The sequence below is a fragment of the Staurois parvus genome, unplaced genomic scaffold (assembly GCF_062004578.1).
Source record: "Staurois parvus isolate SC_StPar_1 unplaced genomic scaffold, SC_StPar_1.0 ptg000686l, whole genome shotgun sequence".
Taxonomy (NCBI): domain Eukaryota; kingdom Metazoa; phylum Chordata; class Amphibia; order Anura; family Ranidae; genus Staurois; species Staurois parvus.
Genome location: NW_028318482.1, coordinates 2,415,307 through 2,485,427, shown reverse-complemented (window position 1 = coordinate 2,485,427; position 70,121 = coordinate 2,415,307). Strand labels below are relative to the sequence as shown.

At 43.1% G+C, this 70,121-nt stretch overlaps 2 protein-coding genes across 2 annotated transcripts; one reads left to right on the top strand and one right to left on the bottom strand.

The window, feature by feature from the left end:
- Nucleotides 1-25,466: 25,466 nt before the first annotated feature.
- On the top strand, nucleotides 25,467-51,532 carry LOC149447449 (L-amino-acid oxidase-like). The gene is made up of 7 exons (XM_089652592.1): nucleotides 25,467-25,632; nucleotides 34,460-34,683; nucleotides 41,930-42,039; nucleotides 42,283-42,484; nucleotides 43,914-43,982; nucleotides 44,390-44,523; nucleotides 50,669-51,532. The coding sequence occupies exons 1-7, from the start codon at nucleotides 25,467-25,469 to the stop codon at nucleotides 51,450-51,452; spliced, it is 1,689 nt and encodes a 562-aa protein (XP_089508718.1). The 3' UTR covers nucleotides 51,453-51,532.
- Nucleotides 51,533-61,093: 9,561 nt separating this feature from the next.
- On the bottom strand, nucleotides 61,094-62,020 carry LOC149447448 (olfactory receptor 4Q3-like). The gene has a single exon (XM_089652536.1). It carries the CDS (start codon nucleotides 62,018-62,020, stop codon nucleotides 61,094-61,096), a length of 927 nt encoding a protein of 308 aa, XP_089508662.1.
- Nucleotides 62,021-70,121: the final 8,101 nt, after the last annotated feature.

The window sequence follows — 70,121 nt, the reverse complement described above, 5'->3', positions numbered from 1 at the left end:
CCTATTGAGCTTGAAGGGGGTACACCAGAGAGTTGGAGAGCTCTTTAAAAGAGAGACTTTTTGTCCATGGACTTTTACATAGTTGCTAAGGAGTTTGTCCTCACAGTTCACAGTTTCCTTGAGCATCGCATACACCCCTCGATCCCATCCAAGTTCAAAACCCCTTAATAAAATCACAAACCCAAGCTCGAGGACTGTTTACTGTCCAGTGTGCAATAGGGGGAGAAAATGCGTGTTGCCTGGCTATGCAGAGCTGTAGGGGGACCCAAAACACTACGAAGGCTTTGCCCTGGGACTAATTAAATGAGTAGAGGGGTTGTTTTTGATATGCCTTGAATGCAGGAGGCTGACCTCCTTGATCAGTGCCTGGATCAAGTGTGGCCATTGTGGAGATCTGCTAAACAAGCTGATGCCCAGCAATCTGACTCATCGCACATACACCCCGGACCTGTACTCAGGGCTATGCGCAAAGAAGCTGGAGAGATCGAGTCACAGAGCTGGAAAGTTGTTGGAGATCGGAGTACAGCGCGGGGTTGAGTCCCGGGGCCACAACCTCCCTGTACCGACAGCAGATCCTTGCAGTGGAGGATGGCTGTGTGCTGTCACTTATCACCTGTCTGTAGATGCTGTTAGATTGCCGGCACCCACAAGAGTTGCCCAGACGAAAACAGTAGATGTCCCAGAACAACCAGCCTTACCCACCAGCCCTGACCGTTCCACCTGGAAGGAGCCAGTCTGTGAGGATGACCAGTCCTCAGGTGAGCCAGCAGAGAGTGTCAGTGGTGATGGGGGGAGGGGAAGTTGGGAATCACCCAGGCTACAGGCTAAGTTTGAGTTTCTGGAAATTGAGCAGTAAGGCTGGTCCCCAGATGACAACGAGGAAGAATGGGGTTGGGGGGACACTTCAAAGTACCTAGACTCACTGACAAGCCCATCAGAAAGATCCCACACAGACTCAGCTGGACTTTCTCTCAGGACAGAGACTGTCCAGGTGCCACCTCAGGCCCAACCTAGATTTTCTGCACTTTTGCCTAGGACCAGGGCCAACAATTCAGCCTTAAAGAAAGTCCTGTGTGCTCCCTGGGCTGGGAGACAAGCATTGGCTTCCCTGGTTCTCCTGTTTCCAGAGGGAGGTACAAAAGGGTGGCCCTAGAGTGAGGAGTGGACTATCCCTATGTCCCCAGGTCATTATGGACATCATAGAAGACTCCAGACAGCAATGGGAACATGATTTAGTCTACATCTCCCCAAGTCTTTAAGGGGGCCTTACTTGAAAGAGGCCTGGAATCGGTTTCAGGATATTAAGAAAGGAATGGAGCTAGGTCATCTACAAGGAGTGAGTGGTGGTCGTCAAGGTTAGACAGCCAAAGTTGAGCTATTCTGTAGCGTCCCAGAGATCTGACAGCACCATGGTTAGACTGCCGAGCCCCTTAAAGTGCTGCTGAGATGGCTGATTCAGGATTCCAGCCCAGCAGGTCTTGCTGTCCAAGACCACTGTTTGAGAACTAGGCAAGACTGTAGTCCTTTGATAATGCCCAGATATGGTGATCTGGGAAAAATTGTAAGGAGACCGCTTAGTCTCACCATTTTACTAGGAGGGGCTCCTCTTTGAGTTTTTCTTGAGGACTCTTTTGAAAAAAAAAGGGGAGTTTTTTTGTAAAATCTGCTGAAGTGCCTTACAGTTTTATAAGTTGTAGGTAGTTAGCTAGAGTCAGGGCTATGTTGTTCTCTTGTTTGTTTGTTTTTTTTACCACTGTTCTGCAGGTGCTGGAAGGGTGGCTGTCTTCTGTCAAAGAACAAGAAGATCCAATGTTTTTTATAAAGGATTTCCCTTGAGGGGGAGGTGCTTCATAATTATTGAATATGCATTTGTACATATGTGTTTCTGGTTCCTTTGCCTGCTATAGTCAGGTTGCACATATATTGCTGTTACAAAGTGTAAATATGTAAATTGTACATATTCTATTTTTTTATAAAATGTATTTATTTGTAAATATTTCCCCTTCCAAGTTTGTTCCCTTTTCCTCTCCTTTTTTTTTTGTATGGGATGCCCTGTTCCTGGGCTCAGGAACCTTTTTTTTTTGTCCCCAGCCAATGAGGACATGTGTGAATGTAGTGTCTTTCAGGTTTAGCTACGGTGAGCTAGTCAAGTTTTTAAGTAGAGACCGAATAGCAGCCTGGAATGAGTCAGACTGGGTGTAAGTCAGCCAAATTACGTTCAGTCAGGGCTGAGGGCTTTGCAGGTCAGTTCCCTGATACCTCCCCCTGCTCTATAAACTTGAGCAGTTTCTAGAAGACAGTGTGGCGGGGGGGGGGGGGGGGGTGAGGAGAGGCTGATCTGCATACTTAAGGGATCTTGGCCAATCCCTAAGCAGGAGGCTTTTCATGGGGCCAGGACAGCCCTTAAATATTAGAGAGCCTGACCAGTGGGGGGAGGGAGTAGTGTCAGGTGGAAGATGGAGTGAAGGCTGGTGTGTGGAACCTGGGAGGGGGGCCAGGGATGGGGCAGGCTGCTGCTGGACAAGGAAGTCTACACTGTACCACCATCTTCCAGAGGGATCAAACTGAACAACAGGGAAGGAGCCAGCCCAGCGAAAAGCCTGAAGGAAGCCACCTACCCATTGAGCTATCAGGAAGGACAGTATGAGTAACCTTACACCCCCTTCACCAGATAAGGAGAGAGGGCAGTCAGGTGGAGAACTCAGCTAGATCCCCATCTGGAACTGTTCTTAAGCTGGAAGTTTCTGGGTCCCCTTGCCCAGGGATACCCTCAGGCAGATGGGTGAAGAAGAGGATTCATCTGGGGTCTGAGGAGGTACACCAGAGTGTTTAAGAGCTCTTTAAAGGAGAGACTTTTTGTCCATGGACTTGTATGTAGCACTGCCCCCTTAAGGGTTGCTAAGTTTTTGGGTCCACCTATGGTTCTGCTCATCCAGGCAACATGCATCTTCTTCTTCCACTCTTGCACACTGAGACAGTAAGCAGTCCTTAGGCTTGTTTTTGTGATTTTATTAAGGGCATTAAACTTTGATGGGGTTGAGGGACACATGGGATGCACAAGGAACTGTGAACTGCGAGGACAAACTATGTACAAAGCAAAATCTGTCTGTTCTTTGAGAGCACTCTTGCTCTCCAGTGTACCTCCTCAGACACCAGATGAATCCTCCTCTTCACCCAGCAGTAGGCAAGGGATCCAGAAGCTTCCCAAGATTAAACATTCCCAGATGAGGAGCTAGTTGGGTTCTGCAGCTGACTGCCCTCTCCCCTTATATGGCTCAGTGGGTGTAAGGTTACTCACACTGCCCTTCCTGATAGCTTTATGGGTTGGTGGCTGCCTTCAGGCCTTCTGCTGGACTGGATCCTTCCCTGCTGCTCAGGCTGTCTCTCTCAGAAGATGGTGGCACAGTGGAGGTTCCCTCTTCCAGTACCTGCCTGTAGGTAGGCCCCTTCTCCGTGCCCCCTCCCAGGCTCCACACTCCAGCCCTCTACTTCATCCTTCACCTCACACATGCTCACTACTTCCTGCTAATCAGGCCCATTTATATCTAATAGCGTTCCTGACCCCAGGTGGCCTAGCTGACTCATACCCTAGCTGCTATTCAGCCTCTGCCTAAATACATAGTCTTGCTCCCCCTGGCTAACTGGAGGGATGCTACATGTACATAGTTGCTAAGGAGTTTGTTGTCACAGTTCACAGTTTCCTTGGGAATCTCATACACTCCTCAACCCCGTCCAAGTTAAAAACCCCTTAATAAAATCACAAAACCAAGCTTGAGGACTGTTTACTGTCCAGTGTACAGGTGTAGAAGAAAATGCGTGTTGACTGGCTGTGCAGAGCTGTAGGGGGACCCAAAACTCAGCGACCCCCTAAGGGGGTAGTACTACACAACATTACAGTCACATCACAAGGACATGCTTTCCGGAAGTCATTTGACTTTACACAGTCAATCACATTTAGTGAAAAATCTGCAGTAGTGACAAGTGAAGAGATTTGCAACACTTTAGCAGCCATCTCCTCGTCTGTCTCCTAGTCTCTCGTCTGCCCAGGGTATTCTCCAGGAAAGTAAACTCACAAAGGGAACTCTTGGCCTGGTCTATAAGGCCTTTTGCAATCACCCCTAGCCCCCACCTTCACAAGGGACAGAATAAAGAGAAAAGGAATGACTCTAAGTGCAGACTGTTTAAAAACTTGCCTTTAATGAAATTAAAAGGGTGATGATTGGTCACTCACAAGATAAGAAGGATTACAGGCTCATCATATAAAGTATGGTCCAGGACACAGTGTGGAGATAAAGCCACTCGGGAGCCTCCAGGGTCTGCTACCACGCCGTGGTTGGATTGAGGAAGCCGGCTGAACGCTCTGCAAGATGGCACTGAAATGCATACATGGACCACAATGCAAGCAGGATGAGGTCACTGGAGCTGGATGCAGCATATTTCTGAGCATGCGTGAGACCTGGACTTGCTATTCTTTTATCAGGCTGGAAGTAAGGGATAGATGAGCTTCAATTTATAGCGCTGGGCACTCATGGGACTGCACCACTCAGCAGGACAATTAATTTAATAATTAGATAAATATACATAGCACAGTACTAAACTATATAAAAACAAAGGGCTGCTATCATTAACCGTGTGGAAATGTGGGCTACATAATTAAATTAATTAATTAATGAAACTATAATATAAAAAAGTTACATATACCCTATAACACACACTTCGTACATGCAAAAATTCATAATACATTTTTTTCTCCATGTAACTATAATATATATATATATATATATATATATATATATATATATATATATATATATATAAAACAATATATCAAGACTATATACAATATACAAAATATATAATTAATTAAGAGTAAATATAAATTTTGCACAAGAATAAAATATCAGTTCTTAAATAGCATAGAAAATTAATCGAAGACACTTAATACTTCTATGTAAAACATTGATAAATATGGGGGTGCAGCACTAGTAAAATCCACAAAAGGTCATAAAAATATAAAAATATATAAAATTATATATAAAAACAATAAATCCACGTATAAACTATACATAATAAAGTGATACTGTGCAAATATATGTGCCAAAAAATGAGTGAGTGAGATCTCGGATGATCTTCAGACATCAATGGCTAGAACCATGGAAAAGGTGAGAAGAATGGGTATAGATTGCACACTCACCAGATACGCAATCTTTATTCGCATTTGTGTTGTATAGAACATCAGATGTCTTCAGATAGGTCTGGTCATGTATCACTCACCGCCTCATGGTACTGTCACACTCGGGAATGACCGCTCTGCAAGTGTAGCCAGCTCCCACAGGAGCTCAAAAGAACAGAGGAGGCCCATAGTGCAGTATTTCAAGGATGTTTATTCCAAGAATAAGGCAAGTAAGCATAGCGGAAGTAATAAAAGCAATACTGACCAAGTCAAAATGGCCGCCGGGGCCCCTCGTGGTGCCGGCGGCGTGGCGTCAACCTACTGTACTGTATTGGCCTCCTCTGTTCTTTTGAGCTCCTTGGGAGCTGGCTACACTTGCAGAGCGGTCATTCCCGAGTGTGACAGTACTATGAGGCGGTGAGTGATACATGACCAGATCTGACCAGACCTATCTGAGGACATCTGATGTTCTATACAACACAAATGTGCATAAAGATTGCGTATCTGGTGAGTGCGCAATCTATACCCATTCTTCTCACCTTTTCCACGGTTCTAGCCATTGATGTCTGAAGATCATCTGATCATCACTCACATTATCACTTTGGACTTACTTTTATATAGTTGATTGAGTCTGACACCTCTTTCACGATATCAGCCGCACATTTTGTGGCGCATATATTTGCACAGTATCACTTTATTATGCATAGTTTATATGTGGATTTATTGTTTTTATATATAATTTTATATATTTTTATATATTTATGACCTTTTGTGGATTTTACTAGCGCTGCACCCCCTCTTTTTATTATTGTCTGCTTGGAGGTCTTATATGGTGCCTTTTGGTGCATAGCCACTGACATATTTATACTACATTATTTCTAGCGGTCACTTATCCCACTTTTTTATTGATAAATATGGGATCAATATTTGATCGATCACCACAAATTCTATAGAGAATCAGGTGAAATTAAAATAGAAGATCAATGGGACCAATTATATTAAATGTGTAAGTACAATAAAGGTATTATGATTCAACCAAATATGTGTATAGATATACAGTGCAAACCCATACAAACATCCTGATCTAAACAAGTTATTTATGTGTAGAAAATAACAAAGTTAAAGAATGGTGGCGACTTCTAACTCCTCATTGAGGCCTCCAGGGGAAAGAATATCAAGATTATATATCCAGAAGGTTTTCCTCTGGAAGCGCTCCACCTCGGGGATTCCCCTGGGCATGCCTTCTGTCACTCATACCTTTTAGACTTTGGGTCAATTTTCTACAAAGGAGCAGGTTTTACAGAGAGTCTTTCAGCAATGGTACATGCCTGTTAAGGGTAATAAGCAAAGTTGGTTGTCATTTTATATTCACAATGGGACCCACCTATTGGAACTCCTTTCCCCTTATTTCTGGGAAGAGGGCTATATTTGAATATCTTTAGATTTCAATTCTTTATACACATTAATGACGATGGTATCTCTGCCCTCTGATATTTTCTTTCCTCTGACCCACTATCCAATGCCAAACAAGTCAATTTTATTTTAGAAGTCACTTCCTTCTGCCTTAGTCACAGCAATTTTATTTTTGAAGATGCCTATTATTTACAGATTAAAGGTACTGCTATGGGCACGCATTTTGCACCCTCATATGCCAAACTTACAATGGGATACTGGGAATACAAGCATATTTGGCTGTACAAACCCTTTTTTTGTCTACATAATATTTTACGGTCCTTACATTGACGATATGATTATCATTTGGGATGGCCCTACTTCACTTTTTGATGACTTTGTATCCCACTGCAACAATACCCATTTGGACTATCTTTCACTTTTGTTTGAGACCCCAGCAACTTGGCCTTTTTAGATTTAGAGTCATGAAAACAATAAGATCTACGCTATAAATGACACCAAACCAACTGCTGGACAGTTCTGTTGTTTAAGACAGAACTGTACCCTCGATTCCAACTATTGAGTTGATTTATTAAAGGCAAACAGACTGTGCACTTCTGCAAGTGCAGTTGCTCCAGAGCTTAGTAAATGAGGTAAAGCTTCACTTTGCAAAGAATACCCAAGCACCTGCAAGAAAAAGGGAAAAAAAAAACAAAATGGCATTTTGCTTGCACATGATTGGATGATGGAAGTCATCAGAGCTTCTGCCCATTTACTAAGCTCTGGAGCAACTTCTCTTGCAGCATGCAACTGCACTTTGCATAGTGCACAGTCTATTTGCCTTTAGTAAATCAACCCCTATGTTTCACAAAGTGTTTCAACATGATAACCAACTTTGTTTATTGCCCTTGACAGGCATGTACCAATGTCAAACACCCTCTGTTAAACATGCTCCTTTGTAGAACATGGGCAAAAAATAATTCACTGTAAAATATTTAAGACCAATGACGTTTATAAGTGCTCATCAGAATTCATTGTTGATGGCCTTACCTGTCCCTGCTGCACCATTAGACTATTGTGTAAACAATTTGGCGAGCATCGCCGCCTTATAGAAGATGGTAAAGATAATTTAATTTCACCTAATTCTTTATAGAATTTGTGGTGATCGATCAACTATCAATCCTATATTTATCAATTTTTTACATAAAGGTATTGAGTGTCTTTGATGAATTTTCTATGCTTTCTAAGAATATTTATATGTAAAACGCATGCAACCAATGTACATTACCCAGTGCTTATGTAGGAATGGTGAATGCATTTAACAAATGTACTGCTTGTTCATTCCCATTATAATTGCATTTTAACATGTTGCAAAGTTGCATTCCCTCAGAAGAAGTCATAAAGACAAAACGTTAGGGACGTGGCTAAATGGTGTGAAGGAAGTAATGTCAGTCCATGGATCAACAGGGTGGTGAGACACTGCATGAATTACTGTGATGGCGTAGGTCTGACATCTAACAAATTGGGATTGTGATAAGTAATCATTCTTTTTATGTTTGTGAGTGAGTTTTTAATGAGAATGAACAAGCAATACATTTGTTAAATGGGATTACGCTATGTGTGTTGCTTTGTTCCCTTATCTTAAGCTTTTAGAGTTATAAAGTACCACTGTGGGGAAGGAAGATTTTGGATGGATCCACTTAAATGGATGGTCGAACAAAAGTGCTATTTGCCTATCAGCAATATGACAGGTCTTTGCTTGTGGTCAGTGTTGTATCCTCAGGGGATGTGGTTCACTGAGCACAAAGGGTGATTGATCCATTACCCTGATCAAGTAATAAGAGTATGGAGTAGTGGCCATTGGTTTTAGCAGTTAGTGGTCAGTGTTGTATCCTCAGGGGATGTGGTTCACTGAGCACAAAGGGTGATTGATCCATTGCTCTGATCAAGTAATAAGAGTATGGAGTAGTGGCCATTGGTTTTAGCAGTTAGTAAATCATTAGTGAGTTTTAGTAGGGCAGTTTCAATGGAGCATAGTGAGCGAAAGCCAGACTGTAAAGGGTCAAGAAGGTTAACTCACATTTAAAAATCCACTTTTCCATATACTTTTTTATTTGGAGATATGAAAGACTTACAAGGAAACCAGGCATATATTCAGATCGGTCACTTTAATACAAGTCGCCTGATATCTTACACCCCTAGCTGAAGTCTACAGGAGAGCAGAAAGCCATATAGTTGTAGCTGAAATAGTGAACTATGCCATGTTTCATATATAGACGTTCAGCAGATGATTCTACCTATTAATCTACTAGTGGCTAGGTTGCTACATGCACCTAGGGTAGGTTATTGATCATGATATAAATTGTGAGGGATTTTGGTTCTAGCTTAGCCTACAACACCCTCCCCAAATGAGGCGATTCAATCTCTGCTTCAAGGAGATACCCTGCTGAGTTCCTAGAAAAAGGATGTTATGTTTGGAGCAGGGAGTTGAGTAGAGTGAGTTGAAGTTGAAGAATTCTCCCTTTTAACATTGGAACCAACTTTGGGAGAACGGTACCCTTTTGCTCTGAAACTTGAACGCTGCTTAAACCAAGGCTGACGGCAAGTACTTTACCTCTCTAAACTTCTTTCTGTTATCTTTGCTGTGTTATTGTTCTCTGTATTTATATATATATATATATTGGCTACATCTTTTTCTGTAAATACTTTTATTGCACCATTTTGACCTTTTTAGCAATAAATCTTATTTTCTGAAAAGTGTTGAACTGTTTCTAAAGCTATTTAATGCAAACTAAGAACCCCTGTCTCTGAAGAGCGCTACTGTGTGTTTTTAAACGTCTGCATAAATCTGTCTGCGGTGACATTGTGTATCCAGACGATTATTCAAACATCATAGTGTTATTGCTAATATTGCCGATTTTCCTCTTTCTCTGTACAAAAAGGAGGTGGTGGCAGTGTGAAGAGTTAATTGCGTAATTAACCTGACCCAGTAACAATCGCTCTCAGGCTGCAGGTACACAGATTGTGGTCCATTAGCTGGAAAATCTTTGTGCAGGGTGCTGCTGAGCATGGAATTGTTACGCACATGACAGCGCGGTCCTAGATTGGCTAGTCCTTCGGTCACGGGTTTGGTGAGAAGGGCTGGGGTCTGACGCTGCTATCGTCACAGAGGGGGCATATTAAAAAGTACATGGAGTGGGAATCAAACTTGTAGGAGATGATTCCCAGGGTGTTTGCTTGCAGTCTTCAACTGCTATTTGGCACTCCAGCATAAAATGCATTCTTTTGCACTCCAGCAGAAAATGCACTCACACAGGACAATGCCCCGTTTGCGACTGTACCCCACCCCCGTCTGTGACCTCCCCCATAAGCTGGTCTAAATTTATAGGTAGAAGATCAAATGAGCAACTCTTCTCTGCCCCAATTAGGAACTGATAAGGATAACATGAATTTGGAGAGGGTTGGTGAAAACCAGACCAGACCAGACACAGGCCAAAGTCATAAAAGATTATTGATTCTCTGATCACAGAAAGGCAAAGGAGGTGAGAATCAATCACCACAAATGGACTAAAATATATAGGACTAATTATCCTAAGTTTTGCAGAAAGTCAGCAAGGAGACAGTATAAGATGGAGATCACAGAACAGCATTTACCCTAATGCAGGCCATAGACGGGTTGTTTATCGGCTGATTTTCGTCCGCACAAAAAAATTGGCCGATATTCACGCCGTTAGTGGGGCAATACCGTCGGCCGTTTTTCATGGATCTTCTCGTTTATTTTGATCGGTCATGCTGGAAATCCACGAAAAATGACCATTTTCCGTGGACATTGGTGGCAGCATCGCTGCCAGCAACGACCGATTTTTCCATTTATCCGCCGACAATTCGGCCGATAAACGGCCCATTTATGGCCAGCCTTAGTTATTGATTGTACAATGTCTACCAACAACTATGCAGTGAAAGGGCCTGCCTGATTTGATGCAGAGTGATTGGATAGATAGGTGTGTCTTTCTATTATATAGTTTTGGTAAATCTAAAGGAGATTGTACAGAGATTGTACAATCAGATTGTATATTGTATGGGCACCTTTATATATCTTAAATGAACTACAGCAAACTGTACAGAAAACCTATGCTTTACCACACATTTCAGAAACACTCTGCATATCATTACAGCTCACTGATTAGTTGCTAGAAGTTACAGCACATGATTTCTGCTTGCTGATTGGTTACTAGAGGTTACTGCACATCATTATTGCTCACTGATTGCTAGAGGTTACTGCACATCATTACTGCTCACTGATTGGCTGCTTAACTATGGAATATGGGGACACACCTGAACAATCCATTCAATTTGTATTAAATCATACAGGCCCTTGCACTACATAGCTGATGGTAGATCTAAAGGAGATTGTACAGTATATTATTATTATTATTATTATTATACAGTATTTATAAAGCGCCAATAGTTCGCTCAGCGCTGTACATTACAGTATATGGCCATTTTAAAGGAAGTAGGAAAGTGGGTGGAAATAAAACAAGAGGTGATGTAGTGATGAGGGAGGTGTGGTCCAGACAAATAAACATGCCCTACTCTGTGATGCAGTAAGGCAGTGTATGATGGGAATGAAGCTTCCTGGATTGTCATGTGATCAACAGGAAGCGATGGGATTAGAAAGCATTTTTTTCTACATTTTTAATGAAGAGATGGAAATTGAAAGCTACCATGGACTAGGTAAGTGTAGGGTAAGCACGTTGGGATGGCTTGGGCAGAAAAGACATTAGAACAGGTTTATATGTATTATGAAAAGTGAAAAAGTGCCTCAAAAATTGAACTTAGCCTTTCAATTGAACCTTCTTGTCCTTAGTTGGTGTAGGAAAGTTGCTGGCTCCTGACTTCTTATTCACCAAAACACAAAACAACCACAAAACGACAAACTGCAGGAATGCTTTTGCTGTCTGAGAGTTATATAAATACAACAAAAATAGCAAAAAAAAAAAAGAAATAGTTTTAGCAAAAATGCAAATTGAAAGACAAGTTCATAAAGACAATAGGGCAAATAAAAAAATACTTAAATACATAAATATTTAAAAGACTAGGTATGAGAATGAAGGCTCTCCAAAAAAAAGTATGATTTTTTTCTTATCTCTGTTTACACATGGGAGAGTAGTGATGCAGATGTACAATAGGAGGATAACATACTGTATATGCAGGGTTCTTTTCAGCTGGAACTTAGTGGTACTCAGTTCTGCACCTCTGGCTCTATCCTCCCTGCTCACCTCTATTATTTGTAAACACAGAAGTCTGGCTTCTGAGTTTATAAGTGATAGCTTGTCGCACAGCAGCTCCCACAGATTGGATCTCCTGAGTAGATCTCACTTAGTGCAGGACAGGGATAAGGGAGATGCTGGTGCCTGGGGTGCAGTGCAGTCATGGGCGGAAGGGGTGATAGGCTGCACCCTTTGTGATCTCCATTTTTTTCCCTGGTGCCTGAATACTGATGTATCCACTGGATGATCTCCCTGCAAGTGAGAGAGGCAGAGCCGCCTATAGTATGAAGGTAAGCATTAGAGCTGACTGGGTGCTTCAGCTTAATATGGCAACAAAAGTTAGACACAAGGAAGATGGTGGAGCTTTTAAGGAGGAGGAAAGAAGATAAGGGCACTTTGTATATAGTGAACCCCTGAACTCTGTGCTTTGTGTGTAGAGCACCCCTGAACTCTGCGCTCTGTGTGTAGCGGACCCCTGAACTCCTCAATTCTGTACTTTGGACATAATGCACTCCTGGTTTTTAACCACTTCAAGTCTGGACTCTTTCACGCCCTTCCAGTCCAGGCCAATTTTCAGCTTTCTTTTTTTTTTTTTAAAGAAATCTTTATTGGTTTTTATTGCACACATAACATCAACCAACGATGATATTAGTCAGTACACAATAGCATGGCAACATGCCAAAGCAGGTGAAAGTTAAGCAAATACCAAGTTCAGTCATATATATATAAAATTGTGTTTCTAAACCCCGATGAAGCAGGAAGGAATCAGAGGGAGATGTAGAGAGAAGAATAACCTTACCGAAGAAAAGATGGTATACAATGTACCAGATTGTGAGGGCTCAGGGAGAATTAGTCAAGGTGTGGAGTGTACGCATAGATAAGATTATAAGTGTAGAGAAGGGAGGAGATATGCAGATGTAAGCCAATGTTGACCATTTGTCGAGAAGACTAAAGAGGTTGAAATCTTGTGTGAGTGCAGACGATCAAAAGAAAAGAAAAAGAAAGAGAAAGAAATAGATCGAAAGGAAAACAAGATCTGAGAACTGGGGGGATCCAGCATAGAAAAAATAGAGAGAGAACAACAGAGAGAGATACGGAGAACATAGGGTTATGAAGTCGATAATCAAAGGCTATAGGACCACAGGTTCGAATCATGGCACAGCGGTTAGGACATTAAAATGCAGCGCTACTGTACGTGTTGGAGAATGACATTGAAGGAGGAGCTCTTCGCCCGCTAACAGTAGAGGGGAGTGAAGGAGAATAAGAGGGTACAGCCCAAACGTAGCAAGGAAAGGTAGAGCTTAGTACTAGTATAGGAGTAATTGTCGAAGAACCCTGCAAAAGGTATTATAATATACAATTGCCCCCATATACAAATAAATCACAGTGTGTCATGGAATAACAAAGAAAAGAAACAAATAAAAAAGAAAAGCAACCTATGGCTAGGTTAAAGACCCCCGAGGGGGAGTTGAGGCTCGTAAGTGGTGGATACTTTCGAAATATATTGACCCCATTTTCGGGTGTATTTTTCCGCTCCGTGTGAGGAAGGAGAAGTATAGGTGTCGAGCCGATCCATTCAAAGTAGGAAGTTCAGGTCCTGTTTGACATCGAGATGCTGGGGGTGTAATTGGAGACCCATTTTTTCAAAATAGACCTCCTCGCAGCCATCAAGCAGGTGGAGAGCCATGGTCTGACGGCTCTAAGCAGAGTAAGCTGAGTGTGTGGGGTAGACGACATGGAATCTTCTAGATTTCCAAATAGAAGGAGCAGCGTGTCTTTGGATAACTGAAGAGTGGTGATGAAGAGTATGAAGTTCAAAAGTCGCTTCCAAAAAGTGGAGATCGGTGGGCTGAGCCAAAATCTGTGATGTAGTGATGGCTTGTGAGATCCGCATAACGGGCAGATAGAGACTGATGGGTCTGATTGTGAGTACAAGCATGGCATATAAGCGTGATGCATAATTTTGAACTGCTGCTCCCGCCAAAATTCATTTGTATTGAATGCACAAGTAGTATTAAAGCCTGTGAGAATTTGCTCTGCAGTGATAGTATTGTCAAAGTCCTGTATCCATGATTTGATAGAGGTAGAAGATTCTAGTGGCTTTGCATAGTGCATGTTTAATTGGCCATATATATTAGATACTTTGTATTTTTGATTCCTTACAAGAACTTCAATCATAGTAGTGCAAAAGTGAGTAGATCTGATTGGAGCTATAGAGTTCATGAAATTCCTGACTTGTAAAATGTATAAGAAGTGATGGGAAGGCAAATTGAATGAGCTGAGAATTTGTTGGAGCGGAAGGGGAGAGCCTGATACGGAGTCATACAATTGGCTAACATGTCTAAGACCATGGGTATACCACATTTCATATGCTGCATGATGCTGAGAAACAGGAAAGGAAGGATTATTGTGAATAGGAAGGAATCAAGATAGCCAGGGAGGAACTCCTAGTCTACGTCTGACCTCCCTCCAGGTGATGAGTGTGTCTCGTAAGAGTGGACTGTGTTTGCGATGGGAAGGAAGCGAATTGGAATGCGAAAGGGCCGAAAAATCAAACGGGCCCACCATGGACGAGTGGGATAGCCAATCTATACAAACACGTAAGATGCAAGATAAGTTATAAATTCTAATGTTAGGGAGGCCCATTCCACCCTCACATCTAGGGAGAAACAACTTATGGAGAGCTATACGCGAGCGATACCCCTTCCACAAGAAGTTAGAAATCGTTTTATTTAACTTAACTATATCCATATGTTTGAGCAGGAGAGGGATAGTCTGCAGAGGATATAAAAGCATCGGGAAGCTCACCATCTTAAAGAGGTGTGCCCTTCCCATGAGTGACAGTGTCAGGTCTTTCTACATTTCTAATTCCCCTAAAATGTTTTGTATTAATGGCGAGTAATTAAGGGAGTAAAGAGATGAGGCCAATTTTCCAAATTTGATACCTAGATAGAAGATGTGATTTGTGCTGATTTTGAAAATAGAGTCGCGGGCCCAATCAGGGGGGCGAGCATGGTATAGAGGGAGAACTTCACTTTTCGCAAAATTAATGTGAAGGCCTGAACAACATCGAAAGTCAGAGAAAACGGACTGGATGTATGGTAAATCTAGGGTCAGATTGGACAAAAGGCTTCCCTGAAGAGAAAGGTTTTCAGTGATCGCCGAAAGGCAAGTAGAGTAGGTGATAATCTAATAGATTGGGGTAGGGAGTTTCAGAGGATGGGTGAAGCCCTGGAGAAGTCTTGGAGACGAGCGTGGGAGGAGGAGATAAGGGAGCTAGAGAGTAAGAGGTCTTGCGAGGAGCGGAGTGTACGGTTTGGGTGATATTTAGAGATAAGATCGGTTATGTAAATTGGGGCAATGTTGTGGATAGCTTTATATGTTATTGATAGAGTTCTGAATTTTATTTTTTTTTTACCGGGGTTTGTTTAAGCTTTCCCTGGGGGTCTTTCAGGGAGGTAAATTACGTGGGGGTAAAAGGCTTCCTGCACAGACGTGCCAGCAGCTTGCCTGGTTTGTTGCCAAACCTGTGGTAGTGTAGGTCAAGGTATGATTTATGTAGTGCTTCCTAGGCTGCAGCCCATGTGTCAAAATGGTGTTTAGCGCCCGCCCAAGCCTTCCTATTGTCTTGAGTGTTTGAATCCTTCATCCTTCTTTTGGCCAGTCTAAGAAGGTTACTAGCTTCAGTGAGTTTGTGCAATAGTCTTTTTTTGTAAGCGGAAGTAAAGGTTATAATCTTGCCACATAATACCGCCTTCCCCATTTCACAAAATAGGTTCGGATTGAAGACATGAGCCGCGTTTGTGGATTGAACGTCTGCCCAAGTGTCTTGTAACTGTCGGGATAACTCCTGAATATTCGCCAGAAATGATGGAAATCACCATATCTTAGGGTGAGGCGTGTGGTTGAATAATCTGATGGTAATAGAGATTGGAGAGTGATCTGATATAGCAATATCGTGTATAGTAGAGGATACAATATGTTGCAGTGTCAAGGGGTTGCAGAAATTCTAGATAAGGAGTGATGGACAGGGGAATAGAAAGTGTAATCTTTGCCGTCTGGATGGGCTAGGCGCCAAATATCAATAAATTGCATAGCTTCGATGAAACTACATAACAGAGTAAGCGTAGGGGAAGGCAGTCTGAGAAGGGCGACGGCATCGGACAACACTCTGCGACTTATGCTCCTGCTCCTGCATAACTGAGTTGAAGTCACCTCCTACAAAAAGCGGCAAGTTAATGTATCCTGACAACCGTGAAGATAGGTCTTGAAAAACCCGTCTCGACGGCGAGTTGGGTGCATAAATGCTAGTAAGTACTAACATTTGCGATCCTAGTTTGATATGCGCTGCTATGAATCGACCCTCGGTGTCGGAATCTACAGAAACAATATCTGGGCTATGCCGTTTGTGGATGAGGATGAGTACGCCTGCTTTATTGTTCAGGGAGGAAGAGCCGAAAACATGACCTACCCAAAGCTTTTTCATACGGATAAAATCAGTGTGGGCGAGATGAGTTTCTTGGAGTGGATGTCCGCGCCTTGTCGTCGCAAATGACGTAACACTGCTATGCGTTTGTGGGGGGATCTGAGGCCCTTAACATTCCAGGAAAAAATATGTGTCATTCTGTCTGGTGAGGTGTGTGGTAAAGAGGGAGTGACTTACCAAATTGAAGGGTAGTAACAGTTAGCGCTGCCTTGTCAGACAACTGTGAGTAGCATGGGTCTGGTCTCAGAATTTGGAGGAGTTCCCTGGAGAAGTATAAAAGAGAGAAAGAAAAAGAGGAGAAAAAGAGAACAAGAGGGTGGACCTAACCTAGGTCCAACAAAAAATCAAAATAAACATTATACCAAAACAGTATAAAGGACTTTGCGTCAATCCGCATGCTGCTTCCACCAACGACCAGCATGACCGGGAATAGCAAGTAGAGGAGCCTGCCTCGGGGATGTATTGGAGTTGTTGAGAGATGGTGTACCCCTTAAACAGAGAGGAGCACCAGAGGGGGATGTTCTCAACAGCCCCAACTCCCACAGTAGTGCTGGAAGATGGAGCAAGTCACGTACATGAGTGAGGAAGCCAAGTTCAAGCAGATATATGTATAATGCAATAGCAGTGAAACAGGTAAAACTTTAGGCAAACAGAACCGTCAGGGAAACATAGAGCAGCAAATGCTGAACACCTGAGCCTCATCAAACTGCTGATCGAAGGATTCTTTCAGCGGATATGTTAGCAGCTCAAAAGTCTATTAACCCCTTTGACTGGTCCTGGCAATCAGGAATAACACTGGAAGCAATTATGTAGTTTCAGGTGACATTTTGAATCTTCAGGGAGGACGAGATTTGGAGGAAGATAGGTTTGTGCATTGACGCTTAGGAGGGTCTTTGCGAGGGCTGCGTTGGTCTCTGGGCCCCAGATTTCTACCTGAAGAATGCGTTGATGGATCCCCGCCAGTTAGGTGATCAAGTTAGGTGATCAAGAGACTTCCTGTGAGTAATCCGTGAATAGGAGCAGTTTGTGTCCCTCAATCTGCAGAGAGCGTGAGTTGCGGAAGGAGTTGAGTATTGCTACACGGTCAGCATAGCTGAGGTAACGGACAATCACTGAGCGAGGCGTACGGCATTCATTAGATGGAGGTCCCAGGCGGTGAGCCCTCTCTATCTGGCAAGGGGTGGCATAGGCCCAAGGCCGCGGGGATCCGTGCTGAGCAGAGATCAGGAAGAGGACCGGAAAAAAAGGATTCTGGGGGACCAACAATACGCAGGTTATTCCTGCGAGAACGGTTTTCCAAATCATCAGTTTTGTCTAGGATGCTTTGCTGCCTATGATTAGATTGAAGCGTAATTGCTTGCATTGAATGGACTTCATCTGCTAAATCGGATAGGCGCTGCTCAGTCTCTGATAAACGTTTAGATTGTTCGCCCAATTCTTTCCTAATCTGCTCTATGCCCGTAGTAACTGAACTGTTTACAGCCTGTGTAATGGTGGGCAGTAGTATAGCAGCAACTGCTTGAGCAATCTTATCATAGTGCTCACTAGTCTCAATAGGACTACAGGTGCCAGCAGGGAGTGATGAGGTAGTAAGTGGGAGGGTAGAGGTTTATTTCCTACCTGCTCCCACGCTGTGTTCTGTGCCTGTGTCCATGCTGACAGAGCAGTGTCGGCCATATTGGCTGCAGGAGGGGGAGAGCTGCATCCCTCCGCTCCAGCAGCCGACTCGGAGCCAGCCTGCACCGGCAAAAGGTATCGCTCCATGCAGTATAGTAAGGGGCACCCCGGGGCTGAGAAGCGGGGGTCCCCGAGGTGGCAGGCAGATTTTGTATGGCCGGGATCCCAGGACCCGCGGGTCTCGCGCTTCTCAGCATCCGGCGCCGGAACCGGAATTTTCAGCTTTCAGCACTATCACACTTTGAGTGACAATTACTTAGTCATGCAACACGGTACCCATATGACATTTTTAATACTTTTTTTTAAACAGATAGAGCTTTCATTTGGTTGTATTTGATCACCACCATTGTTTTTATTTTTTGCTATATAAATGAAAAAATACTGAAAATTAAAAAAATATATTTTTGCTTAGTTTTTGTTATAAAATATTGCAAATAAATAATCTTTTTTTTCATAAATTGAGGTAAAAATGTATTATGTTAAAATTTTGGGATAAAGACATTTTTTTGCTTAGTTAGATGACAGGGTCCCCTGCATTATTTAATATTGATATTCTGGGGCAGTGATCAGGGACACAGGGGCACTAAACTGGGGCACTGGGGGGCTGGCACTGCAGTGTGTGAGTGTACAAGCACCCTGACAGGTTGCTGTATACTCACACACTGCAGGATCACCTCTCTCTGTTCTCACACTGAGAGCAGAGAGAAGTGATCTTTACTTTCAGTTTCATTGTTTGCTATGTGAGTGCTGTGATTGGTCACAGCAGTCACATGGTAAAACACCACGTGATTGCCCGAACGCAGAGATAATGTGATCCGCTGTCTGGACGACACACCTGTCACAAACGTGTGCACCAGAGACTGACGCAGTCCTCCATTTTGTTAAGAATCTCCATGTTTTCCCTCATTTTTCCCTCTTTCCTCTCTGTTAATCCACAGGGTCATATGTGTGTTGGAAGGGTCACAGGCAGGCTAGAGCACGGCAGGGAGCCCAGAGCTATAAAACACCTCTCTGAGCAAAGTTCCGGACTGTCTGAGGAACCTGTGCCATTTAACACCTCGTAAAAAGATAAGGGAGCCTTCCCAGGAGTTCAAGGCATTCCAAAAAAGCACGAATCAGATAAACAACTTTCAAAATCCATTTGTCCCTATGTCTCGTATCTTGGAATATGAGAGACTTACATAAAATCCAGACATATTGTCAGATTGGCTAAGAGAAGATGAACAATTTGATGGCTCACTCGCCTTGTCTCGAATACATAGGAAAGCGGAAAAATAGATCTCTTGAACCGTTCAGTGTATAATTTCTTTTACAAAGGGTTTTATTATAGAATAAGCAGAGATAAACCAACATTCAAAAAACATATACATTGACCAACAAATATGAGACATACAGGGCGTTTGAGAAATATTTCAGAGCATGTACTGGTAGAAGCATAAACTGAATATTTAAGTGCCATGGAAGAGAAGACAGGGAAGGAAAAAAAAAAAAAGGGGAGTAAGAGGGAAACGGTAAGCAAACATTTGGAGGTCCATGACAATGCAAACTCTAAGAGAAATTTTTTGCTATAGTAGCGCACAGAAAACAGGAAAGGCATGAAGTGAAGTGTCCCCAGAAGTTAATATACATTCCAGACATTGGGCTCACAAAAGAGTCCAGGTTGCCTAGGTAGTATTGCAGATGTAGCACTCAGAGCAAAGAACACAATCATTACAATTGGCATAAGAACAGATTGGACGGAAGGATAGCGAAAGACAGTCGATTGGAAGACGAGGACAAAAGCAAAACATAAAAAAAAAAACAAAGACAAAAACAATCACAAAAGGGCTCCAGGGCAACCACAACAGAATCGATCCTTATATTGACAGAAGGGACCGATCAAATCTCGAAGGTTGGGCTGTATCCTGCCAGGGACGCCATATCTACAGGAATTTTGTATGAGTATCCAACAGTATAGCCATTAGTTTTTCATTAACCATTATGAAGTTCATCTGGTTTTTGAGAGCCTCGAAGCTGAGGAGAGGAGTCTTCCAAGCCCTCGTGATTGTCAATTTAGTAGCCATAAATAAATGTGATGCCAGCTGCCGTTCAGGGCGGAGAAGGCCCTCCAGTGGTTTAAATAGGAGCGCTTCGTACGGGTTATGCTTAATGTCTGCGTGAAACACAGTGCGGAGAAGGGCATAAACCCTAATCCACAATCTGCTAACCTTAGGGCAAGTCCACCAGATGTGAACCATAGTACCCAATTGTTGGCACCCCCGAAAACAAGCCGTAGAATATGTAGGAATAAAATTAGCTAGACGAGCAGGTGTATAATACCATCGATAAAGAATTTTGTAGGCATTTTCCAGAATGATGACATTCCTAGAACATTTAGATAATGCTTGGGTCATGGTCCGCCAATCCTGTTGATCCAAAGTCCCCCCAAGTTCCGACTGCCAACGTTGGTGATAGGAACGGACCGGAGGAGTTTTATAAGAAATAATGGAAAAGTAAACCAAAGAGATCAGACCCGGAGCATGGGGTCTATGTCTGCACTGGCTTTCAAAGGGGGACAGACGGTAAGGTCCCGAGTGCATCTGTATGAGTGTATTAATAAAGTGACGGAGTTGAAGGTAACCAAAGTGTTCCCGCAAAGGGATGTTATAGGAAGAGCGCAAATTTTCAAAGGTAAGTATTTGAGTAGGGGATAGCAACGAATGTACATCATAAAAACCATGTGTTTGCCACCAGGCAAATTGCCTAGGATTGTCCCGGTCTGGAGGGAATAACGGGTTATGTAACATACGTAACAACGGTAGATGGGCAGAAATAAGACCAGCGGAATATTTAATGGAATCCCAAAGACGAAGCGAAAGCGTCAGCATCGGGCTAAGGGTTGATGGACGATGAGAAAAAGGAAGCCACGGTAAGGAAGAGAGTGGTATCGGATGGGACTCTAACAAATCTACAGTAGCCCACAAGGGAAAATGATGAGATGCATGAATATGAGCTAGGGGGGCAAATATTAGCTTCCAGGTAATAAGATTGGAGATTTGGGACAGATAACCCACCCTCACTCCTTTGAGCAAATAAGATATGTTTACTAATCCTGGGTCGAGAAGAACTCCAAATGAAGGACAAAAGTTTTCGCTGATGGATACGCAATATATGCGAAGGAACAGGAACTGGTAAAACGCAAAATAAATACAATAATTTAGGGAGATAGGTCATACGGATCGCATTGATTCTGCCAAACCATGAAAGCGGGTAATGAGACCAGGAGGACAACATCTCGGTCAGCTCTTGGAAGACAGTGGGGAAATTAGCCCGGTATAGTCCGTCATATGTCGGGGTGAGCTTAATTCCTAGATATGGTAGGGCCGAGAGCCATTAAAATGGGAACGAATGTTTCAAAGTAGCCAAAAGTGATTATGAGAGAGTAATTGACATGGCTTTTGATTTGGCAGGATTGACATGAAGACCCGACAGAATTGCAAAGGAATCCAGAACCGCAAGTAAATTTGGCAAAGTAACCCCTGGATTCGTAATTGACAACAATATATCGTCTGCGAACAGAGACAACTTATGTTGGGAGCCAGCCACATCAATCCCCTTAATATCAGGATGCATCCGAATGGTTTCTGCCAACGGTTCCAAGGCTAAAATAAAAAGTATGGGGGAAAGCGGACAACCTTGTCTAGTACCCCTGGCAATCGAGAACATGGAGGACTCGAATCCATAATATATGCTTTGCTTGAGGGGATGTATATAGCGAAGTGATCCATCGTAGGAACGAGGGGCCAAAGCCAAAGCGATTAAGGACCGATAAAAGATAAGGCCAGGATAAACTGTCGAAGGCCTTGTTGATATCTAAAGATAGCAGCATCATATCAATTTTGCGAGTATCAGCTAAATGTTGTAATTGTAAAATGCGTCTGATGGCATCTCCAGCTTGTCTGTGAGGGACAAATCCCACCTGGTCCCCCTTTATCAGACGAGAAAGGAAAGAATTCAGTCAAGTGGCCAAAATTTTGGTAAGGATTTTCATATCAATGTTAATAAGAGAAATAGGCCTATAATTTGCCCAGGAAAAAAGATCTCGATCCGGTTTAGGGATCATAACCACATTTGCGGTCAAAGAGTCCGGAGAAAAGTTCAAACCACCCTTCACCACGTTAAACATGGCGGCAAGGTGAGGGGCAAGCACATCAGCTAATTTCTTGTAATATAGCGCCGTGTATCCATCTGGACCTGGGCGTTTGCCCATCTTCAGGTCTGCTATGCATTGCAAAACCTCCGATATTTGGATATCACAGTCCATCAAGTCCTTATGAGCAGGAGTCAAAGTAGGCAGGGACAAACTAGATAAAAAGTCAGAAATTGACAGGGGATCAGCCCGCTTGGGATCAGTATAAAGTTGGCAAGTCGATACCGAAATTCCTCCAAAACCGCTACAGGATTACTTGTGAGAGTATTATGACGAGTGCGTAAAGAAATCGGTTTGGGGTGATGTGTAAAAGAACGTAATCTACGAGCCAACATGGAGTCTGGTTTGTTTGCTTTACTATACCACTTCTAGCGTGTCCAGTGCAAGGAGTGCTCAGCCTCATCCGTCAAACAAAGGTCCAGTTCCAGGCGAGTCTGATCTAACAATCTACGGTTCGAAGGGATAGGTTACTGTTTAAATTGAGCCAATGCAGAAGCTAGCTTTGATTCCAGCTGACACTGTTTAAGCTGCCTATTCTTCTTTCGTCTTGAAGCTGTCTGGATAATATGTCCCCTAAGAACAGTCTTGTAAGCTTCCCATAGCGTCACCGAAGAAGAGACCGAACCAGAGTTTAGCTGGAAATATTCCTGAGATTTGCACTGTAGTTCTGCCTGAATCTCCTTCAGCGAAAGCAGGGAGTCATTCATTATCCATGAAGAATAGGCCGGCTTACAGAGAAGAGATCGACAGACCACCAAAATGGGATCATGATCAGACCACGGAACCGTAAGGATAGAGACAGAGGGAACCAAAGGTAGATGTTTACGTGATACAAAAGCATGATCTATTCTGGAATGAGAATGATGAGGGTGAGAATAATAGGTATAGTCTTTCCCCCAGGATGAAATTCACGCCATAGATCTACCAAGTCATGGGTACTTAAGGTGCGTACAAAGGCTGATGCAGAAGGGACAGGATGTTCTGCCGGATATTTATCTAGTGTGGGATTTAACACTAAATTGGAGTCCCCTGCCATCAAGAGAGTACCCCGTTGATGTATTGCCAAGAGGGAGCAGAGGTGTGATAAAAAAGGTCCAGGATTAACATTGGGAGCATAATAGGACATTATGGTAACTTCTATACCTTATATCGTGCCCTGTAGCAGAAGGTATCTACCATTTGGATCAGCAATACGCTTCACGCAGACAAACTGAGTTTTGCTATGGAAGGAGCACCCCTCTCTGTTTAGTGGGGCCAGTAGCCTAAAATATCTGAGGGTAGCGTGCATCAAAATATTTTGGGGCAGAAGTAGTTGAAAAATGAGTTTCCTGCAGACAAGCAATATCAGCGCGACAAGCCCGAAGAAACTTAAATATCTTTACCCGTTTCTGCGGAGAGTTCATCCCTTGAACATTCAGAGATAACCAGTTCAACGACATAGTGATTGGAAGGAAAAAAGGTCAGATCCGCCGTGATCCCCAGGAGCCCTGAAAAAAAATTTACAAAAACACAAAACACACATGACAAGGGACAAAGAAAAGGACATGGAGAAGAAAGAAATAAACAAGAAGACATCTGATATACAAGCAATATATCTGTGAAACAGCAAGATTAATACAAACAATGTAAGAATCAACTGTGGGTAAAATACCCACATAGAGGCTGGGTAGCGGGCGGGACAAAAAACCAGACCGCTAGCCAGCTCAGAGGGAGACACAATAATCCACCGGAACAATTCGGCATTAATGAAAAAAGAACAGAGAATTTATATGCAAACAACTTTGGCTAATACACCTGTGAGTGAGTGGTCAATAAGAAACTCGTAAGACAATGAAAATCTCAACCAATCAGAGAGGAGAAAAAGAAAGAGTAAAAAAAAAAAAGGGGGGGGAGCTCAAGATCCACTCTGGCTTGGAAGAGGTAAATCACGTGAAGGCTATGGAAAATATCCACATGTATCGAAGCTATATACTGATGGTCAGTCACTAAATATCAAGTTGCGGAGACTTCCTGGAAATGCTGGGCCTGTAGAGATCGAAGGGCCTGAGAGCCACTCTGACTTGGAGAAGAAGATTTACGCGAAGACTGGGAATTCCGAGGGCGTGTAGAAATTGTAGCCTTCTCACTCTGAGAGTGTGGCAACTCCAAATTAAGCTCCCGAAAGTGACAGCGAAGATCTGCTGGGGAAGAAGACTGGAATTGACGACCTTGGAAGGAGAATGAGAGCTTGAAAGGGAAGCCCCATCTGTACTTGATATCAGCTGATGGAAGAATTTGAAGATAGGGTCTCAGGGTGCGACGCTTGGCAATTGTAACTGGGGACAAATCCGCAAACAGATGAATAGAGTGTCCCTGAAACTCCAAAGCCGGACGGCTCCAAGCCGCCTGCAACAGATGCTCTTTAGTGCGGTAAAACTGTAGGTCGGTGCTTACCTCGGGTACTCCGCGGATGCGGAGATTATCTCTGCGGGCTCTATTCTCAGCGTCTTCCAATTTATCTTTTAAAGTGTCCAGCTCAACAAGTAGATCCTCCACCTCCTGTTCATGACCCTCCAAGACCGTAGTCGCTAGATCCATACATTGTTCCAATTGATGAGCATGAAGGCCCAGTTCTTTTAAGCCCCTTACCAGTAGTAAGGCTTCAGGATTTTGTTCAGGAGGGTCAGCCATCCCCGATGGGAATTGCCGCTGCCTATTGCCATCTGACTCAGGGTCTCCCGGAAGCTGAGTGTTGTCATCAGGCTCAGGAGGGCTAGGTGTTAGCTTAGAGACATGGCCCTGCGGAGGGGATTGCTGTTGTGCCCGATGTTTAGGTTTGGTACGTGGAGTGCGATGCATTGTTAAGAGAAGTCCAGAGGGTTCCAAATCGCCTTCAATCTATTGGAGTAATACACTAGGGTGTAGAAGCCCAATTGCCGAGGTAAATATTCGGTGGAGCAGCACAGGGAGATCACTTAGTCATCCTCCCCTGACACGTGTAGGTGTGCCCCGATGGGGATGCATTCACATAAGATCCATTATTGTAATACGCCAGTAAATGGAACAATCGCAGCCGAAGCAGACGTGGGCCCCAATACCTTCACAGCCAGTGAAATGTGGGTGGCTATGACAACCAGGCCAGGTGCACAGATATCTGGAAAGCCAGCCAAGAGTTGCCTCAGGTTCCCCTAAATCACTCTTTTGGGAAGGGGGCTGAAAGATGGAGCCTCCCCCCATCCAGGGCCACTTCCCCACTAGAACAGGTCTCCAGGCCTTACAGGGATTTTATAGGGGCTTGGCATGGTCCTCAGCACCGTCAGAAGAGCCAGGGGGACCCACTCAGGCTGTCCTAGCACCTGTCCTGTCCGTGGGGTCCATAGGACAGAGTGGCAGCGTGTCTTCCCAGCCGCGGCGGCGATCTGTTCCGGCCGCGGGATCAGGAAAGATTGCGGCTTCACACGCCTTGGTAGGCCGCAAGCTGTCCGGCGCCCCGGGTTGGTTGGAGGGGGGGCAAAATCACAAAACACCCCTCTTCAGGTATCAGGCGGGGTCCGGGGATCTTTGGATCTGTAGTAGATGGCTGCTATCTCCGGGATGGCAGCGGATAGTAATGCAGGACGCCGGAGCTCAGGAAAAAAGCATATGTACCCGGCGCCATCTTGGACACACCCCTCCGTTCAGTGTATAATTTCAGAATTCATATCTAATCAATCCTCAGATGTGTCTGCATAATAATCTACCCGCGGGTGGAATGTCACGTGTGCAGATGGAAAGTTATGAGCCAGAATATAAGTTATGAGAGATTTTGGCTCTAGTTGAGGTATCCACCCAGACCTCCACGCCCTAAATGGGGTATTGGTCCTTCACTTCAGAGACACCCCCTGTGGGGGAACTACAAAATAGGCTGTCAGGGCTAAGAGAGTTAGTTGAAGACGTCTCCCATTTTAACATCAGTACCACCTGGGGAGACCCGTGCCCTTTCGCTCTGAAACTTGGATCTGCTAACCCAGGACTTTGGCAGGTACCTTAACCCTTTCACCTATCTTTGATATCTCTTTGCTGTGCTGTTGGTCTCTGTATATTTATATATATATATCTTAGTTACATCTTTTTCTGTAAATATTGTTATTGCACCCGTTTGACCTTTTAGTAATAAATCTTTCCTTCTGAAAGTGTTGAACTGTTTCTATAGCGCTTTATTGCAATTTACGAATTCCTGCCTCTAAAGAGAACGCTACTGTGTTCGTTTAACCCTTTGCATAATTGGCCTTATTATGCAGACGATTATCTCAACCATTATAGTGTTTTAGCTGATATCCCCGAGTTTCCTCTTTCTCTGTGTAAGCTGTGTACCGGGGTGGGCTCCCCAGGATACAGTGAAGTCACAAACGAGGAAAGCAACCTCAACACCAGCTTTTGCCACAACAGAATTTTACTTAGATGTGGCAAATAAACACAACCACACATGCTGGAAACATACAATAAACTTACATACACCCAGCCCAAAGGCTGAGACCCTTGTGCTGCACAGCATGGCGCCTTCTGATGGATGAAGGTAGAAAGTGTAGTAATTTACCTACTGGCGGGCACAAATAAGCTGCCACACCTTACCTATTATTACCCTAAAAGAGCAGGAATCAGTGTATGGGTATATGGTATGGGCTAGCCTGCGGTGCAGCACAACAGCTTACAATCCTATCTTACAGACCTGGGTCTGCTTTTCATCCGCTGGTGACTCTGAACAGAACAACCATCTCTCCAACAAGCTTGCGATCTTGCAGTGTATGCTGCGCTGTTCCTCTGCTCTCATCAGCATTACTGGCAGCAATCTTCCTTTCTCTGAACAGGATCAGGGTCTTGGACACAATCAGCTTCACCCAGCTTCAGTTGTGGCCACAGAGGGAAGAGGGATCAGCATGGCAGAGGATAGGGTTAGCATGGTAGAGGATGGGAGGCAGCAGGTCAATTTACATGAATCAGTAGGGCGGAATGCAGGAGTTCAGCAGAACAGAGGATAGGGGTCAGAAGGGTAATGTACAGGAGTCATCAGAGCAGAGGACAGGGCAGCAAAGCAAAGGACAGGGGTGACAGGGCAGAGGACAAGGGTAAACAGGGCAGTGGATGGAAAATCAGCAGGGCAGAGAACATAAAGACTGCAGGGCAGTGTACGTGAGTGGACCGGGGAGCAGCAAGGTAGAGGAAAGGGGTAAGCAGGGTTGAGGATGGAAGGTCAGCAGGGTATAGGACAGAAAGTCAGCAGAGCAGTGTATATTAATCAGTAGGGTAGTATACAGGGGTCAGAAGGCAGAAGATATGGGTCAGCAAGGCAGTGTGCAGGGGTCATCAGGGCAAAGGATGGGGTTAGCGGGGAGTAGGACGGGGGTTAGTACGTTGGAGGACTGGGGTCATCTGAGCAGAGGACCAGAGTCAGAAGCTTATAGGGCAGTGTACAGAGACCATTAGTTTGTAGGGCAGGCAGCAGAGGTCAGCAGTTTGTAGAGCGGGATTAAATGGGTCAGTGAGACAGATTACAGAGATCAACAGTACATAGTGCAGGAGTCAGCAGGGCAGAGTACAGGAATCAGCAGGGCAGTATACTGTATAAGGTTCAGAAGGGCAGTGTACAATGGGTCAGCAGGACAGAGAACAGCGGTCTGCAGGGTAGTGGACTGGGAAACAGCAGGGCAGAAGACCAGTGGTGTATGTAGGTTTTGTGCTACCCTAGGCAGCACAAAAATTGTGTGCCCCCCCATGAGAGAGCAAGAGAGTTCAATGAGTGTGTGTATGTACATACAGGTGAAACTCAAAAAATTAGAATATCATGCAAAAGTTCATTTATTTCAGTAATGCAACTTAAAAGTTGAAACTAATATATGAGATAGACTCATTACATGCAAAGCAAGATAATTCAAGCCGTGATTTGTCATAATTGTGATGATTATGGCTTACAGCTCATGAAAACCCCAAATCCACAATCTCAGAAAATTTGAATATTACATGCAATCAATAAAACAAGGATTGTACATAGAACAATATCGGACCTCTGAAAAGTATAAGCATGCATATGTACTCAGTACTTGATTTGGGCCCCTTTTGCAGCAATTACTGCCTCAATGTGGCGTGGCATGGAAGCTATCAGCCTGTGGCACTGCTGAGGTGTTATGGAAGAGCAGGATGCTTCAATAGCGGCCTTCAGCTCTTCTGCATTGTTCGGTCTCATGTCTCTCATCTTTCTCTTGGCAATGTCCCATAGATATACTATGGGGTTCAGGTCAGGCGAGTTTGCTGGCCAATCAAGCACAGTAATCCCACGGTCATTGAACCAGGTTTTGGTGCTTTTGGCAGTGTGGGCAGGTGCCAAGTCCTGCTGGAAAATGAAGTCAGCATCCCCATAAAGCTCGTCTGCGGAAGGAAGCATGGAGTGCTCCAAAATCTCCTGGTAGACGGCTGCGTTGACCCTGGACTTAATGAAGCACAGTGAACCAACACCAGCACATGACATGGCTCCCCAAATCAACACAGACTGTGGAAACTTCACACTGGACTTCAAGCATCTTGCAGTGTGTGCCTCTCCATTCTTCCTCCATACTCTGGGTACTTGGTTTCCAAATGAGATGCAAAAGTTGCTCTCATCAGAAAAGAGGACTTTGGACCACTGAGCAACAGACCAGGTCTGTTTTTCATTAGCCCAGGTAAGACGCTTCTGATGTGGTTTGTTGTTCAGGAGCAGCTTGACAAGAGGAATACGACATTTGAAGCCCATGTCCAGGATCCGTCTGTGTGTGGTGGCTCTTGATGCACTGACCCCAGCCTCAGTCCACTCCTTGTGAAAGTCCCCAACACTTTTGAATGGCCTTTTCCTGACAATCCAATCCAAGCTGTGGTCATCCCTGCTGCTTGTGCACCTTTTTCTTCCACACTTTTCCCTTCCACATAACTTTCTATTAATGTGCTTTGATACAGCAATTTGGGAACATCCAACTTCTTTTGCAATTACCTTTTGAGGCTTTCCCTCCTTATGGAGGGTGTCAATGATGGTTTTCTGCACAATTGGCAGGTCAGCAGGTCTCTCAGTCTGGTTCAGTAGGAATCACAATCATGGGAAAGACTCATTTAAAGGCTCAGGAACCCTTTGCAGGTGTTATGGCTTAATTAGCTGATTAGAGTGGGACACTTTGAGCCAAGAATATTGCACCTTTTCACAATATTCTAATTTTCTGAGATTGTGGATTTGGGGTTTTCATGAGCTGTAAGCCATAATTATCACAATTATGACAAATCACAGCTTGAAATATCTTGCTCTGCATGTAACGAGTCTATCTCATATATTAGTTTCACCTTTTAAGTTGCATACTGAAATAAATGAACTTTTGCACGATATTCTAATTTTTTGAGTTTCACCTGTATTGTCAGTGCAGGATGACATGGACCCACCTCCTGAGGGGTGACAACACTGCACCTTGCACTCACAGTGTAACGATGCATCATTGAGGACCGTCTATCACTGGATAGAATAAGGACCCTGATTATCATGTGACCATTGTGAAGACATCTGAGAAAGGTAAATATTATTAAAAATATAGCATATCATACATTATTGGGGGGGGCTTTGCCACGGAGGGGGAGCCGAATGGGGGTCAGAGTCCTGAGTTGGGCTTTAACAGTTACATGGCTAAACATAAGTACTAAAATATAACAAAAAACTCTATAGTGCAAATGGAGAAAGAGTGATTAAGTCCCAGGAAAGAAGCCATAGTCTCTGTATGGTAGATCAAGGTGTGTTAATCCACTTTTATAATACTGCAGCTCTTCTAACAGGGTATTGGATGTCTCTGTGCACTAAAACAATAAAAAAACAGAAGGCACCGCCATCTAAGTGTATCAATTTAATTAAAACCAAAGAAAGGAAAGGGTTAAAATACACTCACAAGGAAGAGAGTAAATGGGCATATCATCAGTCCTTATTCGCTGGCAAGCCTCAGTGGACAGCGGGTGGATGAGATGTATCCCTAAAATAGCTCTGCAGGATAGGTGGAATAGAGCTGTACTCTGTCAGAATGCAGATTGTGTCCATATTACAGGCTGTGTCTTCCTCCAGCAGAAAATATAGCCACGTTGGAACGCAAGCCAGCGCTAGGAAGGGAGACTTATTGACCTGAAAGCGTGATGGGTGGTACCTTGTTTCGGAGCCCATACTTGTTCCTTTGTAAAACCATAAGAGGGAAAGGATAGCTATTTATTAGGCACTGAAGGAGGCAGGGGAGGGGAAATGTAGCACACATCAAATACTAGCATATTGGATCTTCTCAATGAATACCCTAACATTAGCAGGGCTCTATGAAGCGATAGAAACCAGTACTATCATTTAGTTCCATTGTTTTGACAATTCTATTATATTCAAGCTATATATAGCCTTTTATAATATATTCACTATTATATATATATATATATAGTAATTTATTTCCCTTCTTAATCTATCCATATACAGAGAACAAATCTTCTCGGAATGCAATTCACATTATGATCTTCATTCTATGGGCTAGAGTTCCCCTTTTAGGTTTTTTGTTTTGTTTTGTTTGTTTTTTTATGAGTTACATAGTATATATTTAATGTAGTTTTGTTTACATTAAGTAAAATTTTCTTTGCAATGCTATTTGCATTATCTATTTTTATTTTATTTTCATTTTTGTTTTAATTTTTGCGGTAGAGTTCCCCTTTTATGTTTTTTTTGGTTTGTTTTTTTGAGATCATGCACATTGTATTCATCTATTCAGTCAGTTCCACCCGAATTTAAGACATATCCACCCATACTTAACTATCATTAGTATTTCATGTGTGCTACATTTCCCCTCCCCTTCCTCCTTCAGTGCCTAATAAATAGCTATCGTTTCCCTCTTATGGTTTGTCAAAGGACTGATTGTGGGATCTGAAACATGTTATTACGCATCACAGCTTAACAGCAACATGGCCCAACGTCACTTCTGATTCCGGTCCTAGCATTGGCTTGCGGTCCAGTGTGGCTATATTTTCTGCTGGAGGAGGACACAGCTTGTAATACGGATGGAAACTGCATTCTGACCAGCTCTATTCCACCTATCCTGTAGACCTGTTTTAAGGATACATCTCAACCATCCATCCATCCATCCACCCACCCACCTGCTGTCCACCAAGGCTTGCCAGCGAATAAGGACTGACGATATGCCCATTTACTGTCATGCTTGTGAGTGTATTTTAACCTTTCCCTTTCCTTGTTTTAATTTAATTCATACACTTATTTGGCAGCGCCTTCTGTTTATTGTTTTACATGGCTAAACATACACGGGAATATGTTTCCCCCCCCCCCCCCCTTTTTTAAATTTTTATTTATCAAAGGAAATTATTTATTGAGCCACTTTCATAATTTACAAAAACTCACAGCACATTACTAACATACAGAGACAACAAATCTGCCATCAGATACAAAATGAACAATTTGACAACCTTACATTTCAGTTGAATGAACAGGCTAGCAGTGCAACTGCAAGGTGAACATAAAGGTCCTTATCCTTTCAAAAGACAATGGTGGCATCATGACGTGTATAGTGAGATCAATTGTTGAACAAGGAAAAAAAAAATTCTAGGAGCGGAAAATCAGCTGGTCACAGCCCTATCACTTGCAATAATTAACAAAAAGTATAACCAAAACAATTATCCACAGCTGGATTAACAATAAATGATATACACTAGTGGGTTTACTTTTCAGCCTGCCGTATCCATAAAGAAGAAAAAATACTAGTAAAAATATAAGCGGAACATCGTGTATGTGTATATATATATATATATATATATATTATTTATTTATTTATTTTTTTTTCGTGAGCCTAGTTACTTTTTCTTTAATAAAAAATCAAATGCCAGCAAACCATTTTCATTCTGATCGTGAGTGGGGAAAGGTTAGAACAGCATTAGATATTTGTTCATGGAACCTTTGGCGAGATTCTCTTCAACTTCCTGTCAGTAAGGAAATCTTATGTTGGCCACAGATGATTCCTCCATCTACACAAATGAGTTGGATGAAGGCATCCCTCCTGCCAAAACATTTTATCCTCACAGTGGGGCTCTCTGCTGTCAGAATACACTGATCAGTGACTACAGCTGCTGATGGCCAATAGTTTTCCAACATTACCATTTGACAGAAGCTGATCTAACAATTGACTTCTGTTTAACAGGGACAGCCACACATGGATTGATATTCAGCTGGTCCCTGCCGAACCGAACACATTTTGATTCATCTATGGACAGCTTTACTGAGGAATTCAGACCAGAATAAAATCCTGACAGATGTTCTAATCCATCGCCAGTCTACTAATGAAAAAAAATGCTGTCTTGGATGGATTCTCCAAATTTTCTGTCCTAATGATGCAACAGGAAGATCTCAAAGGGATCTCCCATACAGGGATACAGACAACCTTAAAGTGGTTCTAAAACCTTAAGGGCTCGTTCACACTTGACTGTTTTACCAACTCTTGCCAAACTCCACTATAACGTTTGGCAAACGTTGGTTCGGCGTTTGCGGAGCGTTTTTTAATGCTTGGCAAACGCCGCATGCGCAGTTCAGCGGCGGTTGCTAGGCATTTGCTGAGCGTTAAAAACATCCCACAAACTCCTATAATGAAGTTTGGATGGTGTTACCGCTCTGCAACCGCACCACAAATGCCGGCCGGGCATTTGCGGAGTGGCACCATAGACTAGAATAGGAGGCTTCAATGCCTCCTGACTCGACAAGAGGCGTCTGTTTTGCCGCGACGCTACCGCTCTCGTTAGAACAGCACCATGTGCTGCAATGGGCAGAATTGTCCAAGGCGTTTGGGAGGCGGTAAAAAAAGCTTCCCAAACGCCTTTCTGCCACTTGAAAACAAGGCTAGTGTGAACGTAGCCTAAGGCTGGCCATACATTATACAATTATCTGCAGATTTTTGGTTTAGATTTACCAAAAACCATATAATAGGAGGACAAACCTAAACAACACTTTCAGTTGTATCCAATTAGGCAGGCCCTTGCACTACATAGTTGAAGGTAAATCTAAAGGAAATTGGGCAGAAAATCTGCAGATAATTGTATAATGTATGGCCAGCCTAAGGTTTGACGAAAAGCGTTCTAACCCTTTCCAACTCTAAAAGGTTTTTTTGTTGAGGTTCTGTTTTAAGAACAAGAGAACACACCTACACTATAAATACTGGCATGCTGTTTCCTTGCATGCCATAGCTGATAAATGGATATTCCTCTGCTGCTTTTGCCTAATAAAAGATCTTTGCTAATTTTTAATTGCATGACTTGTGGTGTTTTGTGTTGGCCATTTGCAACTGAAAACTGGATCGGGACTAAAAATTCCCATATGTTCAGGGCTTATGTGCCTAATTCCACCGTGACCTTGGTCAATATGCATAGATGTGTTTTAACGCTAACATGAGATTTGTTTTGATATGGACCTTATTAAAATTAATAAATAAAAATTATATATATATAATTTTATCTTTTTCTGATTTCTAGCAGAATTAGCCTTCAGTATTCCTGCCAGTATTAGTTTTTAATATTGTTGATGTGGGAAAGATTAAATAGTCATACTTTGCACTCATAGCAAGTAAGATAAGAGTGTGAACAGTCACAGGAGCGATAGTCATACACATATTTGACAGTCGGCTGGCTGTCCTTAGTCCTTTCAGTCACTTTACATGTCAGCATGACCTTTTTGTTGCAGTGCATTAATACATGTGTTAATGTGCATTATGGCACTCATTAATGTGTGTTGGGTTAGGTGGCCTATAATTGTGAAAGGGCTTCCAGTGAATCTTAACAGATTAAAAAAACATCCATGACCCTTAATGTAGCACAGCACATGGTATATGGGTTGTTTCATGTTGTTATGCACCATGTGATGTGCTCTCCTGTACAATGTGTTAAGGTATCAATAAATTGCACTTCAATGCATCACACTTGGAGCAGCTGCTTTGCCATGCATTGTGGTAACACACAAACACATGCACTTTAGCACTCTTTGCCACAATGCAGAAGTGTAAATGGGCCTTAACTCATACAGCTGTGCTGCACACAAGTACAAAAGGTAGTTGCCAGCGAAATATCCTATTGTTGAGCATGGCTATGTGAGTCTAATTTCTCACACAAGCTGCATTTATCAACCTAACCCAAGAAAAAAAAAATACCCAATAGGAGTCTCCATTACTTGTATTCACATTGTTATGGTTGGTTAGTAAAAATATTATCTACAGTACTTTGTAATTTCTTTGTTCCCTCAGTATTTCTCAGCCTGTTGGTTTGGGCTGGGGCATATGGAGAAAGCAGCAAAGGTTCAAACTTTTTGGAAGAATGTCTTCAAGATCCAGAGTATGAAGAAGTGATGAATATTGCCATACACGGGTTGCCTTCTGTCCCAAAGACGTGCCGGAAACACATTGTAATTGTTGGTGCTGGGATGTCTGGATTATCAGCGGCCAAAGCATTACAGGATGCTGGTCACAGAGTAAGTAGAATTTTTGCAGGAAGGTACTCAGACATTGATAGTACTCCTTTCCACCCATTTGCAATATACACTCACTGGCCACTTTGTTAGGTACACCTGTTCAACTTATTATTTACCAATTGCCTGAAATTGGTAATCAGCCAATCACATGGCAGAAACTCAATGCATTTAGGCATGTAGATGTGGTGAAGACTATTTGCTGAAGTTTAAACTGAGTATCAGAATGGGGAAGAGAGGGGATTTAAGTAACTTTGAACATGGCATGGTTATCAGTGCAAGACGGACTGGTCTGAGCATGTTTAAAAAAAAAAAAAAAAAAAAAAAAAAACCCCTGCTGATCTACTGGAATTTTCAAGCACAACAATCTCTAGGGTTTACCGAGAATGGTCTGAAAAAGTGAAAATATTCAGTGTGGACTATGATGCCTTCTTGATGTCTGAGGAGAATGGGAAGACTGGGTTCATGTGGTAGGGTCAAAATCTGGTGTAACATGAAAGCATGGATCCATCCTGCCTTGCATCAACAGTTCAGGTTGGTGGTGTAATAATGTGGGGGATATTTTCTTGGCACAAGCAAGACGTACCTAATAAAGTGGTCGGTGAGTGTATACTGTACCTTGGTAACGTATGATAAGGTTTGGAAATGCTTGATTGTTTGTAAATTTATCAAGCACTGTTAAAGTCTCACCATGAAAGTACAGGCATAACCAAAAACTTTTTTTTTTTTTTTTTCTTTCTCCAATTTTAAATGGAGAAAGGAAAAGTTAAATAGAACTAAACGCTCACATTCCAGCACGTGTCTCAGCGTAGTAAAGTCTACCGCATGAGCTTCATAAACCCTATTCTGCATTACATAACAAACTTAATCTCCGCTAACAGAGGGACATCTGATAAATTACTTTTACTTGGGCTAGGTTCACACTATGTGGGTGCCTAATCGCATGCTTTACCTCACCCGCTTGCTGTTAGCAGGTGCCATAATTTCCTGTTTTACCACCCCTGATCACCCACCTGAGCTAGGTGATGTAGTTGGTCATGGGCTGTTCACATGGCAAAAATTAAATGGCAGGTCACTGTGAATAGGGATTTGCTACAATAGCCTTGCAACTGCGTGCAACACACATGGTTATGGTTTCAGGGTTTAAACAGGTTCCCCTTAACTGCTTGCCAAACACCAGTCACACATCTGAAAGAGCCCTTCTAGCCCTCCTTCCTCCCTCAGAGCCCCCTAGATCCCTTTAGTTCCATGCACTCCATAGGGCCCAACTCTCCTCATCTCCTTCATCCCACTGACATGGGTGCCAATCATTCCTACTTAGACTGACACCAATGATAAAGTGACATTATTTCCTTAAAGTTTTGGCCTTAGATGTACTTTCACAAGAATGTAACTTTAAAGACAGGAAGTTTTATTTATTTATTTTTTTTTTCTTCTAGAACAGAAGGCTAAAAATACATCTATAGAAATATCAAGTCATAAGCCTTATGGCAGAGCAACTAGCTAGCAGATGTCCCTGCTTTGAAGAACCTGTCCCTATTTCTGAACTCTAAATGGATGTATCTCTATGCACAGTTGGCCAGAATATAGTTGGTTTGGGACAATATAGGTGGTTGGCATCAGAAGCCAAACATGAGGTCTGGGTTTTTTGTTTTTTTTTTTTGTTTCCCCCCCCTAAGGTGTATATCTCAACTCCAGGACATACAGTAGTTCGTGATAGTGTAGTACCTGATACATATTTAGTTATGATTGATATTTGTAATGTAACATGAGCTTAAGGTGTCCAGTGCCCAGACCATGGATGTTAAACTACGGTATTTACATTTATTCCATCAAGCAGTAACCAGCTTTAAAGTAGAACTAAATCCATAACGGGATACAAGACAAAATGCCTGTTGTGTGGTGGTGGGTAGAGATGAGCGAAGTATTCAAAAATTCGATTCGACTGATTTGGCGAATTCGTGGACAATATTCGATTCGAGTCGAATATATTCGCTGTGAATTTAACTTAAAAAAGGGTGTTTCTAGGCTTCAGAGAGACTTAATATTAGTGCAGAACACTGTACCTTTAATTTAAATGCCCTTGGAGTCTGCTGGGGAAGAGAAATAATACTGACAGTCAGTATGACATGCAGATGAGTGCCGTCGATCTTAGAATCACCGCACACTTCACTCATTTGGCCAGTCACGGGGCCAAAACCAGTGTTTGGAGCCACAGTGTGGCGGTGGAGGCAGCAGCAATGGGAGGCCATACAGCAACCTATGACAAAATGGAAACCAGCAGGAGTGTGAGGAGACCTCAAAGTGGCACATGGCAGAGTGGGAGCAATGGGAGGCAGTACAGGGACCCATGTCACACTGTGGACCCAGCAGCAGCGTGACCAGGCGGTACGGAGGCCCATGGCAGATTACAGGCCTGGCAGCAGCAATGGGAGGCCCGTAATCTGTCAGCACCCTATGACAAAATGGAACCCACCAGCAGTCTGAGGAGACCTGAAAGTGGCACATGGCAGAGTGTGGCGATGGAGACAGCAGCAATGGGAGGCCGTACAGGGACCCATGACAGACTCTGGACTTGGCAGCAGCATGAGGAGGCGGTATATAGGGGCCCATGGCAGATTAGGGGCCTGGCAGCAGCTATGAGAGGCCCGTAATCTGCCAGCACCCTATGTCAAAAAATTGAACACAACAGCAGTGTGTGAGGAGACCTGAAAGTGGCACATGGCAGAGTGTGGCGATGGAGACAGCAGCAATGGGAGGCCGTACAGGGACCCATGACAGACTCTGGACCTGGCAGCAGCATGAGGAGGCGGTATAGGGGCCCATGGCAGATTAGGGGCCTGGCAGCAGCTATGGGAGGCCCGTAATCTGCCAGCACCCTATGTCAAAAAATTCAACACACCAGCAGTGTGTGAGGAGATCTGAAAGTGGCACATGGCAGAGTGTGGCGATGGAGACAACCCACCGACTGTTTTGCTCGCTGCCAAGCTGCCACCCTCTTCTCCTGATGATGCGGAAGCAATAGCCTGATGACGACGAGGCTGCCAAGTGCAATCAGCCTCATCATCATCAATTAGGGTCTCCGCCTCACTACTAGCCCCCTCGGCTGCGTGTGGGTCAGGAGACAGACCTGTCTCTACACCGGCTACCGAGCCACTCTCCTCGCCACTACTTCTTCGCCTGGCTGCTGAAGAGGCGGATGTCTCCCCCCGTTCCTGACCGCCCTCTGTTAGCTCTTCCTCACTGTACTGGATGACACCGGGAGCACTAGCCTCTGGCTGCGAATAGTGCTGCCTCGACCCCTTCCTCTGCTGCCACGTCTGCTCGCTCCTAAAACATTGCCTCCTCTGCCACTCCTCTGCATGTTGTCTGACATACTCTTTAATTAAACGTTTCTGTGGCCCTAAGTAACAATTCTGTGTCTGTCCCTGAGTAACAATTCTGTGTCTGTCCCTGAGTAACAATTCTGTGCCTGTCCCTGAGTAACAATTCTGTGCCTGTCCCTGAGTAACAATTCTGTGCCTGTCCCTGAGTAACAATTCTGTGTCTGTCCCTGAGTAACAATTCTGTGTCTGTCCCTGAGTAACGGTTCTGTGGCCCTAAGTAACGGTTCTGTGGCCCTAAGTAACGGTTCTGTGGCCCTCAGTAACAATTCTGTGTCTGTCCCTGAGTAACAATTCTGTGTCTGTCCCTGAGTAACAATTCTGTGTCTGTCCCTGAGTAACAATTCTGTGGCCCTAAGTAACGGTTCTGTGTCCCTCAGTAACAATTCTGTGTCTGTCCCTGAGTAAGAATTCTGTGGCCCTAAGTAACGGTTCTGTGTCCCTGAGTAACAATTCTGTGTCCCTGAGTAACAATTCTGTGTCCCTGAGTAACAATTCTGTGGCCCTCAGTAACAATTCTGTGGCCCTCAGTAACAATTCTGTGTCCGAGTAACAATTCTGTGGCCCTAAGTAACAGTTCTGTGGCCCTCAGTAACAATTCTGTGTCTGTCCCTGAGTAACAATTCTGTGGCCCTAACTAACGTTTCTGTGGCCCTAAGTAACAATTCTCTGGCACTCAGTAACAATTCTGTCTGTCCCTGAGTAACAATTCTGTGGCCCTAATAACGTTTCTGTGGCCCTAAGTAACAGTTCTGTGGCCCTCAGTAACAATTCTGTGTCTGTCCCTGAGTAACAATTCTGTGGCCCTAACTAACGTTTCTGTGGCCCTCATTAACAATTCTGTGTCCCTGAGTAACGTTTCTCTGTCCCCAAGTAACGTTCTGTGGCCCTAACTCTGTCCCTAATACAGAGCGGTCTGCCTCTCTTGAATGACTGGAGGCAAATGAAGAATTCTAAAATGGCCGCTATTTATAGCTCGACCATTACACAGTGCTGGCTGGCTGGCTGCTGATTGGCTAATGCGATCACATGTCATTAAGGAATGCATTATGGGTCAGCGCGCCTTGTCTGCGCGCCTTCCCAGACATCCCCGCTCCGTCGCCGCACATGTCCGCCGCCATTTTAGGAAAAATTTCGATTCGAATTTTTCCTAAAATGGCGGCGGACATGTGCGGCGAAAATTTTCCAATATTCGACTCGAATTCCACTTCGCCTACTTCGATTCGCTCATCTCTAGTGGTGGGTGTGTTTTTTTTTTTTTTTTTGTTTTTTTTACACCAGGGTCACCAGAACTGGTGCCCCCATTGGAAGATTTCTCCTCTATTCCTGTTCTGGTGTCAACCCAAAACTTGGGAATTTTCTTTTACTTTTGGTGATAACAGTAAACATGACAAAAAGACAAGGTAAATCTCAATAACAGTAATATAGATGGCAATAAGAACCAGAGAGGTGTTCTAATACATCTCCAATCTATCCAAAACTGTGTTTGTGAACTTTAAAAATTTCTCTACTGTGTCCATAAATACTGAGGTGAATGGGGACTTGTTTAAAAGTGCCTTTACTGCTTGCTTGGAAGATTAAAAATGTTTCTTCTAGTTTTGGATAAAGTAACGCCAGAACCCTTGTCATGTGTTATTGCTGTCTGTGTTCCATGCTGGGGGAATCACTATTGGCTAGACAGAGATGAGAAATCTAAAATTGTAGTTGTTACCATACCAGGAGGTGAGAGGACATCTATCAAAGAGGACACTTGTTCTATCCATCTATCTAAAGAGGGGATTTATCATTTCTTTCTGTCTCTGGGAGAGTAAGAAGGGACAATCTCTGCAACATGGCAATAAAAAAAAAAAAAAACTCAAGTAATTTGACCTTATTCCTTCTCCTTTTTTTTTTTTTTTCTTATATGCACTGAATCCAAAACTAAAAAGGATTCATTAACAAACAATTCTGTTCAGAAATTTCCCTTTTAGTTTTGGATTGCAAGGGATAGGTTTAGAACATCTGTCAGTTTTTATTGTTTGTGTCTCTGTTGGGCACTGGCAGATGAAGTCTCTTCAAAATGGACACAAGTAACAATAAAAACCCAAAATATACTGTTAGGTCCATATATATTTGGACACAGGCACAATGTTTATATTTTTTTTTCAGGTATTTACCAAAACACATTCAGGCTATAGTTATATAATGGATATGGGCTGAGAGTGCACACTCTCAGGTTTAATTTGAGGGGACGTACATCCAAATTGGAGGAAGGGTTTATGAATTACAGCTCATAAAAGTAGCCATCCCCCCTTTCTTTTTTTTTTTTTCCAAGGGACCAAAAGTAATTGGATAATCAAATATAATCATAAATAAAATGTTAATTTTTTTTAATATTTTGTTGAGAATCCTTTAATAGAAATGACTGCCTGAAGTCAGGAACCCATGGAGATTACCAAAGACTGGGTCTCCACCTTTCTGATGCTTTGCCAGGCTCTAACTGCAGCTGTCTTCAGTTGTTAGTTGTTTGTGGGCCTTTCTGCCTTTAGTTTTGCCTTCAGGTGAAATGTATGCTCAATTGGGTTGAGATCAGGTGATTGACTTGGCCATTGCAGAATATTCCACTTTTCCTTCAAAAGCTCCTGGGTTGCTTTTGCAGCGTTTTGGATCATTGTCCATCAGCAATGTGAAGCACCGTCCAATCAACTTTGCTGCATTTTTGGCTGCATCTGGGCTGTCAGTATATCTCTAAAGACTGCAGAATTCATCCAGCTGCTTCTGTCACATCACTAAATACCAATGACCCAGTGCCACTGGAAGCCATGCATGCCCATGCCATCACACTGCCTCCACCATGTTTTATAGATTACGTTGTGTGCTTTGGATCATGAGCTGTTCCAAGCCTTCTCCACACATTTTTCTTCCCGTCATTCTGGTACAGATTCATCTTGGTTTCATCCATCCAAAGAATGCTTTTTCAGAACTGGTCTGGTGTTTTTAGATGTTTTTTGGCAAAGCCTAGCCTGGCTTTTCTATTCAGGCTTATGAAAGGTTTGCACCTTGTGGTGAACCCTCTGTATTTGCTCCCATGAAGTCTTCTTCTCTTGATTGCAGACTTAGTCAATGATACGCCCACCTCCTTGAGTGTCCTTCACTTGTCTGGTAAAGAAAAACCCATTCACAACATCCATAGAGAGGATCCAGCGATCATCCACCATCGTTGTCTTCCGTGGACGTCCATGCCTTTTTTTTATGTTGCTGAGCTCACCAGTGCGTTCTTTCCTCAGAATGTACCAAACTGTTGATTTGGTCACTCCTAATGTTGCTGCTATCTCTCTGATGGATTTTAGTTTTTTGAAGCCTTACAATGGCCTGTTTCACTTGCATGGACAGCTCCTTTGAACGCATGATGTAGGTTCACAGCAATAGATCCCAAATGCAAATACCACACTTAGAATCAACTTCAAACCTTTGACCTGCTTAACTGATGAATAAATAATGGAGTAGCCCACACCTGGCCATGAAACCGCTTTTGATTAAATTGTCCACTCTGTTACTTTTGGTCCCTAGAAAAAGGTGGAAGGCTAATCTTAAGAGCTGTAATTCCTAAGCACTTCCTCCAACTTGGATGTACATACCCTCAAATTAAATATGAGACTGTGCACTTTCAGCCCATATCCATTATATAACTATAGCTTGAATATGTTTTGGTAAATACCTGAGAAACTAAAATTGTGCCTGTGTCCAAATATATATGGACCTAACTGTATTTACTTTCTCACTCTATTCAGAAAGGTTTGGCTGGGAGTTCCAGATTAATTTATGGTCTGGTAACATTGGTGAGTGAATATTTTCCAGTAATGTTTCCACTATCCTTTATACTTCAGGTGACAGTGCTGGAGGCCAGTAACCGTGTAGGGGGTCGTGTACTGACCTATAGAGATCCACAGGGCTGGTATGGAGAACTGGGACCCATGCGTATTCCTCCATCTCATAGGTATCTACATAAAAGGCTTTTATATTGATGAAAAAATATTTCATTTTGCATATAACATTCACCTTCATACCTTCTGATAACTAAAAACTAAAGCTGCTAATTCCTAGAGGGTTCAGATGTTAACACTCACACTGTATAATGCTCCACTCTATCAATAAGTGCAGAAAGTCCAACTCTCTCCCAGAAAGCTTTTATTTCATCTTAGTATGTGAAAGTCATAAAATGTACATTTGTTCATTACAGGCTTATACGGGAATTCATTCGTCAGTTTGGATTGCAGATGAACCCTTTTATCCTATCTAATGGCGATAATGTATACATGTTCAATAATATAAGACATCTACAAAAAGATGTTGCTAAGAAACCAAACCTGTTTGGGTTTACGTTGACCCCTACGGAAGAAGGACTATCCATTGATGATGTATTTTCTGAACTGGCATACCAGGTAATCCCTGCATCTTAGAATATACTATATTCTTCGTACTGAATAGGGGACTGCTGGCCGTATCTAGGGGTGTTGGGGCTCCTGGGGTGAAAACATGATGACAGGAGTACAGTGTAAATTCAGAAGAGGAGAGCAGATGAATCAGATAAGAGTAGATAGCATTGCCAGCTAGTGACAAATGGCTTTCATCGGAGTACAATTGCCAGAAATACCTGCTCTTCACCTGAGTCAATGAATAGATGGACTCGTGGAGAGGGGGAGAGAGAGATCTCTATCTTGTGCTATCTACAATAACTCCTGGATATATAACTCAAAGCATCTAAAGTAGTTATCCCCCTGGATAACCACATATTTCATAAAGAAATACCCACAGTTATAGTACCACTACAGTTCCTACATATACAGTAAAAGCCAATGAAAAATAACAAATGCTCAAAAGTACAACATCTGTGTACAAACAGTGCACAATAACAGTGTATATATGTGTAGAGTACATAACGCTCCTTCATACAGTCCATTTGAAAAAGTGGTGAATGGTCCTTTTTAAAGAATGTTACCTCAGCATTTCATATTCATGATATGTATATGTGGTACTATGTACTTTGGGTAAAATTATCTTTTTTTCTTTTTTTTTTTTTTTTCATTCCTATTTTAAACGGTTGTTTTTTACAAGGTGAGATTTCACATATACTCAATGTTTTCCACCATATAGAATCTACCAAACTGATCCTCTTGACACTCAATACATATATATTGAGTGGATCACTTAGTTGGACACTTTGAGGGAAACAAGTTTTAAAGGACTTTTCTGCACTTTATCAAGTGGATTGTGTAGGGAAGTGTTCTATACATATAATTTAAACTGTGTGCATGGTTTGTTACACATGTTTGCTCTTTTGAGTGTAATTTTTGCACATTTGTGTTTTTTTTTTTTTTTTGTTTTTTTTTTGTTTTTGTTTTTTTATATTTCATTGCGGTTTGATCTTATATATGCATGTAAGGATTGTGATACTATAGTAATAGGTATTTCTGTATATGGCTAACTAGACCAATGAAGAGAGACAGTAGGAGATTTACTAAAACTGGAGCACTCAGAATCTGGTGTGCATGGTAGCCACTTGGCTTCTGACTTCAGCTTGTTCAGTTAACCTTTTGACTATAGAACCTGGAAGCTGATTGGTTTCTATGCAGAGCATGCATTAGATTTTGCATGCTTCCATTTTAGTAAATAACCCCCATAGTGCCAGTAAAAAGCAAGCAGACAAGAGCAGATGGAGTCATGGCTAGGAGCATCAGCATACAAATATAAGCAAACCGGAGGCAAAGCCAACACAGACAGGAAAACAGGATCGGAAGCCCTAAAAATGCTATAACCTGGCCCTTAAGGAAATCTAATTTTCATTGTAACTTCTCACTTTTTTTTCTTTAGTTTGTAAGACGAGTCGTTGGAGAAAACTGCTCTAGAATCTTGGACTTGCTTGACAAAGTGTATTTTCAGGTAAATTTTATTAGGCCAAGACTATATAGCACTGAGAGCACAAAAATCCATGGACTGTACAAAGGGATCTCTCTGGATGTATATTTTACTTTACAAATTTGCTTGCCTGAAATTAGCTGGGGGTAAAATTGGGCAGTTCTCTGCTACACTTACATAAGGGCTGCTTTTAGCTGATGTCCATTATATCTGTTTAAATTCTTAACAGGGCAAGTTCTTTAGAACATGTGTGGGACACCAGTGCTTGTGGACCTGTTAAATGTTTCAATTGTGCTAATTAATGTAAAAAGTTTTTAAATAGCTGCAGCTCGCCCCATGTATCCCTATACATAAACTTTAACGTTTAGTAAGTTCCCATTTTTCCAAAACTCTGATACTGTGTTTTTTTGTTTTTTCCCACTGATATATAGTCTTTCCTGGTGGATGAAGGACATTTGAGTGCTGGTGCTGTTAGAATGCTTGGAACCTTCATGAATACTAATAATCAGCTCTATGTCTCATTTATTGAAGCAATTCTGGATGATTATATTTTTAAATCCCCAAGGTACAGTAAAAAAAAATGGCATGCATGCTGAATCCAAACCCCAGTGAAGTCAACAGGAGCTGAATTTGTGACTTCAAAACAGCCCATTTCCTAGGCTAATGGGCAAAGGGTTGTACAAAATAGCACATATGGGCATGGACACTGTCCTGGAAAACAAGTACAAATGCAAAAAAAAATTAAGCATTAAATTTGTCTGGAAGCACACTTTTTTTTTTTTTTTTTTTTTTTTTTGAGGGGGGGGGGGGAATTTCGTCACAAAAAAAGCACAGTGGCAAAGCACCCCCTGGCATTTTACTCGTGCTTGCCCATAGGTTGGTGGGTGGGGGGGCTTATTGGAATTTAGAAGCCACCTTTTACTAATAAAGGGACACCTAAATACCCCTTCCCGTGTGAAAGTGTAAGAGTACTATGTACCCCCTATCATTCACAAAGAAAATGTGTGATTCCCGCAACCACCTGCAGCCGCATCGTGTCTCTCTTGCGAGCCATTCTGAATGGTACCCCCACACATCTCATTCTGCAGCGTGATCGTGGGTGCGGGAACCGCATGGTCAAAGACTATGCAGTTTCAGTGCAGATGCATTTTGAATGAAACGCAGGCACAGTAGCCCATTCAATTGAATAAACGGCCATGCCAACGCGAATGTGGGGTGCGCGGCCCACTCTAGTGTGAACCGGTTCTAAAAAAGAGCACAAACAGTTTGACTGACTAGTTTGACAAGTCTTCTAATAAAAAAACAAAAACTTGTCCCACAATGTACATCCACAATCAATCATATTATTCAGTGATGTTGATTAGAGATGAGCGAAGTATTCAAAAATTCGATTCGACTGATTCGGCGAATTCGTGGAAAATTTTCGATTCGAGTCGAATATATTCGCTGCGAATTTAACTTATAAAAGGGTGTTTCTAGGCTTCAGAGAGACTTTATATTAGTGCAGAACACTGTACCTTTAATTTAAATGCCCTTGGAGTCTGTTGGGGAAGAGAAATAATACTGACAGTCAGTATGACATGCAGATGAGTGCCGTCGATCTTAGAATCACCGCACACTTCACTCATTTGGGCAGTCACGGGGCCAAAACCAGAGTGTGGAGCCACAGTGTGGCGGTGGAGGCAGCAGCAATGGGAGGCCATACAGCACCCTATGACAAAAATGGAAACCACCAGCAGTGTGAGGAGACCTGAAAGTGGCACATGGCAGAGTGTGGCGATGGAGACAGCAGCAATGGGAGGCCGTACAGGGACCCATGAGAGACTCTGGACCTGGCAGCAGCATGAGGAGGCGGTATAGGGGCCCATGGCAGATTAGGGGCCTGGCAGCAGCTATAGGAGGCCCGTAATCTGCCAGCACCCTATGACAAAAAATGGAACACACCAGCAGTGTGAGGAGACCTGAAAGTGGCACATGGCATGAGACACTGTGGACCTGGCAGCAGCATGAGGAGGCGGTACAGGGGCCCATGGCAGATTAGGGGCCTGGCAGCAGCTATGGGAGGCCCGTAATCTGCCAGCACCCTATGTCAAAAAATTGAACACACCAGCAGTGTGAGGAGACGTGAAAGTGGCACATGGCAGGGGCATGATTCATGGCGGATTTAGTCAGTTGTGTCAGGAACTGGTGGTTTGAAATCCAGACTAATCCACGCCTGATTCATTTTCACAAACGTGAGTCTCTCCACACTTTGGGTGGACAGTCGTGTCCTCCGGAGTTACAATACCTCCTGCCGCACTAAACACGCGCTCCGATGCCACGCTACTGGCCGGGCATGACAGCCTTTCAAGGGCAAATTCAGCTAGTTGGGGCCAAAGGTCAAGTTTCGTTGCCCAGTAGTCAAGGGGATTGTCTACCTCGGTTTGGCAGGGTGCTGTCCAAGTAGGCCCAAGCCTGTTGTTTGAGGTCCTGCTCCAGGTCCACCTGATGCTGCTGCTGCTGCTGCTGCTGCTGCTGCTGCGGCTGGTTAGTAGTTTCCTCACTGCGCTGGTGAAGAAAGCTACTCATCATCGACTGCAGACTGTGGCAGCCGCTGCTGGTGGAGCTGCCACTGCTCCTACCACCCCACCCCTCCCCTGCTGCCATGGCAGCAGAACGCGAGCGCACAGGGCCCACAGTGTCTGAGGATGGACGTTGGCGCAGAAAGGCAGAGACCAACTGACTACATAGGTGGTTTTTATAGTACGTTATTTTGGCCTCCCTCTCAGCAGGTGTGAAAAAGGCCACCATTTTTGAACGGTAGCGAGGGTCCAACAAGGTGGACAGCCAAAAGTCATCCCTCTGTCTGGTTATTATTCGGCTGTCGCTACGCAAGCAACCGAGCATGCTATGGGCCATTTGTGCCATGGAATGCGAGGGACTCCCTGCCTCCATCTCCACAGCATACTGCCACGGTGCGTCTGGGTCCTCTGTCTCCTCCTCCTCCTCTACCAGATGCTCCTGCTCCTCCACTCCTGTCCGCTGAGTGGAAAAACCACCCATTTCACTCAATAATTCCTGAGCACCAATGTCCTCCTCTACCTCCTCCTCTTCTTCCTGTCCTGCCCCCACAGGGGTCATGTGGCGTTGAGATCTGTGCGCCACGTCTACCGCACCCTGACCAGCCATTGTTAACAGCATTTGTTCCAGGATGTGCAACAGAGGAATGACGTTGTTCATCCCATAGTCCTGCCGACTCACGAATAGCGTGGCCTCCTCAAAGGGCCTGAGCAAGCGGCAGGTGTCACGCATGAGCTGCCAATGGCTGACATCGAAGTTACACAGGGGAGTACCTTTATCCGCTTGTAACATCAGGAAATCGGTGATGGCTTTTCGCTGTTCGTAAAGGCGGTCTAACATGTGTAGGGTTGAATTCCACCTTGTTGCAACGTCGCAGATCAGGCGATGCTGTGGAATTCCGTTCTGCCGCTGCAGCTCAAGGAGGGTGTGCTTTGCGGTGTAGGAATGGCTGAAATGCATGCAAAGTTTACGTGACATTTTAAGGATGTCTTGCAGTGGGATGGTGGATTTTAGGAACCGCTTGACAACCAGGTTGAACACGTGAGCCATGCATGGCGCATGGCACAACCTTCCTTGACGCAGAGCAGACACCATGTTCTTTCCGTTGTCGGTCAACATGGTTCCGATTTTCAGTTTGCGCGGAGACAGCCATCTGTCGATTTCTCTGTTCATTACACTGAGAAGTTCCTCCCCTGTGTGACTGCGTTCGCCAAGGCATACCAGGTGCAGCACAGCGTGACACCGTTGCGCCCTGCACATGTGATATGCCGGTCGGGTAATGGGACTTGGCACGGGGGTGGCGGCTGAGGACACGGCGGAAGAAGAGGTGGTAGAGGCGGACATCTTTTGTGGACCAAGGACGTGCAAACGTGGAGGCAAAAGCGGCGTGACCTGTCCAAGTTGCTGGTGCGGCTGTGACGGCACCACGTTCACCCAGTGGGCTGTAAATGACATGTACTGTCCCTGACCGTAGTTACAGCTCCACATGTTGGCGCTGCCGTGCACTTTGGCAGAGACCGACATGCTCAAAGACTGGCCCACTATCTCTTCTACATGTGAATGCAGGGCTGGCACTGCCTTTTTGGCGAAGAAATGACGGCTTGGCACTCTCCGGCGCGGCACAAGCCATCATTTCTCGGAAAGGTGCTGAGTCCACCACTTGGAAAGGGAGGGACTGCAGCACCAGCAACTTGGACAGGAGGACGTTCAGCTTTTGCACCGTCGGGTGGGTGCTCGCAAACTGTTGTCTCTTGGAAACGGATTCCAAGAAAGACTGCTGACGGAATACGTGAAGAGGAGTAGCAGGAGAAGGAGCATCTGAACGAGCGGAAGATGGCAACGAGCGACAACTCCCCTCAGCAGAGGTGTTGGAGCCTTGACTGGCTGATAGAGGGCGATTGACGTCGGGTGACGGAGCAAGTAACGGAGCGGGTGATGGGGCTGGGGCGGGCAGAACCGCCGTATCTTTATCACGGTTTTCCCAGGCCACCAAATGGCGATGCTGCATATGCTGCCGCAACGCTGTAGTCCCAACATGGGCCCCCTGGCCACGCTTGACTTTCTGGCCACATAGTCGACATACGGCTACGTTTACTTCCTCGGGCGGCTTGACAAAAAATTGCCACACCGCCGAGTAGGAAACTTTGCCCCCGATACTCCTCACTGGCTGACTGCTACTTCCTCCGTGCACACCGGCACCACTACTGGCCGTGGTGGTAGGCTGCAGTGGAGCTGGTGCTGTACTCCGTGGCCGTTTGCCTCCACTGACACTGCTGCGACCCTGCTGCCTCCTGGGCAACCCACCGACTGTTTTGCTCGCTGCCAAGCTGCCACCCTCTTCTCCTGATGATGCGGAAGCAATAGCCAAGTGCAATCAGCCTCATCATCATCAATTAGGGTCTCCGCCTCACTACTAGCCCCCTCGGCTGCGTGTGGGTCAGGAGACAGACCTGTCTCTAGACCGGCTACCGAGCCACTCTCCTCGCCACTACTTCTTCGCCTGGCTGCTGAAGAGGCGGATGTCTCCCCCCGTTCCTGACCGCCCTCTGTTAGCTCTTCCTCACTGTACAGTGGGGCTGAGCCCACAGCATGCGATACTACGCTTGGTGAGGGAACACCAAAGGACAGGGGCAGGTAGAGGACACGTGATTTCAGTGGGCTTGCTCCCGGGCCATGCCAACTAACGGTTGTGTCTGACGTACCCACCGACCGTTGGCTGTAGGTGTCAGAGGTGACCTGGGAAGAGGAAGACGACCGAGCCAACCAATCGATGACGGCAGGGTTGTCGGTGGAGACACGACCGCTGGATGACACCGGGAGCACTGGCCTCTGGCTGCGACTAGTGCTGCATCGACCCCTTCCTCTGCTGCCACGTCTGCTCGCTCCTAAAACATTGCCTCCTCTGCCACTCCTCTGCATGTTGTCTGACATACTCTTTAATTAAACGATTCTGTGTCCCTGAGTAACAATTCTGTGTCTGTCCCTCAGTAACAATTCTGTGTCTGTCCCTCAGTAACAATTCTGTGTCTGTCCCTGAGTAACATTTCTGTGGCCCTCAGTAACAATTCTGTGTCCCTGAGTAACAATTCTGTGTCTGTCCCTGAGTAACATTTCTGTGGCCCTCAGTAACAAATCTGTGTCCCTCAGTAACAATTCTGTGTCTGTCCCTGAGTAACAATTCTGTGTCCCTAAGTAACGTTTCTGTGGCCCTAACTCTCTCCCTGAATACAGCCAGGTCTGCCTCTGTTGAATGACTGGAGGCAAATGGAGAATTCTAAAATGGCCGCCATTTATAGCTCGACCATTACACTGTGCTGGCTGGCTGGCTGTTGATTGGCTAATGCGATCACATGTCATGAATGAATGCATTATGGGTCAGCGCGCCTTGTCTGCGCGCCTTCCCAGACATCCCCGCTCCGTCGCCGCACATGTCGCCGCCATTTTAGGAAAAATTTCGATTCGCGCATCTGAAATTTTCCTAATATTCGAAACGAATTCCACTTCGCCTACTTCGATTCGCTCATCTCTAATGTTGATCCATGTCAATTATGATACCTGAAAACTCACCGAAAAAAAAATCCACCTGCTAGGACACATTAAGACTGTTCGCTTGCCTCCCACCAAATGACAAAGTGAGCAGATGACAGCTGTTTTATACAAGGGGTTGGGGGTCTCCTGGATGATGTCATTGACCATATATGGGCACAACCATATTGGCTGATGTCATAGGGGTGAACACAGGGAAGTAATTTATTGTCCATGTACATATAAAAATCTAAACGGCAACAAAGTTCATCTCCATCTGGCAACCTATCTATTTTTTTTTTCCATAGGATGAGCATGATGGTTTTAATATAATTAAAGTGGATGTACTAACTTTTCATTTTAGTTTTGGGCAGGGAAAATGTAAAGCCCCTGTCAATTTGTTGGTGCTGTCTGTGTTCCATACTAGGAATGCTCAGGGTTTTGAGCACAGAAACCTCAGCTGCCCATTGACACATGTGCGTTTAAAGTCCACCCTCTTCTGGCACCAAACATATATGTTATGTGGGTGGCAAGAAGTTAGATGGCTAAATTAATCTACTTTGAAACTTCTAGAAATGAATACAGATCACTATGACCTCATTCTAAAACATTTTCTATTTCTCCAGGTTGGATGAGATCACTGGAGGTTTCGATCAATTGCCCTTGGCTTTAGCCAAACGTTTGGGAAATGTGATCAGATTGAAATCCACCGTAGTTAAAGTGGTGAGGAATGGAAAATCAGTAATTGTCTACTACCGTAAAGATAGATCCACCCCTCCCACCAGCATAATGGCAGACTATGTCATCATAACATCTACTGCAAAGGCAACCAAACGTATTAAGTTCAGTCCTCCTCTGTCCACCGAGAAGAATTTTGCATTAGCTAATGTCTACTATGCAAGTGCCACAAAAATCTTACTTAGCTGCAATGAGAAGTTCTGGGAGAAGGATGGTATAGTTGGTGGGAGAAGTATCACCGATCGCCCATCCCGTTATATCTATTACCCAAGTCACAACTTCACCCAAGGAAGAGGGGTCCTCCTTGCATCATACACTTTATCAGATGAGTCCTCCTTCTTCCTATCCCTCAGTGATGAAGAGTGCTTTGACATTATTATTGAAGACTTGGCTGCCATCCACTTGAGATCAGAGGAGGAGCTCCGACACCTTTGTCCTAAGGCTGTGGTGAAGAAGTGGAGCCTGGATCCATATTCCATGGGTGCATTCGCCAATTTCATCCCGTATCAGTTTAGGGATTTGTTTGAGCACCTGTCTCAACCTGAAGGCAGAATATATTTTGCTGGTGAACACACATCTGCTCCCCATGGTTGGATTGACACGGCTATCAAAAGTGGCCTGAAGGCTGCAAGAGCTGTTCAAAATGACGCCAACACATTTCTCCACAAATAATATAATTGCATACTTGTATGAATACCAATAATTATTAGTTCTGGAAATATGCATTCTATGTCAAGCAGTGTACTCTAAAAAAAAAAAAATAAAAAATAAAAAAAAACCCAAAAGATATTGGTGACAGTTTATGGTACCACCATTCTATATGACTAGACATTATTCATATTCATTTAGGGTCAGTGCACTACAGTATTAAAAAAAAAAAAAAAATTTTTTTTTTTTTTTTTAAATCTTCAAGAGAACTAGTGACGGCTGGGCTCATGTTAGAATCATAGCCAGTAGAAGGCTGTCCTATTTAAAATATGGCTGAATAAATGTAAAAAGCACTTGCCCAGCCATTACAAATTCTCAAAGTATTTTGCCTAATGTGTCTGAGCACGACCTCCATCTAGTGGCCATAATGCAGTATTTTCCTGACTTGACTTAACCAGGGAATAACTCTGCTAAAAGGAGCTGACAATCATAAGAAATAAAGTATTAGGAAAAATATGGTGAGGTGAATTCCTGTGACATTTTGTAAATGGACCCTGTGGTCTTAAATTCTTACACCTGTACAGGTGTACCCATCCACTTATATTAGCCACCTTATTAAGGCTAGGTTCAGACATATGCGGTGCAAATTTGTTCAGTTCTAGTATGATTCACTGAGCAGTTGTGGTGTGAATCCCCTGTGGTTCTGCCTGAATATGCATTTTCGGTGCAGCTGCATTTTTGGATCTCTTTCATAGATGCACACTGTGGTTTTACATAATCTCTCTCCACTGAAAGGTCATTATGTTGTAAAGTGCTGCGTAAACTGTTGGCGCCATAGAAATCCTCTATAATAATAATTTCAGTTGCTGTTTTCATTACACTTTATAAACCTTAAACTCGAATCATAACTTGCACACAACACTTTTTCAAAATGCACTACAGGTGGACTGTATAGTGAATGACCTCTATAGGAAAAACATTTTATTTCTCATGTGACGCAAATCACTGCCCTTCACAACTCAACCAAAACCGCATCTGTGTGAACCAAGGCTGGATGTCACTTGATTTAGGAGGACAGAGGTCCCCTGAAGTCTGGCTATGGTGGCTTTCTCAAATGCCACCTCACACCCTACATACTGTGACCGCTAACACAAGCTGAAGAGTCGGGTACATGCAAAAGTAAATTTATGTAGCACTGTCAATTTACACAGTACTTTACATATGTATTATACATTCACATTGGTCCCTGTCCTCGAAGCTTACAATCTAAGGTCTCTAATCTGCATTCATACATATACCTACTAGGGCCAATTTAGAACGGAACCAATTAACCACTTTGCTATCTCCCTATATCAGATATACTACTACAGGGTGGCAGGTGTGCGCAGAATCACATGTATATACATGCTTTTGCATTTCTGGGTAGGGGGTGTGTGTGAGCCACACGTGTGCCATACCCGTACTGCTATTCACAAACTTGGTTGTGAATGGCCGGGTGCCGGCCGGTGATTGCTCGCTAGCACCTGGTGATTGAGGACCATTACCGACGGAGGGAGAGAACTGTATGTAAATAATACAGCTCTCTCCCCTGTCAGCTCCTGCGCACTGCTTTGCCATACAAAGCAGTATTCTTACAGTGCAGCACACACAGAGCACATAATGTGAAACAGCCCTTTGATATCCCCACATGTTAACCCCTTCCTGCTCAGTGCCATTAGTACAGTGTCAGTGCTTTTTATTAGCACTGATCACTGTAGTGATACCAAGTCAGTGCCCACCGCAGTCCCACTAAAAGTTGCTGATCGCTGCCATTACTAGTAAAAATAAACATCCCAGTATCTATAATGCCATTTGTAAATGCTATAACTTTCACGTGAACCAATTAACTTACAAGTATTGAGGGTTTTTTTTTTTATAGCAAAGACAAGTGGCAGAACACATTTTGGACTAAATTTATAATGAAATTTGAATATTTTAGTTTTTATTAGACATGTTTAATAGCAAAAAGTCAAATTTTGTGTGGGTTTTTTAATAAAAATATATATATATTCTCAAAAAATAAAAAACCGCACAGGTGATCAAAGACCACAGAAAGAAATCTCTATTTGTGGGAATAAAAGGACATACAGGTGAAACTTGAAAAATTAGAATATCGTGCAAAAGTTCATTTATTTCAGTAATGCAATGTAAAAGGTGAAAATAATAAGACTCATTACATGCAAGGCAAGATAGTTCAAGCTGTGATTTGTCATAATTGTGATGATTTTGGCTTACAGCTCATGGAAACCCCAAATCCACAATATTAGAATATTACATGCAATCAATAAAACAAGGATTGTACATAGAACAATATCAGACCTCTGAAAAGTATAAGTATGCATATGTACTCAGTACTTGGTTTGGGCCCCTTTTGCAACAATTACTTCCTCAATGTGGCGTGGCATGGAAGCTATTAGCCTGTGGCACTGCTGAGGTGTTATGGAAGACCAGGATGCTTCAATAGCGGCCTTCAGCTCTTCTGCATTGTTTGGTCTCATGTCTCTCATCTTTCTCTTGGCAATGCCCCATAGATTCTCTATGGGGTTCAGGTAAGGCGAGTTTGTTGGCCAATCAAGCACAGTAATCCCACGGTCATTGAACCAGATTTTGGTGCTTTTGGCAGTGTGGGCAGGTGCCAAGTCCTGCTGGAAAATGAAGTCAGCATCCCCATAAAGCTCGTCTGCGGAAGGAAGCATGAAGTGCTCCAAAATCTCCTGGTAGACGGCTGCGTTGACCCTGGACTTAATGAAGCACAGTGGACCAACACCAGAAGATGACATGGCTCCCCAAATCAACACAGACTGTGGAAACTTCACACTGGACTTCAAGCATCTTGCATTGTGTGCCTCTCCATTCTTTCTCCATACTCTGGGTCCTTGGTTTCCAAATGAGATATAAAATTTGCTCTCATCAGAAAAGAGGACTTTGTTTTTCTTTAGCCCAGGTAAGATGCTTCTGACATTGTTTGTTGTTCAGGAGCGGCTTGACAAGAGGAATACGACATTTGAAGCCCATGTCCAGGATCCGTCTGTGTGTGGTGGCTCTTGATGCACTGACTCCAGCCTCTGTCCACTCCTTGTGAAAGTCCCCAACACTTTTGAATGGCCTTTTCCTGACAATCCTCTCCAGGCTGCAGTCATCCCTGCTGCTTTTGCACCTTTTTCTTCCACACTTTTCCCTTCCACATAACTTTCTATTAATGTGCATTGATACAGCACTTTGGGAACATCCAACTTCTTTTGCAATTACCTTTTGAGGCTTTCCCTCCTTATGGAGGGTGTCAATGATGGTTTTCTGCACAACTGTCAGGTCAGCAGTCTTTCCCATGATTGTGATTCCTACTGAACCAGACTGAGAGACCTTTTAAAGGCTCAGGAACCCTTTGCAGGTGTTATGGCTTAATTATCTGATTAGAGTGGGACACTTTGAGCCTAGAATATTGCACCTTTTCACAATATTCTAATTTTCTGAGATTGTGGATTTGGGGTTTTCATGAGCTGTAAGCCATAATCATCACAATTATGACAAATCACGGCTTGAACTATCTTGCTTTGCATATAATGAGTCTATCTCATATATTAATTTCACCTTTTAAGTTGCATTACTGAAATAAATTAACTGTTGCACAATATTCTATTTTTTCGAGTTTCACCTGTACATTTAATTTGGGTGCAGCGTTGCATGACCGTGCAATTGTCAGTTAAAGTAATAAATAAATAAATAGTGCAGCGCTAAACCATAAATCTAAAGTAAATATATATATATATATATATATATAAATAAATACAAAATAAATATCATATAAAAGTGCAACCGTGCAAATACAGTATTAATTGAATAAAGTGTAACACGTGTATTCCCTCCGGGAATAATCAAAGTGACCAAGTGATCAAATATATTCAATAAAGTGCAATCCGTGTATTCCCTACGGGAATAATCAAAGTGACCAAGTGACCAAAACAAACAATATATCACAGTACACTCTAATGCAAATCTCCACTCATTGTGAACATGTCCATATATATATAGTGTGTCCAATACACAATCTTCATGCAGGTGATATCAAGTGTCCACACTGTGTATATCCAAAAATAGCTGCAATTACCCCTCACCTCCTTACATAGACCCTACAGGGTCAGCTCGCTTTTGGATACAGACACCACTCAGGTGTATCCCAGGATCCTCCCCAGTGATGTATACTCTATCACCAGCTTCCTCTCTGGTTCCTTTCCTCAGAGCTCAAGATGGATGCCAGCACATGGAGCAACACGAGCTCTGTTAGCAAGTTAGGATAAACCAATCTGAAGTTTATATTGAAATTAAAAGTAACTTGGTCAAAAAGAACAAAATGACATTGATATATGCAGCAAATACTCTTGATAATTGAGAGCAAAAGTAACGGAATTCACCATCAATCAACAATAACTGTTAGCAGAAATAATCCACTGCCTCCAATCTGAGGGGACTGCTGAATCCACAGTGAGCAGAAAACTGTCAAGGAACAATTAAGCTCACTCTGGGTCCTCAAAACTAGATGACAAGGATTAGATGTGAAGGAAAGAGAAGAATTCTCATTGGAAATTAGGCACTGTCCCTTTTAAGTACACTATAGTGTCTTCTGCACACTTGTTGGGACCCAGTTTGTATGAAGTGGAGTTTAGGTGTGTAATATAGTTCCATGGGATGATGACACAGAAATAGTGAAGAAACAAGGGGAGAATTAACACTTTTCCTCTTTATGGTAATGAATTAAGGCAGGATTCCCTTTAAAGCACTAAACCTGGGGCAGGCTTGAAGTGATGAATAGCAACAATTGGCATAAATGTCTAGGCAAAGACTGGTCCCTTGGTACATCAAAGGCAAAAGTTAACAGTAGTGGGAATCCTGCTTTGTTGAGGAAGGGAAACTTGTTTCAATTGGCACTGCTGTATCCTGGCCTGCAGCTGTATGTTCAAGAAATTTCAATGTAGATGTGTCCCAATGATGGTGGTTGCGAGAACAAGGCAGCAAACTGAGGCAGCTATATGTAATGTTCAAACTATGTCTACGTAGATAGCTGAGGTGGCAAACTATCAGTATTCACTTGGTTAGTGGGTGCATTGGTATCTTTTACCTGATAAAGTAGTTCAGCAGATTGTAGCGGTCTGTCTCTCTCTGTAAACGGGGTCAGTCCACGAACTCTCTGGCTCAGACTCGGCATCCCGTCTGAGCTCTTGCTGTCAGATTAGCCTGCTGGGCAACGTGGCAGACCAGGTGGTCGGTAGGCTCTTTCTCTCTTTCCAACTCCGGCTCCACAGCCTAGTTCAACACTTCAGCCATCAGCGCTCCTCCTTCTCTTTCAGTCTCTCCCTGCACTCTTCTGGCCAATCTCCCAGGCTTTGATATTTATATGCACCTCTTTAGGGAAATGTAGTCCCTGACTGCCCTGCTCGCCAGCTGAGTCCTGCTATACAGCATACAAGTTCCAAAGGGCTGTTCTGTCCAAGTGAGTGACTCTAAATGGTAGACCACTGCCATCTAATGTCCATATTAATGTAGTGCAAGTAATAACATTTCAATGGGCTACAGGACGTTTACGTGATGTGTGTTGCACATGTATTACGCATTTTGCTGCATTTGTCACCCATTTTTTTCAGGTGGCAAATGTGTGCTTGTTTCTGTGTTTGTTGTGCCGTTAACAATTAATTACAGTTCGCTGTGCAGAGAAATACAAAGCAGCATGTCCTTGCTGCCAGGAGAGAGATCTATGTTGTTTACACACAGGTCTCGCCCCTGTCAGTTTTACATGGCGATCACCAGGTGCCAATGGGGAATCTCCAGCCAGGACCGTGTAGGGTGGCGTGCGAGTGCACCCCCTACCTGGAAATGAAAATTACATATATAAGTGATTTTGTGCAGCCCTGCCTAGGGCGGTGGGAAAGCGGTTAAAAAACATATATGTTAATTGTTTATTTTTATCAATTTACAAAATGCAAAGTGAGCAAACAAAAAAAACTCTAAATCAAATGAATGTTTGGTGCAACTATCCTTTGCCTTAAGACCAACATCAATTCCAAGGCCTCATGCACACATAGCATTTTTGCAGCCAGTTTTAAGGGTGTCAAGTTTTTTTTTACTGCTTCCAAACGGCCCCCCATGTTATTCTGGGTGTCCATGCACACATAGACTTTTAGAAGCTTTTAGTAGCAGTAGTGTTTACCAGCAGGAAAAAAAACCCAAGGCCAGTGCATCCAGGAGCAGCAGAGTTTTGGGAAAAAAAGCTTGACGCGTGTAAACGCGCGTTGACGCTAGGCACATTTATCACTTGAGTGTTAATTCATTTCAATGGCCAGAATAAAGTATTATTCTGGCCAATGAAATGAATTAAAACCCTTGCTTGTGCTTGATGCCTGTAACCACACCTAAAGGCTTGTAAAAGCTTTAGACACTTTGACAAGCATCAAGCATTTTTTGCGGCCAAAATACTGCTGCCAAGTGGAGGAGTGTTTTTAAAACATCCTGTGTGCATGAGGCCTTACACTTGCACACTTACTACACTTGCACAAAGTCAGGGATTTTGTAGAATTAGAGTCAGGTGTATGATTAACCAATTATACCAAGCAGGTGCTAATGATCATCAATTTCATTTGTGGGTTGAAACACAGTGATTATCTGAAACAGAAACTGTTTTAAAGCTGTGTAGAAGGCTTAAAAGTGGGTTAGGAACTACTAAGGTGAGGTTGTTGAAGACAGTTTCATGTCACACCATGGCAAGACTGAGCACAGCAACAACACACAAGGTAGTTATACTGCAAAAGCAAGGTCTCTCCCAGACAAAGATTTCAAATCAGACTGGGGTTTCAAGATGTGCTTTTAAAGCTCTTTTGAAGAAGTACAAAGAAACAGGCAATGTTGAGGAGTTGAGGACGGTAGTCGCAGTGGTCAGCCAAGGAACCTGAATGCATCAGATAAAAGATGCATTATGCTTAGTTCCCTTCCACATCAGAAGATGTCTGAGAAGTGCCATCAGCACAGAAACCAATGGGACCCAGTTATAGCCATCTACTGTCCAGAGAAGTCTGTTCAGAAGTGGCCTTCATAGAAGAATTGCAGCCAAAAAAAACATACCTCATGGTGTGAAGTGGAAAAAAGGCTAAGTGACTCAACTATCAATGAAAACATAGGAAATGGGGTGCAGAACAATGGCAGTGGGTGCTCTGGAACGATGAGTCAACATTTGAAATAAGTGACTGTAGCAGGAGGCAATTTTTTGCCGAAGGGCTGGAGAGCGGTACAATAATGAATGTCCGCAGGCAACAGTGAAGCATGGTGGAGGGTCCTTGCAAGTTTAGGGCTGCATTTCTGCAAATGGAGTTGGAGATTTGGTCAGGATCAATTGTGTTCTCAATGCTGAGAAATACAGGCAGATACTTATCCATTGTGCCATACCATCAGAGAGACATGTGATTAGCCCCAAATTTATTCTGCAGCAGGATAATGACTACCAACATGCAGCCATAGTCATTAAGAACTATCTTCAGTGTAAAGAAGAATGAGTTGTGGAAGTGATGGTTTGGACCCTACAGAGCACTGATCTCAACATCATTGAGTCTGTCTGGGATTATGGGATTACATAAAATGACAGTATGAGGCAGCCTGCATCCACAGAAGATCTGTGGTTAGTTCTCTAAGATGTTTGAAACAACCTACCTGCAAAGTTCCTTTACAAACTGTGTGTAACTGTACTTACAGGAATTGATGCTGTTTTGAAGGCAAAGGGTGGTCATACCAAATATTTATTTGATTTGGTCTTCTCTTCTGTTTATTTACTTTTCATTTTGTTAACTGATAAAAAAAAAAACTATTAACACTTTTACTTCTGAACACATTTATAATTTACAGCATTTTTTACACCTGCCTAAAACTTTTGCACAGTAGTGTAGATTCACATTTATCTTTGATAAGTAGCACACCATATAAATTCAATGATTTATCTACAGTCATGGCCGAAATTGTTGGCACCCTTGATATTTTTCCTGAAAATCAAGTATTTCACACAAAAAAGGTATTGCATTAACACATGTTTTGCTATACACATGTTTATTCCCTTTGTATGTATTGGAACAAATATAAAACAGAGGCAGAAAAGCAAATATGACATAATGTCACACAAAACCCCAAAAATGGGCTGGACAAAAGTATTGGCACCCTTAACTTAATATTTGGTTGCACACCCTTTGGAAAACATAACTGAAATCAGTCGCTTCCTATAACCATCAATAAGCTTCTGACACCTCTCACCCGGAATTTTGGACCACTCTTCCTTTGCAAACAGCTCCAGGTCTCTCTTATTGGAAGGACACCTTTTCCCAACAGCAATTTTAAGATCTCTCCACAGGTGTTCAATGGGATTTAGATCTGGGCTCATTGCTGGCCACTTCAGAACTCTCCAGCGCTTCTTTGCCATCCATTTCTGAGTGCTTTTTGACGTATGTTTGGGGTCATTGTCCTGCTGGAAGACCCAGGATCTTGGACGCAAACCCAGCTTTCTGACACTGGGCCCTACAGTGCGACCCAAAATCCTTTGGTAATCCTCAGATTTCATGATGCCTTGCACACAGTCAAGGCACCCAGTGCCAGAGGCAGCAAAACAACCCCAAAACATCATTGAACCTCCACCATATTTTACCGTAGGTACTGTGTTTTGTTCTTTGTAGGCCTCATTCCGTTTTCGGTAAACAGTAGAATGATGTGCTTTACCGAAAAGCTCTATCTTGGTCTCATCTGTCCACAAGACGTTTTCCCAGAAGGCTTTTGGCTTACTCAAGTACATTTTGGCAAACTGTAGTCTTGCTTTTTTATGTCTCTGTGTCAGCAGTGGGGTCCTCCTGGGTCTCCTGCCATAGCGTTTCATTTCATTTAAATGTCGACGGATAGTTCGCGCTGACACTGATGCTCCCTGAGCCTGCAGGACAGCTTGAATGTCTTTGGAACATGTTTGGGGCTGCTTATCCACCATCCGGACTATTCTGCGTTGCAATCTTTCATCAATTTTCCTCATCCGTCCACGACCAGGGAGATTAGCTACAGTGCCATGGGTTGCAAACTTCTTGATAATGTTGCGCACTGTGGACAAAGGCAAATCTAGTTCTCTGGAGATGGACTTGTAACCTTGAGATTGTTGATATTTTGCCACAATTTTGGTTCTCAGGTCCTCAGACAGTTCTCGTCTCCTCTTTCTGTTGTCCATGCTTAGTGTGGCACAGACAGACACACAATGCAAAGGTTAAGTGAACGTCTCTCCTTTTTATCTGCTTTCAGGTGTGATTTCTATATTGCCCACACCTGTTACTTGCCCCAGGTGAGTTTACAGGAGCATCACATGCTTGTAACATTCTTATTTATCCGCAGTTGTGAAAGGGTGCCAATACTTTTGTCCAGCCCATTTTTGGAGGTTTGTGTGACATTATGTCGAATTTGCTTTCTTTCCTCCCTTTTTTTGTTTTGTCCCAATACACACAAAGGGAATAAACATGTGTATAGCAAAACATGTGTTAATGCAATACGTTTCGTGAGAAATACATGATTTCCTGGAGAAATATCAAGGGTGCCAACAATTTCGGCCATGACTGTATTTATTGTTCTTTTCATAGTAACTTCTTGGCCAAAATTGATTTGATGGCAGTCTTTACCTCTTTATTTCTTAACGTGTAAATAATTGGGTTCAGTAGGGGTGTTACCATTGTATAGAATATTGACACCATTTTATCTACTGCATATGACACAGAGGGTCTTAAATATATGAAGACACAAGGTCCAAAGAAAAGGGTGACAACAGTGAGGTGTGAGGCACAAGTCGAAAAGGCTTTTCCTAGGCCCTCTTCAGATCGGGCTTTAAGTATGGTGTTAATGATGCCCATATAAGACATAAGTAACACAAGGAAGCATATTACAGAAATCAGCCCACTGTTGGCCACAAATACTATTTCAATGATGACAATATCTGAACAGGCCAGCACGGACAAAGGGTGGATGTCACAGAAGAAATGGTCTATTTGGTTTGGTCCACAAAACTTTAGTTGACATGTCATGATGATCTGAATTATGGAATGTAAAAAACTGGAAGCCCAACAAACAAACTCAAGCCAATGACAGACAGTCTTGTTCATAATACTGGAATAGCGTAGGGGGTGGCAGATAGCGATGTAGCGGTCATAGGCCATGACAGTTAGGAGAATGCACTCTGTTCCTGCAAAGAAATGCAGGAAGAACAGCTGGGTGATGCAGGAATTAGAGGAGATTATGTTGGTTTTGGAAAGGAAGTCAGCTAAAATTTTGGGGATGGTCACTGTAGCATAGCACAAGTCTACAAGGGATAACCTGCTTAGAAAATAGTACATGGCTGAATGGAGACGTACTTCAAAATGGACTGCCACTATGATCAACAGGTTTGCAAGCAATATAAGAATGTAGATAACGAGAAGGAGAAGAAATAGGGCTATGCTGAGCTTGGGGAAACTGGCCAATCCCAACAGAGTGAACTCTAGGACTTTGTGCTGGTTAGTGGAATTCATTATTTCTAGGAATAAAAGAATAAATTAGACTAAATTAATCCATGCTAATAGATGAAAATACAAAGTACCTTCTGTGCGCAGCTCCCCCAGCCCCTCCTAATACTTACCTGAGCTCGATCCTGATCCAGCGAGCTGCATGAGATCAACTGCTCTCCTGCCTCTCTCCCTCCTTGTTGGCTCAGAAAAATCAGTGGGAGCCATTGTTACCACTATTTTTAAAATTACCTTTAGTATCATTTTAATGTTCCAAAAACGATAAAAAGATTTCTGTCTTTGTTGAAGAGATAATACCCTTTTTATTGTCCCAGTTACAAGTATTATCTGCAGCTGGGATTTACACTTGCAAAATGATGAACATAACACATATACAGTTGCAAGAAAAAGTATGTGAACCCCTTGGGATTATGTGGAGTTTTGCATGAATTGGGCATAAAATGTGCTCTGAACGTCATCTAAGTCACAACAATAGAAGAACACAGTCTGCTGAACATAATACTGCACAAACATTAGATGTTGCCATGGTTTAATTGCACATACTATGTAAACATTCACAGTGCAGGGAGGAAAAAGTATGTGAACCTTTGGACTTAATAACTGGTTGACTCTCCTTTGGCAGCAATAACCTCAACCAAACGTTTTCTGTAGTTGCAGATCAGACTTGCACAACGATCTGGAGTAATTTTGGACCACTCCTCTTCACAAAACTGTTTCAGTGTAGCAATATTCTTGGGATGTCTGGTGTGAATCGCTCTCTTAAGGTCATGCCACAGCATTTCAATCGGGTTGAGGTCAGGACTCTGACTGGGCCACTCCAGAAGGCGTATTCTGTGCTGTTGCAGCCATTGTTTTGTTGAATTACTTGTATGCTTTGGTTCATTGTCCTGTTGCATCACCCATCCTCTGCGGAGCTTCAGTTGGCGGACAGATGGTCGTACGTTTTCCTGCAAAATGTCTTGATAAACTCTGGAATTCATTTTCCCATCAATGACAACAATCCGTCCAGGCCCTGAGGCAGCAAAGCAGCCCCAAACCATGATGCTCCCTCCGCCATGTTTTACAGTGGGGATGAGGTTTTGATGTTGGTGTGCTGTGCCTTTTTTTCTCCACACATAGTGTTGAGTGTTCTTCCCAAACAACTCAATCTTGGTTTCATCTGTCCACAGTATATTTTGCCAGTAGTGCTGTGTAACATCCAGTTGCTCTTTTGCAAACTTCAAACGTACTGCAATATTCTTTTTGGACAGCAATGGCTTCCTCCGTGGTATCCTCCCATGTACTCCATTCTTGCTTAATGTTTTCCTTATTGTAGATGTATCAACAAAAATGTTAGCATGTGCCAGAGATTTCTGTAGGTCTTTAGCTGACACTCTGGGATTCTTCTTACCTCATGCAGCATTCTGCGCTGTGCTCTTGCAGTCATTTTTACAGGACGACCACGTCTATGGAGAGTAGCAACAGTGCTAAACTTTCTCCATTTGTAGACAGTCTGTCTTACCGTGGACACATGAACATCAAGGCTTTTGGAGATGCTTTTGTAACCCTTTCCAGCTTCATGCAAGTCAACAATTCTTGATCGTAGGTCTTCTGAGAGCTCTTTTCTGCGAGGCATGGTTCATGCCTCGCATGAACCAGTAAACCCAAAACAGGTGTGTGTTTTTTAAGGGCAGGACAGCTGTCAGCAACACATCCAATATCATCACACTGATTGGAGTCAAGGTTGGCTCACTCCTGGCTCCAATTAGCTCTGGGAGAAGTCATTAAGCTAGGGCCTCACATACTTTTTCCTCCCTGCACTGTGAATGTTTACATGTTATGTGCAATTAAACCATGGCAACATCTAATGTTTGTGTAGTATTATGTTCAGCAGACTGTGTTCTTCTATTGTTGTGACTTAGATGACGTTCAGAGCACATTTTATGCCCAATTCATGCAAAACTCCACGTAATCCCAAGGAGTTCACATACTTTTTCTTGCAACTGTATTTATTACGACTCATAGAGATCGCAGTAGTCCCCTGATAGTGCCCTAAAGTGTGAGAAAACACATTACCAACATCTGTTTTCAGTATGTTTTAGGAAGGGATTTTTTTTCTGAGAATATAGGTGCAGGAACTCTTTCACATTAATTTCACTAACAGCGGGAGGGTCTTAAAGGGGCATTAAAACCCAGGAGTGCATTATGTATAGAGTGCAGAGCTGGGGGGGGTGTTACACACAGAGTGCAGAGCTTGGGAGTGCGGTATGTACACAGTGCAAAGTTCAGGGGTGCACGTCATACAGAGCGCAGAGTTCAGGGGTGCGCTACACACAGAGTGCAGAGTTCAGCCTCCTTCTACAGCTGCTTACCTCTACATCCCCGTGTACATCTCACTTTAACCCTTCTTCAGCTCTGACCTCTGCATGCAACCCCCTCCCACTACCCCCATCTTCTCCCCTCCTCCTTAAAAGCTCCACCATTTTCCACATGTCTTACTTTTTTTGCTGTATAAGCACCCAGCTGGCTCCAATACCTCTTCATACACTGTAGGTAGTTCTGCCTCTCTCACTTGCAGAGGGATCATCCAGTGGGACTGTCGGCATCTGCACTGCACCCCTGGCACCCGCATTTCCCTTGCCCCCATCCTGCACTCAGTGGCATCTGCCTAGGAGATCAGATTTGTGGGAGCCATTGGGAGACAAGCTGTCACTTCTGTTTGCAAGCGATAGCGGTGGGCAGGGAGCAGAGGTTTTGAACCAGGTTCCAGCTGAAAAAGAGCCCTGGTTTTAAGTATGTTTGACATTAGATCTCACTGTATACACTTTTCTTAAGCAAATATTTTTGTGAACCTTTTCTAAAATGTCTTACCTGGAGATTCTGCCACTAACAGCACTTTCTGTTGCAGGTTGATGATGCAAAGCTACTGCCATGCAATTAGCAGCCTGCCATGTGTGCTCCTACAGTTGGCCAATTGACCGCTTATCAGGACTGCATGCCTCCTTACTGTCCTGAAGGGCAGCCTGAAAGCCAATAGTAGGAGTTATCACACACCTGGTTAAAGGCTAAGAAGACAAGAGGGCTTCCCTTATACCTCCGGTCCAAATATATCTGGAATGGAGAACAGGAGATGAGAGGTGCCATAAGGTCCAAGTAAAGAAATGTCACCAGCACACCAAAGATTCCTCAAGAATGGGTCCAAAGCTTTATTTCATGCTCACACGATGAACACAAGGAAATTGAGGAATCCTTGGTGTGCTCATAACATTTCTTCACTTGTATTGTCTACAGTACCCAGCCTGTGGTCACTACAACACCCAACAATAATGAATAGCCATCTGCGGGAACGTGTGCATTGGGAATATTGCTATCGTGCCATAAAGTTTGGAACAAAACAAACTGCCCTCGCCTAGCTGAGATAACACCAGATAGTCAACAAAGATGAACCGAGGTCATCATTGCTCAGTTAGCAATGAGCTGGTGGGGTCAGGATCAAGGTGGGAAGCAACAGTAAATCAGAGAAGAGAAAAGGGGTCACTACAACACCCAACAATACTGAATAGCCATCTGCGGAAACCTGTGCATTGAGAATATTGCGTTTGTGCCATACAATCCAGCCCACGGAAGCTCACTTTTGGCAGAAGACTCGAATGCACATGTAGTCTGACAAGAAGATCACTGAGAAGTTGGGCCAGCAACCAAGGTAACAGACAGCAGGCTAGGCAGAAGGCAGTCATAGTCCAAAGGCAGCCCTAGGTCACACCAGGAAGTCAGCAGAATTGTGTTCAAGTGACAGGCCAAGGAATCAGAGGAATCATGTTCAACAGGCTGAGATTAGACATGTGCAAAGTGAAAAAAATTGTTTTGTTTTGTTTCGATTTGTTATTTGACTAATTTTTTTTAGTACTATCAATTAAATTGGTTTAATTTGTTTTTCGTAATTTGTTTTGTTTATTCAAATTCGACCTAATTCGAAATTTCGAATGAATTTGAAAATTTTAAGGGATTAAAAAATTGTTCTAATGGATTAGAAAATAATTCCAATGGATTAGAAAATAATTCCAACGAATTCAAAAACTAACGGATTAATAATTCTAACATTACAATCCATAATCCACAATCCATATGTGTTTTTGATGGTATATGGGCTATATGAAGAGCTGCGTGACTATATTGGAAATTTTCACAGTGCCTTTGTTGATCACTACTCATGTCACCATAGCGCAGCTCACAATTTTCTGTAAAATATTTTAGTCTTTTCTAATCTATTCTATTATTTTCTATTATTTTCTATTCTATTCTGATGTACCCTATTCGAATTCAAATTCATTCTATTCAAAATTCAAATTCTGGAAGCCAGTTATATTCTTTCAATTGTATTCTATTCTATTGTTTTTCTATATTATACTATACTATTCTATTATATTCTTTGAGTCTCTATTCTAATCTTTTCTATTCTATTATTTGGTTTTTCTATTTTAATCTTTCTATTCTGTTCTACTCTAATTGATTCTATTCTATTCCTTTATTTTCTGTTCTATTTTGCTTGGTTTTACTCTATTATTTTCTGTTCTAATTGATTCTGTTCTTTTCTATTCTATTCTTTGATTTTCTATTCTAATCTTTTCTATTCTAATGGATTCTATTCTTCTCTGTTCCTTTATTTTCTATTCTATTTTGTTGTTTTACTCTGTTATTTCCTACTGTATTCTGTTCTGTTCTTTTATTTTCTATTCTGTTCTTTTTTCCGCTATTCTATCCTTTTCTATTTTTTTATTTTCTATTCTGTTCTATTCTATTCTTGTTTTCATATTCAAATTGGTTTTCAAATTTGTTTTGGAATTTGAATTTTTTTTGACTGTTTTCAAATTCAAATCTGTTCGGACGAATTTCATTTCGTTATTTCAGATTTGTTTAACATTGTTACTATTGTAATTCGGTATTCAGATATGTTCAAATCTCCAAATAACAGAAAATTTGTCCAAATTTTGATTCGGAACGAAACAAACTGCACATGTCTAGCTGAAATAACTCCAGGTAGTCAACAAAGATGAACCGAGGTCATCATTGCTCAGTTAGAAATGAGCTGGTGGGGTCAGGATCAAGCCGGGAAGCAACAGTAAATCAGAGCAGAGATGAGTCCACGTCAGCAAAGTTTATGCATATTACAGGAACAGATGTGGGTTTTGGTTGAACGGTATCAGCTGAAGACCATCCAGTAACTTCATGGCTCAGCTCTGTTCTGAAATGGGCTGTCTGGTGCCAAGACTGGGGCAGCATATTCACGCAAGCATGTGTACACATGAAATTGGCTGGCAATCATCTTCTGATGTCATCGTGACAGGAGCATGTATGACACGCTGAAAGTGCAGTTGATCATTACCCACAAAGACCACAAAGCTTTCTTTACTTCACAAATTCACTCTTTTTGAGTGACATGCATCAGAGGGAAGAGCTCAGGTGTATTGCCACTAGTTCCATGGACTTCAGCCATTTCCTGTCTACATGGAAAGAATTCATTGTCGGCTGTATGTCATGTTTCTGGACCAGTTTCATGATGGTGACAACGTTGGACCATGCTAATGTCAGCATGGCCAGTTGTAGTCTCCACAAGTGGTGCATGTTACAAGGAGACAGTCTGAGGGCACAGTTGGGAGACAGTTGTCAACACAAAACAGGCAATGCATGATCAAGAACTTTCATGGCAAGATCTCCGGGAATAATTTAAATGAAAGTTGCAGATTTAAAGTGGAACTATACTCTCTTATGCTTTTTACAGTGGAAGATGGCACCATCTTAGCCTCTATCTAGATCTCTCTTACAGAGGAACATTGGCAGATGTGGCCTCCAGTGGTATTCCTCGAATGTAGCATACACTGAGCGTGTGCTAAAAGGAAGAATGTATATGGAAACACTGCATAAAACGGGGCGGGGTTTTAGGGTCATGTGACCGCCGTGATTCGCTGTCACGGCAGTCACATGATCGGAAAAGGTCCTGATCGCAAGGGGAGATTGGGACCTTTCCGTGAGTCACGGAAATATGTGCCGGGAGTGCTCAGGGCACGCGCTTTCAGCACATATATATTTTCAAAAGTTACGCAAATATGTGGCTGCTCGGTGTCAATGCCCAGACACCAAGAGGTCACATATTTGTGTGCATTCTGCGTCTAGGGGTTAAAGTATGGTTGCACTCACATGTAAGCAAACGCGTTTCCAAAATGACTACCGCTCATTCGCGCATTCACAGTAGCGTGTGTGCGTGGCTCCGCCCGGCCGGCAGCCATTTTGGAAACTGGAGAATTTGGATTGTTTTTGCCAATCAATGCCTAATGATGTTTGCTTACATGTGAGTGCAACCATACTTTAAATAAATGTTTTGATTATGGTTTTACACTATGTGGAGCGCTCTTTCTTTGCATGTTTTCTATTGTCCATTGTTTGGAAGATCCTTATCTGCTCTTTTGGAGATCTGGAGGAGGATTCGAGTGTCCGGCTTTCTGGATTGTTTAACAAAGCGCGACTGACCACTCTTAACAGGGGGTCATGCCTTTCTGGTAAGCCTTCTGTAGTAGTGGTTGGTAACACAACAACTGTCCTTGGATTTCTTTAGTTTCATCACAGCCTCGGGACTTTTCTTTCATTTTTTGATGCACTATTTTTTGACACACTTTTCACTGTTTTTTATGATTATTTGTTACTTTTTTAAGCGCTGCACTCTTATGTATATAGATACATTGCTAATTGCCTAGTATCAGGATTTTTGTGTTCAGCTGCTATATGTTTCACAACTCATTTTTTGATTATTGATTATTTATTGTGGTTCTTATTAGCGCAGGTTTATATATATATTTAGGGTCGGATACGACTGAATGGATAGATAGATAGATAGATATCTTTATGTTATGGACAACAGGAAAGTGTCAGGGTTCCATAGTCCTATCTTTTTTCTTTTGTCCTGATACAGAAGGATGTCTGAATGTTGTCACCTTAGGACTGGAAGTGTGATACTGGCAGAATCACCAGCTGAAAAAAGGTGGAAAAATGCCTAAAGTGGAAGTTTAGGTATGTATATTTTTGCATAGTTACTTTGGTACAGTTTAGATTAATGTAAGTATGTTATACCAGGTGGGATCCTTGTAATCACTGCAGTAGGCACATCTACTAACATAAAAATTACATAAAAACCTGGCTGAAACTCTACTCCTCAATCCCACTATAATTTAAAGTCTTCTAATACTGAATTCCGGAAACAATCCAGCACTGTATAAAATATAACAATATTTATTACAAATCTTAGAAAAAACACATGAAAACATTGTACCCAGACACAGGGCCGTGGATAAGGGGGTACCACCAAGCCTCCTTGTACAGGGCCCAGGCAGCTGGGTGAATTGGATGTGAGCAGGGAGGGTGATCGGCATGATGGGAAGGGGGGGGCAATTATTGGAACCAATCACCTTTATGGCTTTCTCTGCAGCAGTTGAAAGCTGGCCTCTTCTCCTCTCCCTCCTGTTGACTTTCAGCTGCCGTAGAGAGAAGCAAACAAGGGATTGGTTTCAGTAATTTCCCCCCTTGCCACACCCATCACCCTCCCTGTACTCCATACATTATTCCCTGCTGCTCAGGCCCCACCACAGTACTGCCAGCTTCCATCCTCTCCTTCCCACCAAGAGCAGCAAGCACACAATAGGATCCTTCAGGATTGAGAGTGGGGGAAAGGTAAATATGTCACATTTACCAACTCTTCTTTTCCTGATTGAACACAATGTGTGATTGCTACCGATCACTCACTGTGTTCATTCATAATGGCAGCATAGCAAATTGTGTTTGTTTGTTTTTGGTGGGGGGGGAGTTCCCTGTCAGGTTGGCTGTATAGGGCCCTGTGGTTTCTAACAGCAGTCCTGCCCAGACATAGACATACAAGACATATCATTGGTCACTGGTAAAAACTCTCAACCTAATTCCTGCTTTCTTAAAAGGGCACATACTGTAATTATATACAGAGTACCATGACCTAATTCCTCCATTTGGGTACCCCACAATAAGTTAGATTCTACATCAACATATGAAATCATAAAGCAGGAGTGTAAAATCCTTCTGTTGTGTCCATGGGTCCTACTTCACAAAG

Coding starts and splice junctions, on each gene's coding strand:
- LOC149447449 (XM_089652592.1), top strand. CDS start 25,467: ATGGTCCTCAGCACCGTCAGAAGAGCCAGGGGGACCCACTCAGGCTGT. Junction 42,485..43,913: donor TTTCTGAACTGGCATACCAG/GTAATCCCTGCA, acceptor TTTTTTCTTTAG/TTTGTAAGACGAGTCGTTGG. Junction 43,983..44,389: donor TTGACAAAGTGTATTTTCAG/GTAAATTTTATT, acceptor ACTGATATATAG/TCTTTCCTGGTGGATGAAGG.
- LOC149447448 (XM_089652536.1), bottom strand. CDS start 62,020: ATGAATTCCACTAACCAGCACAAAGTCCTAGAGTTCACTCTGTTGGGA.